At 36.5% G+C, this 72089-nt stretch overlaps 3 protein-coding genes across 7 annotated transcripts; 1 reads left to right on the plus strand and 2 right to left on the minus strand.

The window, feature by feature from the left end:
- The first annotated feature begins 1294 nt into the window (after positions 1 to 1294).
- LOC126751323 (uncharacterized) lies at positions 1295 to 17532 on the plus strand. Of its 2 annotated transcripts, none has more exons than XM_050461503.1 (10): positions 1295 to 2262; positions 13620 to 13807; positions 13861 to 14063; positions 14192 to 14325; positions 14390 to 14864; positions 14928 to 15094; positions 15164 to 15365; positions 15435 to 16537; positions 16869 to 17070; positions 17145 to 17532. In XM_050461503.1, exons 1-10 carry the CDS (start codon positions 2160 to 2162, stop codon positions 17443 to 17445), a joined length of 3078 nt encoding a protein of 1025 aa, XP_050317460.1. In that variant the 5' UTR covers positions 1295 to 2159; the 3' UTR covers positions 17446 to 17532. The 2 variants fall into 2 exon arrangements, with proteins under 2 accessions (XP_050317460.1, XP_050317461.1); XM_050461504.1 differs by having other exon boundaries at positions 14928 to 15085.
- A 5601-nt stretch (positions 17533 to 23133) lies between these two features.
- On the minus strand, positions 23134 to 33174 carry LOC126751338 (cardio acceleratory peptide 2b). Of its 4 annotated transcripts, none has more exons than XM_050461524.1 (5): positions 33126 to 33174; positions 32686 to 32826; positions 28235 to 28258; positions 24461 to 24625; positions 23134 to 24344 (listed from the first exon to the last, which is right to left on the minus strand). In XM_050461524.1, exons 2-5 carry the CDS (start codon positions 32762 to 32764, stop codon positions 24097 to 24099), a joined length of 516 nt encoding a protein of 171 aa, XP_050317481.1. In that variant the 5' UTR covers positions 32765 to 32826; positions 33126 to 33174; the 3' UTR covers positions 23134 to 24096. The 4 variants fall into 4 exon arrangements, with proteins under 4 accessions (XP_050317481.1, XP_050317482.1, XP_050317484.1 ...); XM_050461525.1 differs by having other exon boundaries at positions 33136 to 33153; XM_050461527.1 differs by lacking the exon at positions 33126 to 33174 and having other exon boundaries at positions 23134 to 24341; positions 32686 to 33119.
- A 5804-nt stretch (positions 33175 to 38978) lies between these two features.
- LOC126751320 (transient receptor potential protein) lies at positions 38979 to 55089 on the minus strand. The gene is made up of 16 exons (XM_050461495.1): positions 54956 to 55089; positions 50820 to 51053; positions 50518 to 50758; positions 50236 to 50378; positions 45061 to 45262; positions 44653 to 44829; positions 44311 to 44545; positions 44090 to 44242; positions 43891 to 44036; positions 42610 to 42977; positions 42189 to 42546; positions 40770 to 40989; positions 40524 to 40698; positions 40306 to 40466; positions 40089 to 40249; positions 38979 to 40023 (listed from the first exon to the last, which is right to left on the minus strand). Exons 2-16 carry the CDS (start codon positions 50963 to 50965, stop codon positions 39142 to 39144), a joined length of 3768 nt encoding a protein of 1255 aa, XP_050317452.1. The 5' UTR covers positions 50966 to 51053; positions 54956 to 55089; the 3' UTR covers positions 38979 to 39141.
- Between the last annotated feature and the right edge of the window lie 17000 nt (positions 55090 to 72089).

Below are 72089 nucleotides of genomic sequence, written 5' to 3' on the forward strand. Positions count from 1 at the left end.
GCTTTTGGTTAATCAAGTATCCGGCTGTGCGAAAGGCAAAAACTTGTTTCAGTAACTGGTAGTTGTAATCTTAATCTACTAAATTAATTTGACTCGGCTAACACTGTTTGCATTCATGATCGTCCTCAGTGATATCTAACGTAACCTTGGGTTTACGGGTTTCAAAAAATGGAATTTTTTATTGTCTTATTAAATTCTACAACACCTCTAGAATATTGTCCTATATTGATCCGAGTAATAGTTTCGGAGATACAGCCTGAGAACTTGTGCCCTCGAGGCTAGCTAGGCTAAAGGCGGCGTCTTTAAACGCGTTTTTCCCGAAGTTTTTGAAGTCGGTTGGAAAATTTTTCGAGAACTTCTTAACCGATCTTCATGAAATTTTACACAGGTCTTTGAAATACAATCTTAAAGTCTTGGTCGAAGGATTTTTTTCGATTGTAACTATTTGAAAAAAAAATTTTTTTTTTGTAAAAAAGTCTGCCTAAAATCCAATTTTCACTTGTTTTTCTTTCATCAAAGTATTTTTTCATTTTTGATGATCCTGAAAAAAGTTATCCTGCCAACGCGGGCGCTTCTGTTTTCCGAGGGGTTACCGGAAACGGCGTCGAAATGGCAGAAAATTTCAGAATTTTTTTGTTAATAATGTATGTTTGTAACAATAAAAAATTCTAATAAAATAATTTATTTTTTATATGAGAAAAAAATGTTGAAACAATGGCTATTTTTTACCTAAGGAAACCCATGTAATTGAATGATTATCCAAACGACAAAGAAGCACTGACGTTGGTAAAACAATTGTCTTTGAATGTTGTTGAGAAAAAATGACAAATATTTCGTGATTAAACCACTGTACTATACAATGAGGAAGAAAAATTCCGCCAAATAAACAAAATAACGAAATATACACATATGTGCATGTGTGTAAGTGTGTTGTTGCACCTGTGCACTTTATATTTGTTGTCATAGGTAACTGACCAGGCATCGAAGCGGCCAAAACAGAGAGCACGCAGAGAGCGCAAGCGGACGAGAGCGTTTGTAAACAGTAAACTAAAGCCAAAAAATACACTTGAACAACAATAACAGCAACAAATAAATCAAACATTGCACCAAAGCGGAACTATAGTCGAGAATAAACTGATGAATGGGGTAGTAAGCAAGTAACTAGCGCCACGCTGCAAGCGCTATGTGTGTATGTGTGTGTGGGCATGCAGGTGTATGAGTGTATAAGCCGAATTGGCTGGCGTTGGACGCACGTACGCGAGCTTATATGATTCAGTACTAAACTGATATTCAACGGCGCGAGCGGCAAAAAATTGCATAAAGCGGAAAAGCGCGGAAAATTGTGAAAAATCAGAAAAAGCAAAATCAAAAAAAAATTAAAATACTCAAATAACGCTTGCTTCCTGCTCGTGTGTGTATAATTAGCATATAGGAGTATATGGAGAGTCGTGTGACTGTTTGTGTGTGTGTCACGGTCGCAAGTGGGAAGTGCGCGAAGCGAAATTTTTTGAAGTGTAATTAAATGAAATGCTTGCCTAGGCAAGAGTTAATTTGCTAAGCGAATTAGCAGCGCATGAATTGCAAAGTACGCGCTGGTTGAGCGTATGTTGTTTTGATTAAAAGAATTTTTATGAAAAAGTTGGAAATTATTTTAATATACATACATTAGCATGTCAAGCTTTCAGCTTGCTTGCTAAGGCATAAAAACTCAAGGATTAGTGTAAGAGAAGGTTACAAAAACAATTTCACCACTGCCTCCATAAGAAAAAATACGAAATTTCATCAAATTATCGCGGAATGATTTTCCTAAGGTTTCGGTGTGCTTGTAAACATGTAAGAAAATACTGAAAAATTAAAAAACAAAAAATCAAAAAGAAAAAAATAAAAATAAATAAATAAATAAAAAATAGAAATAAAAAACCGAAAGCGAAAAAATCGAAAATGCAATTAAAATGTTAAAGCCGCATCAAAGTGTCACTGCGCAAAGTGACGTCAATTTGCTGCGCCGAAAACCATTAAAAGCTCATCAATTATTTAACAAACGCCGTTTTACGTAGCGGAGCCGCCACCGCCGCGCACTTGCTCCACGCTACGCCACATCATCCACCAGCCAATCTGTTTTTAACCACAAATCAAAAAAGTCAACACTTGCTGTCAACATGCTGGCCGAAAATGTGCCGCTCGCCGTGTTGGTTCTGCTCGGTTGCTGGGCTGGCTGCTGCCGCGCGGACACTGGCCTGCCGCTCATACAAATAAGTCATGGTAGGTTGCTCCGCCAGTCAAGTACACACTTACAAATAAATATTTCTGGTTACAATTATTATTATTATTATTACGATTGTGGCATGCAAATAAAACAAAATGAAAATGTGGTATTAAAAAAAAAAAAAAACACAAAACAAAATCTCTCAAAAATATATAAACAATTCAATTTGTTTGCATTGCTTTGTTCACACTTGTATTGTTTTTGTTGTTGCGGTCAGAGTTGTTGTAATGGTTGAACGCCTGCTGAACGCAAGGTGGCAGTCCCGCTTTGGTTTTGTGGCCCAATTGACATGCCGACGCGTTGACCTCAGCCGTTCTGCGTGGCTGCTCGAGGCAATGACGGCTGTGCGTATGCGCGGTTGCATTGTTCTAGTTAGGCTTTTGTTGCTCTTGTTTTGTGCGTTGGTCTATGATTTAGTCAATCATAAATGGGTGAAGCGACATATTTGACTTTTAATTTAGCGAAAGTCTCTGATATGTTGAAACAATTCACTTTTTAGCAATAAAACAATACAGTTTGTTTTTTGCCTTTGTGCTCTAATACTGTTTTCCAACAACTTTTTTGTCACTAACGCAAAAAGTACAGTAAATTGACTGACCTTGTACAGGCTTAGGAGTGGCAACTATTCTTTTTTAAAGAGTTTTCTTAGCAATGTAAATTATTTTCTTCTTCATTATTGGCATAGACATAACATACGCCGCTGCGTGGCGCTAACTGAAGATAACAAGTGCAGCCAAGTCCTTCTCCACCTGGTCTTTTCAACGGAGTGGAAGTCTTCCTCTTCATTTGCTTTCCCCTGCGGTTACTGCGTCGAATTCTCACTGAGCTGAGGTGTTTTCATCCATTCGGACGGTCATGTGGTCCAGCGTAGCGCTATCTCTTAATTCACTGAACTATCTCAATGTCGAAAGACCATAAATCTTCTGCAGAACCATTCTCTCAAAAACTCGTAACGTCGACTCATAAGAAGTTGTCATCTCCATGATTCTAGACCATATAGCAGGACGGGGATGATGAGTGATTTGTAAAATTTTGTCTTCGTTCGTCGAGAGAGGACTTTACTTCTCAATTGCCTCTTGTTGGTGTTAATACTGGTTTCAAGATAGCCGAAATTAGCTACTATTTCGGAGTTATGACTGTAAACAATGACGTGAGAGCCAAGTCTCGAGTACGACGACTGTTTGTTTGATGACAGGAGATATCCTTTCAGTTCTTGGACGAATAAACTCCTGGCCAATTTTGGTAACGAAGAACTGGCTGTCGTAGGAATTGGGGTGTTTTCTATAAAAATCATCCCTGCAGTCACCGGCTTGAAGTAGAACCGCCTCTTAGGAGTGTCAAGAGGTCCTTCCTTAATTACGTCGACGACACAAGATAATATACCGATCAGGCTTCGGTCGCAACTGACTTTAGACATGCCCTGACCCCCATTCACAGTTCAGCCAAAAACTCCTTCATCGACTCGCTCTCAGTGAATGACGTACTTGGGGTCAAAGCACCACCTATTGTAGACGACGAGCGCGAGGTGTTGTGAGAACCGAGAGCACCTTTGCGCATCTTCATTCTGAATATTGCAGCAGGTTAAACTCCTACTTATCCATAATTGACCTCGACATACAAAATATATGTCCAGCATGCAACGAGTCCCCGCATGACTCTAACCACCACTTTGCATGCCCAGAAGCTCTTCACATCTGAGACCCCTCCCTATCCCTTTGGTTCGATCCCGTTGAAACAACACGTTTCCTGGACCTACCGTTGGATGACTTCAATGTCAACTTATCTGAACCTTACCACCCTCACTGGTGATATTTTTTATAATCGTAGAGAAATCATCACATTGCAGTTTTGGCTCATCAAAACCCTTGATAGTTATACGGCTAGATATGAATCCAATGGGTCTACGCAGATCACCTTCACCTTTGAAAGTTCAAATTAATCAAGACACCTGACACACAATGTCTTATATTTAAGCATACTTAAAATTATTCTTTAATGAAGCCTGGCCCTTGCCATAAGACCACAATAATTGGAGTTAAATGCTTGAAACATCACTATTCGTTCTAGTTCAAAAATAAAATGTGTTTTTCACTTACAATTGCGCACATATGAATAAACTAATTTATAATTCAAATAAACAATAATAACAAGTAAGGAAGGGCTATGTTCGGCCTTAACCGAACATTTCAAACTCTTACAACTTGCAAGAATTAATGACGGGGTGATACCGTACGTGGTAAAAGGTTGTAAGTTATACGGGGCCTAGGACAAGTTCCTCCTCAATTGTATTTATTGTAAGTACGAAGATGTACCGTTATTAGAAAAACACTTTCTTTCCATTTTATAGAAATAACTGACGTGTTGACCAATAAATGAGGTATAACTTCATCTGGACGTTCGAAAATCTTTCTTTTAGCAATGTATATAAACGCTAAGGGAAATCTTGACCCGATCTAACCCACATATCGTTATATAAATGGGTGCTTAATTTTTATACTGGAATATGTGAGAATCATATGGAATTTTATATTGTCTTATGTGGAAAGTGGTTGCTGTTTGATTTTCCCCATTTTATTACTATTAGATAGCAATGCCAGAAGAATGTTATGTAAAAAATTTGGTTGATATCGGTCAAGTAGGTCCGGTGGTATGGATTTTCCCTTATTGTGGCTACGCCATTTCTCAAAATTTGACACCGGCTCCTATATATAGTAAGTCTAAAATTTAATGTCTCTGACGTATTTATAGATATATCGCACTTTTTGAAATAACCGTTATATGGGGAGTGGGCAGGATTATCATCCTATTTCGCCTTTTTACACACTATCGTTAGAAGAGTTGAAAAGATATTTCCTGTGCAAATTTGGTTGATATACCTTTTTTGGTTTGAAAGATATATAGACTACTAGGGGGTTGTGCCACGCCCATTTTTTTTTAGATTTTCAAACCATATGGGGCATCTACGTATATGGTCATTGGTGTGACTAGCAGTACCAAATTTGTGTTCTATACCTTTAGGCTTAGAGTTTGCATTTTATACGTTTCCGATTAATGGCGTTTTGTAGGCGTGGCAGTGGTCCAATGACGTCCATCTGCAATAAGATATTTTTATTTTTATTCAAGATACAGCTTGCATGGATGGACGGATAGACAGACAGAGAAACTGGCATCCGGATTTCAACTGCTCTCATCATCCTGATCATTTACATATAAGTATATAATCTCATATCTATCTCGATTATTTTTAGGTGATACATACAACCGTTAGGTGAACAAAACTATTATACTCTGCAGCAACATGTTGCAATAGTTTCAAAATGTACCCATGTATAAGCATAGTGCGTTTGATGGTCGCATGTTCTATTCACTTTTTATGCGTTTTGTTTATTTTGACATATGCTCAAACATTAATAAATAATCGAATTAATTTCGAGACCAGTTGGCCAACAAATGTGGTGTTAAAGAACTCATTTTCGTTTTTTTTATATTTGGGGCAATCGATAAAATTAATTATACGCAAAATAAAACCAAAGAGTAGGAAAAAAATTTATGTCACTTGCCCACATGAAAACGAGAATAGGTTTGATTGCAATGCGATTTAATAGTTGTTAGGTATCGATATTTTATATTATATACTTGAATACTGTGCGGTGCTTTGGTTGCAATGAAATAAGCAAAATTATAAAATTTTTATGCCCAACATTTCTCGCAACTTTATACATCGAATATATTGGTTTTGTTCACCTAACGGCTGCTTTTTTAAGGGGTGATCAGGATAATATTATCGGATTCCTGCCTGTCTTACCGTCTGGACTTCTTTTCATGTAAGCTATCACTTGAAAAAATTTAGAGACATTACGCCTTAGCTACATATGTCAATCCTGCTTACACATTTAGTTAAGCTATTTTAAGCTATAAAGATCGCATAAAAATTCGGTTCGTAACATTTTCTGCATTCCCTGTTGACGCAGTGTGAAAATTTGGTCAAGTCTATACCGATTAAATAAATTGTGAATTCCAAAAGTTGGCTTATAACGGGTGATCCAATAAAGGCACTTTCTTCAGTACCCTTTTTTGACAGATCGCGCGAGTCGTGTAAAGCTGACATGTTATTTTTGTTCAGCATTGTTCGGCATTTCATCATGGAAATGCTAACGTCGGAACAACTTTTTCAAATCGTTCAACTTTACTGCGAAAAGGCACGTTCTGTAAAGAATGTGTTTCGTACGCTTCGCTCATCTCATGGTCAACATAATTGACCTACAACTATTCGAAATTCTGTAGGTTTCGGCACCAGAAATTCGATTTCGCACACAAAATTGAATGTAACTTCTTTGTTGAATATTTCCACTCATCGCAAAAGTCGCCGAATGCAATTTATGTACTTCAAAAACAAGCATTTACTAAAGTCCTGAAATTTTTTTGATATTACATTTTGCACAGATATCGCTAACATTTGGTTATACTAACCTACAAAAAATCATTTCGGCAAATGAGTTTTCGCGCGAAATATAAATTAGAAAGTCTTATTATTTTTTGCCCAGAGTAGTATATATAATATAAATGCTCAATGTGATAAGTTGAGCCGAGAAATTGTTTAGATCGAGTCACTATATCATATATGGAAGCTTTCATACAAACTGACCGTTGAAAATCAAGTTATTATATGTAGTATTTTGTACCACAAATTACGTAACCATTCGATTTACACGAGTATTTATATTTATATTTATCAACAGTAATTGCAATAGTTGGATTTTATTGTATTATTACTAAACAAAGCAAAGAGAAACAGTAATTACAATAATTGTCGACAAATTCTTACATCAGAACTACTATCAGCAAATAGTTTTTAGTAAATATGTAGTTTCTATATTATATTTACTCGAGCGAAGTGTTATTATGCCCGAATTAATCGCAGTATAGGTAATTACCGAAAGGCAAAAAATCATTTAATATGGCAGAAAAACATCAAGAGCAGCGGGAGCACCTAAGCTATAATACCAATTTTTATAATTAAATATTAAGTCGTAACCTACCGAAGATTTGCATGCAACGGTACGTTGTTTATTATCAACAATCTTCAAGTCGAATCAAGGTTACCAAATAAAGAAAAAATTGGTGTGGATATTGCAGCGCTGACATAGACAATAATTTATGCCAAATATTTTGAAAATATCTTGTTAAATAAAAGGTTTTCGATACAGGAAATTGTTATTGATCAATTGAACAGCTATATGCTATAGAGGTGCGATATCGGGTTTCGACAAATGTGCAGCTTCTTGATGAGAAAAGGATGTACGCAATATTTCAACAAATAAGGAAGGGCTAAGTTCGGGTGTCACCGAACATTTTATACTCTCGCATGATAAAGTGATAATCGAGATTTCATTATCCGTCATTTACATATTTTTATATTTTGCTGTAAAATTAATTAGATTAGTAGTTCCTGAGATATGGTTTTTGGTCCATAAGTGGGCGACGCCACGCCCATTTTCAATTTACAAAAAAAAGCCTGGGTGCAGCTTCCTTCTGCCATTTCTTCCATAAAATTTAGTGTTTCTGACGTTTTTTGTTAGTCGGTTAACGCACTTTTAGTGATTTTCAACATAACCTTTGTATGGGAGGTGGGCGTGGCTATTATCCGATTTCTTCCATTTTTGAACTGTATATGGAAATGCCTGAAGGAAACGATTCTATAGAGTTTGGTTGACATAGCTATAGTAGTTTCCGAGATATGTACAAAAAACTTAGTAGGGGGCGGGGAAACGCCCACTTTTCCAAAAAAATTACGTCCAAATATGCCCCTCCCTAATGCGATCCTTTGTGACAAAAGGATCTACTCGTCACCCTGATCACTTTGGTATATATAACCCTATATCTGACTCTTTTAGTTATGACACTTACAAACAACCGTTATGTGAACAAAACTATAATTCTCCTTAGTAACTTTGTTGCGGAACATAAAAACTGAGCAGTTCGCCGATTTAAGGGCATGAGCTTGATTATGACTATATAGTATGTTATAAAATCTCCGACGTTTTCTTTTGGAGGTTCCACTGCAAGTGAAGCTCTCAGTTCTCAACACATATTTCATTCAGAATATTTTCCTCATTCGTACTTCTGTTCAATTTTTAATTAGGCTGTATATTCAAAATTCAATTAGCCGAAATTGTATAAATTTTAGTATCAAATTAATTTATATGAAAATTGCCTTTTATATTTAGGGATTCGAGAACAAAAACAAATATTAATAATCAAAAATTTCTTTATTGTTTTTATACTCTCGCAACAAAGTTGCTAAGGAGAGTATTATAGTTTTGTTCACATAACGGTTGTTTGTAAGTCCTAAAACTAAAAGAGTCAGATATAGGGTTATATATACCAAAGTGATCAGGGTGACGAGTAGAGTCGAAATCCGGATGTCTGTCTGTCCGTCCGTCCGTGTGTCCGTCCGTCCGTCCGTGCAAGCTGTAACTTGAGTAAAAATTAAGATATCATGATGAAACTTGGTACACGTATTCCTTGGCTCCATAAGAAGATTAAGTTCGAAGATGGGCAAAATCGGCCTATGCCACGCCCACAAAATGGCGGAAACCGAAAACCTATAAATCATAGTAAATAAAGATAATATGAAATTTGGCACAAGGGATCGCATTAGGAAGGGGCATATTTCGTAATTTTTTTGGAAAAGTGGGCGTGGCCCCGCCCCCTACTAAGTTTTTTGTACGTATCTCGGAAACTACTATAGCTATGTCAACCAAACTCTACAGAGTCGTTTCCTTCAGGCATTTCCATATACAGTTCAAAAATGGAAGAAATCGGATAATAACCAAAAACCATATCTCAGGAACTACTCCACCGATTTCAATGAAATTCGGTATATAATATTTTCTTAACACCCTGATGACATGTACGAAATATAGGTGAAATCGGTTCACAACCACGCCTTCTTCCAATATAACGCTATTTTGAATTCCATCTGATGCCTTCTCTGTATAATATATAGTACATTAGGAACCAATGATGATAGCGGAATAAAACTTTACAAAAATAATTTGAAAAATATGTAAATGACGTATAATGAAATCTCGATTATCACTGTATAAAATAAAATGTTTGACACCCGAACTTTTTTTCAAAATATTTTCCATTAAGATCTATACACTTTTGCAAGCGTTTGAATCAATTATAGAAGCGCTTTTGTCACTTTGATTGAGATATCTTCAAAACATGCGTTCTGAACGTACCAACCGCTTCTCAGGTGTCGAAAAACATTAACTTCTTAGCTTTTTTTACGAACAGCAATAAAAAGTCTTGGATCTATGCTTACAGCTCGAAAACAGACGTTCAATTGGCCAAATATCGGGGCAAACGTGAGTCGAAACCGAAAAAAACAAAGCAGATCGAAAATCAAGAAAATGTTGACAGTTTTTTTTCGATTATCGACGTGTCACACTTCGATTTCCTTGCTATCGGCCAAACTGTCAACAAAGAATACAATTTAAGTGCTAAGTTTTATAGGCGCGAGGCTATTCGCAAAACGAGGTCAGAATTATGGACCGACAACTCTTGGTTTTTGCATCACAATAATGCACCGTCGCATACTGCATTGATTCCTCATGTGTTTCTTTACAAGTTTTCAACCAACATCGTGCCGTAACCATCGTATTCGCCTGATTTAGCTCCGTGCGACTTCTGGCTATTCAGCAAACTCAAGCGAACGTGCCTGGAAAACCGCTTTGAGTCAATTGAAGACATTAAACGTGAAGAGTTACGGGCAATGAAGGCTATTTTTCGGAAATTGTTTTTAACAACTGTTTCGAGGAGTATAAAAAATATTGGTACAAGTGTGTTGGGGCCAAGGGGGATTACTGTAAGGGGGACGACAAAGATTTTGAAGAATAAATTAAGATTTTTAAAATTATGAACAAAGTCTTACTAATTTTTGTTCATAGTCGTATACTTTATAGAGTCTCGGAAGTTTCTTTCAGAGTGTAACAAACTTCAAACTCAAAATACCCTACCCCTAGGGTAAACAAATACAAAAATTTGTTAATGAAAGTTTCTTCATTTTTAATGTCCATTCTGTGTAATTTCCAATTGATTCATTTTTTCTCGACCTTTTCAGAAGCTGACCTATTTCGATATTTGATTCAAATATGTTTCGTGTTCAAGAAGTTAACTACAAATTCTTGTTAGTAATACAATGCGAGACGAATTACAAATTTATCTCATAGTACTTATCACTGAATACAATTCAATGTTTTCAGTAACATGTTACACAGAGCCATTGGATGATCCCTAAACGTTTTAATTTGAAAATTTTTGCAACATTGTGTGGATATGTAACATAATATAATATATAAAGTATGGTTATATTTATGCAGGTAAAAGTCTTAATGAACATGTTTTGATATATTATTTTCTTAATTGGTTTAGGCAGTTTTGTGTATATGGTAGATTTAAAATTACATCATACCTATCAACTTATATATTTTAACTAAATTAAAGTTGAACTAAAATACCAAGAAATTGTACAAAAATACTTTGACAATGATATCAGCCATATTCGTTAGAATAACTGCTCAAATATCTTTTTCTATTCTAGTTATTTCCGGAATTGGACTCTTAAGTCGAAATCATGTCAATTGATCAAACAAACAAACTTTGCACAGGAATACTTTCTATTGTATAAATAATAAAAGATATAACAAGACAACAACAAATGAGCGTTATAACGTTGGCAACAGTTGACGATTTGTCGATAAACAATGTCTGGGGAAGTTGGAAACATTTCTATAGTTACCGAAATTACAAGAAAATGCAAATATTCAACAACTTGCGCTGGCGATAACGTGATAATGGGAAACAAGTGCAGCTAATGGGAGCATGCTAGGAATACAATAGATGCAAGAAGTTTCAAGTCACAATTTCATATAGAAGAATATGCGCTTGTCTTTATCATATCTACTATACATATTAGGGTGAACCAAAAACTAAACTCTCGAATTTATGGGATAAATTGAATTTTTCAAACATTCTAAATGATATGTATGTAGCAATCTTTGAGGGGAAAATCTCCCACTGAAAATTTTTGGGAGTTTTATGCTCTACAAGAATCCGCGATACCTAAAATTGTATCATAAATTGTACAAAAGTTATGTTCATGCAAACTATAATTTGAGTAAAAATTGACATCCTTGAGGAAACTTGGTACATGGTACGGTTTCATGGCACCCAAGTTGGTCTAGCAGATGGGTGGAATCGGACCATTGCCACGGCCCTGAGACGTCATTAATCAAAAACATTTAAAGTGCCGTAACTAAGCACTCAATTAAGATACAAAGCAAGGGCACGCCTGGGCTGAAATATGATGATAACCAAATTCGCTCAGTTTCGCTCGTTCTTATATTACAATTGAAAAATGGGCGAAATCATACAGAAGTCACGTCTTCTTCGCATATAATACAATTTCAAATTCCATCTGACTCTTTCATTTTCTTTTAAGACCAAAAATTATCAAATCGGAACAAAACTACTCAAGACCCCAGATACTGAATATATGGAAGCCAATTTCTATTACAAATTTTTATACTCTCGCAACAAAGTTACTAAGGAGAGTATTATAGTTTTGTTCACATAACGGTTGTTTGTAAGTCCTAAAACTAAAAGAGTCAGATATAGGGTTATATATACCAAAGTGATCAGGGTGACGAGTAGAGTCGAAATCCGGATGTCTGTCTGTCCGTCCGTCTGTCCGTCCGTCTGTCCGTCCGTCCGTGCAAGCTGTAACTTGAGTAAGAATTGAGATATCATGATGAAACTTGGTACACGTATTCCTTGGCTCCATAAGAAGGTTAGGTTCGAAGATGGGCAAAATCGGCCCACTGTCACGCCCACAAAATGGCGGAAACCGAAAAGCTATAAAGTGTCATAACTAAGCCATAAATAAAGATATTAAAGTGAAATTTGGCACAAAAGATCGCATTAGGGAGGGGCATATTTGGAAGCAATTTTTTTGGAAAAGTGGGCGTGGCCCCGCCCCTTAATAAGTTTTTTGTACATATCTCGGAAACTACTATAGCTATGTCAACCAAACTCTATAGAGTCGTTTTCTTTAGGCATTTCCATATACAGTTCAAAAATGAAAGAAATCGGATAATAACCACGCCCACCTCCCATACAAAGGTTATGTTGAAAATCACCAAAAGTGCGTTAACGGACTAACAAAAAACGTCAGAAACACTAAATTTTACGGAAGAAATGCAGAAGGAAGCTGCACTCAGGCTTTTTTTAAAAATTGAAAATGGGCGTGGCCTCGCCCACTTATGGACCAAAAACCATATCTCAGGAACTACTAGACCGATTTCAATGAAATTCGGTATATAATATTTTCTTAACACCCTGATGATATGTACGAAATATGGGTGAAATCGGTTCACAACCACGCCTTCTTCCAATATAACGCTATTTTGAATTCCATCTGATGCCTTCTCTGTATAATACGAGTATAAACATTAGGAACCAATGATGATAGCGGAATAAAATTTTACAAAAATACGGTATTTGAAAAATATGTAAATGACGTATAATGAAATCTCGATTATCACTTTATCATGCGAGAGTATAAAATGTTCGGTGACACCCGAACTTAGCTCTTCCTTACTTGTTTTTAGGGTGATTTTAAGCCATAAATCCACTAGATAATTTTGTGACTCCTCCTAATACTTACATGAAAATATATATTTTTGCAAGGAGATATGGATAAACTTTAAAATCTTTGTATATTATACTATGCATAAACCGATATGACGGAAGCTAGAAGTGGTCGCATCTACTGCTGGGGTTTACAAACGTGCCTTGCATTACTCGAGGGCGTTCTCAAAGATATAACTATAACTATAGAATGTATAAAAGTTGGAGATATGCTTTTCTCGTCACGTCACTCAGCAATACTGCTTTAACCATATTGAGGTCTGCACGGGCCAAATATGAAGAATACTATGTACTCGTATTAGGCAGCACTTTGTAAAATAATCCACTCTGGCTTCAAGCACTGTTATGTAGTTTTATAGTTGAGCTTGTTGTTCAGAGTCTTCTTAACTTGCGCAGTCTCACTCGGCGGTAATCGTAATCGAGATAGATAGAGATAAACTCTGTGAACATCTTCCATTTTCTACTACCTTATATACCCCTAACATTATGAATACCGATATACATATAACAGCAACGATTTCAAATTTGCGGTGATCATCTCGTGTTGTATACACTGGGCTATCTCTTGCAATCAGATATCTATTTAAATTTTCAGCCTCTTTATTTAATATAAGTTTCCTTTTTAATTCAACAGATGAAGATTTGGGCGAGGATTATCCAGAAATGCGCGAGGAAGTACACCTTGAGGACTTCTTTTGGACTGGTTCGGGTGATGGTCCACCAGACTATCTGAAGAAAGTGCACACTGGCATTAGTAAGGGCAAAGATGTGATTGTCAAAACGGAGACCGTTGTTGCGACAGTTTATGTGGACGGGAATAATGTAAGCATGTGGTTTATTTATTTTCTAAAGAACTTATCAAGTTATTATTACAGGAAATTGATATACCGATATGCTTGGATTGTCCGCCAGACGATGGCGGCGGTACTTGGGGTGTTGGCGCGATGCCACCACTTAATTACTCAGCGACAGATCGAAGATATTGGCTGCTCACAGTGATGTCGGGATTCTATTCACAAAAAGATAATCCCCTCTTGGAGGAGAAGTTGGCGCGTTTATATCGATTGGCTTTTACGAGGTACTTATGACATAAAATGCTTATAATTAGTCTTAGGTTGTAACATAATGCACTATCAGATATTAGCATTTCAAGAACTGCTTAAAAATTATAATTTGGCATCGTTTTTCTATAATTTATTCTAACAGACAACAGTCGAAACATTTAGGTATCAATGGTGCACAGCAGATTGCAGGAATTGCGGTGTCAGCTGGGAGAAATAGGCGTGGTCAGCATGAAACCGACGTACATACAAGTATACTGGAACTCACGACTCCTAAAGGTCTGAAAACTGATATTGGAACTGTACGCTTGAAAAATACGAATTTTCAATTCTTCTCTTATAGATTTCGACGACGACGCCGAAATGCTTGACATGATCGGTGGTGCTACACCAGCCAGCACCCACCCCATTCAGCCGAAACGCAAAGCAAACAGAAATACTGAGTGGGAAACGTCTTCGGAAGAAACCGAAAACAATTTCTCTTTTACAAGCACGACCGTTTCCGATGAAATCACCACAACCACAACCTCGTATACGGAAGCTACTCGCGAAAAAGTCGCGAGCACCACACAATTGCCACACATGACTCTAGTGCCATGGGAGTTGATACAGGAGGATGCAAAATCAGAGAAACTCCAAGCTGCAGCGGCATTATTGAACACACAAGCTTCACTGGTACCGTTACAACCGCATATTCCGCTGCTGCGTAATGCACAAGTGCGTGTGGTTATACATAATATCACACGGATTACTGAGGACGACGTTCAGAAGGGCATACACAGCATAGGCTCGTACGATGAAGATATCAATGAGAAGATGTGAGTACTTAGGCGGTGTAAGTTGTTTAAGTTAGCTCACATTTGAGTTTATAATTTCTCCAGTGATGAACGTCCCATTGCAAATCAAACTGAACTCATCTACTCCGTATTCGTCAACGGGCGTCCTGTGCTGGCGGTAACGGCAGCCAACGATATGAAACTGGTGTCTGAAACCGAAGCGTCGAATGTCATTGGCCAGGAGGTCTACATGAAGTCCGAACGTATGCAAAGTTTAGCTGCTTTTAAACTTAGAATATAATTAATTAAATTCTAACCTATAAATTATTCAATATCCTTAGCTTATTTGCGCGAGCCACAGGCCACACCATTGGCGCCTGCCATACGTAGCGGGCAGTCGGGTTTCATAGACTCCATACAAAACAACACCGCTTTGGTGGTGGTCACTTCGCTTGCGATCTTACTCTTGTTGCTTTTGCTCATAGCATTGCTGTTAATGGGACGATCGCGTGTGCGTGAGAAACAACGGTTAGAGGAACAAAGGTATACTCACATATGGCTTTAATCCAAACCTTGAAATCCTCACCTAATTGTCTGTAACTTTCTGCACAGAACGACCAGCCGCAATGAGCTCTTAGCTGAACTGCAATCTGGGCGCGGCGCTTCCACAGAAACCGGCTTAGATACCGGTCGTACTACAACGCACTCTCGTGATATTGGCGTACAGAACTTTTCATTCGAGCACGATGGCACACATCATGCACGCGAACCACGAATTAACTTCCCAAGTCCACCGGCAGAACGTGAATACCGTCGCGATTCACTTAGTTCATCGGACAACACATCTGACTCTTCAGTCTATTGTCCTATTAATCCGCCAGCGCCGGATGTTCAACGTATACTTGATGATAAGGCTGCGGCTTTATTCGATAAACATCGTCGCAGGCATGCGCAACATGATTACGATCAGGCAGAGGGGCATGACAATGCTGTATATACTACTGTCATTACGGACAAAAAGCATGACAAGACACGCCGCAAAAACAAGCGACGTTATCTCTCTGAGAATCGCGTCGGTTCTCTAGAGACCAGTCCACGAACACACCATGCGGCGCAGTCTTCGGGGGATGAGGTTGTTAGTGGCTCTTTAGATGAGGAACAATTGAGTCCCACATATGCGAATTTCGAAAGGAATGAGGCATTTAATCCGCACAATAATTATCATCGCAACAAACTTTTACATCAGAAGAGCGTGTTCGGCGATAAGATTGATGTGGAGCAACTACCGACCGTAGAAGCTGTGAATAAGGAGGTCATGCGCACATTACAGCCCACGGAAAGGTCTTCCGATACTGGTAGTATTGGTTCATTCTTATCGATGGCCTCTGTGAAAGCTTTCCCGAAAAGTTCACTGCCCCAGCCATTGAATCGGGTGTTAGATCCGGTTTTTGTCACATACTACGACAATGTTGAGGGCCCTGCTGCAAAGAACCAAACCGCGCAAACACGTCCGTTGCGTAGGCAACAGAGCCGACACGATGCATTGGATGCAACGGCCATAGCGACTATAGAAAGTTTCCCCACACCGAAGGCGCCATCACAAACCAATTTGGGCGCTTCGCAGAGTGACAACCCAGATCCGGGTGTTGTTGGTCCTGTAGTTTGGGAACGGCATAAGAAACGTTTGAAAGAAGCGGCGGATAACGATGATGCGGGTAATGATGTTGGGGATAACCAAACAGAAGGGGAACAAGGGGAACGGGAACGTTATTGAGCATTGATTGCTCTTAGCAAATGTATATTAGACAACTGTAGACTAGAGCCCATCACCAACGTAGTTAATGAGATACATACAAATGTAGATAAAATGTATTGATTGATTGCTAGTCGAATAGAAACAATCGATATTTAAAATGTATTCGTAAAAACAGACAGGCAAACTGCTCAACACTTAACACTTCCAAGCTCAACGCAAACTCCTCTCTATTCTACATTCTTCCTCTTGTCTTCTTCTATTTTACTTCCACATATACACATTTCCGATAGACGACATGCTAATGGGGTATGACGATAGGCTTGGCAATAATCCGGGAGCAATAAGAGTTCATTATGAAGATCTACTAGAAAGCGCCATACATATGTATTCCAGTCAAGAAGACTTGCCGATGCCTCTGCCAACACGAGACTTCGTAAATAAACGTAAACCCACAAAATGGGAAAATCGCGGCTCATCGGCGGGCGTATCCAGGTTGGTAGACTGCACTTACTGTCAGATTTTTTCAATTTCTTTATGAGCAAATGAACTTTCGTTTCCATCTTTAGCTTTGCCGCTCGCCTTAATACTACCGACGTCCGTCCAGCTACTGCCCAACCATTGAAAACAACAAAATCCAACAACTCAACTCAACCGCCTTCACCTGCCAGCGGCGCTTGGGGTGGTAGTCTTTACGGTTCACATTCTCCATTAAGTCGACCATTGAGTGCTGGACCCACTCAGCGCTCGGAAACATTTCAGGTGGTTGGTCCACCCAGATCGGCAACAAATCGGTCTAATGTCTCAACGGAGCCACTTATAGAGGCAATCAAAAGCGAATTACGACGATTTAAGGATGATAAGCATTAGATTCCCTGGATAAATGTGAAGCACAAAATGATTGCACAAATTTAATTTGAAAATAAAAGCATGCAAATACGCATATTTATAATAGGCCTTCATATTGTTCATATTTTAAAATAGGTTTTTGTGGAGTTATCGAAAAGTGATAACATCTACCGCTATGTTAATAATTTATTCACATATGTGTTCTCCATTGAACATTTCCAAAAGTAACGTAAGGTTTGAAATCTCAAGATCTATTTAGAAATTTATTCCTTCCATTAGTCTGCAAAGGAGACAACACAGAAGCTCAGAAAACAGGCCGGAATCGTCTTGATAAGGACAAGAAATAAGAAATATGTCCTTTAGTCGAATTAGGTTCGGTTAGATGGCTGATCTACAGAGATCGCACGTGGACTGCTATATGTCATCTTTTGTGACGCCATAGAAAAAAATAACTCCTGTATTTGCCTTAGTCGCCAATATAAATTTTCACATTCGTTTAATTTCCATTTCCGCCAGTTCGGTGCGTTCCCAAGTGTTTAAGCCTTGACCTCCCAAACGCGGGCTGTGAAGAAGGAATTGGTAAGATGTTTCCACCTCGTCTTCTTACATTTGGCTTCTGCATATGGCGTTTGGTAGGATTCCCAGCCTTACAGTATCGATGCCAATAGAGCAATGGCTTAACAACTAGGGAGAGGCTAGACTTATTAAGGGCATAACTTGATCTCTTGCGATCGACGTCGGGCCAAAAGGATTTTACGACAGCATATGTACCGATGGCCCAGCACTGGCCAACTTCCTGTGATAGGTCCAGCTCTCTAGTAGTAGAAGGCAAGAGGATATGAGAGGACCGACCGCTACTGATGGCGGTTCTACGGTGCCTTTCCTTTGCTAGCTCATCGGCTTTACAATTGCCTGTGATTCCGCTGTGGCCTGGCATCCATACCAGTCTTATCACAAAGTGACTCGATGCTATTGATAACAAGGTTAGGCCCTCCCTGACCAATGAGTTAATGAGTTCAAGGCTAGTACACTAGTCCAGTTAAATCAGAGCTAATATTTTGACTGTGAACAGCATAGGTATTTGAAAAGATTTAATAATGCTAAGAACAGCCATCTACATATGTATGATCCAACAGGATTAAATGCACCTTCATTTTTGAGTTCTACTAATCTTGGAACAACGAAGTGTTTTATTATTTTGATTTAGGTTTTTGGTCACATATTATGACCCAGTTTCATTGTAAGGAAACTACTAATGAGAAAAGATCTAAATGTCAGAAGCATACATTATATGTACTTTTCAATGTTAATGGAGACGAAATAATGATTTCTCCAATGTGCATCAAATTCAGTAAATGGGTCCTAGAACTAGTCATACGCGAGAGTGGAATATATTTTTAGATAATTTAAAAATCCGAAAGTTGGGCGGAAATCACTACTTAGCAGTCCGAAAAAGCTAAAATAATGTGTTTGAAAAGGGATTAGAGATGTCTCTACCGCTACATGGGGAGCGGCGGGGTTATACTCCGATTTCATCCATTTTCACACTGTGGGTAGGAGTACTTATATTATTTGTGTTGGGTGAGTTTGGTTCTTGTGGCTTTAGTAGCTTAGGAAATATGTACACTAAACTTATTAGAGGGCGGGACCACGCCCACTTTTTCGAAATTTTTTTCCATAGATGCCTCTTGCTACGGCAATCCCCTGTGCCAAAGTATAGTTTTATATCTTGGTTGAGTGCTTAGTTATGGCACTTTATAAGTTTTCGGTTAATGGCGATTTTTATGCGTGGCAGTAGTCCGTTACGCCCATCTACGAACTCGTCATTTTTTTTTACCAAGAAACCCGGATACCAAGATTCATCAAATTTTCTCATCGCCCTGATCATTTATATATATAGTATATAACTCTATATCTATATCGCTTAGTTTTAGGTGATACATACAACCGTTAGATGAACAAAATTATTATACTCTGCAGCAACTGGTTGCAAGAGTAAAAAACAAACTTTGAAAAAAAGCAGCTTTGGGCACAAGAAAACATCAACCGTGATTGGAGGAATGTATGTAATATTTATAGATTAGTCAGATTTATTATTTTTCAACCTCTTGAGACATATTTGGACAAGAAAAGGACAAACATTTATTCAAAGGAATGCTATGCACTCCTAAAAGATGCATGTTTATGGATGTTCTACTCCTGGATTGAGAGGTGGTTCACAGAAAACGCCGTTAGAATGATAAAATTGCTTGAATGATTGGATACTGCAAGAAGAAACTTATTTGAAACTTGGGAGCGTCCTCTATGTTGAATGGAAACAAAAAAACCATACTCTTACTTTAAATTGGCCATCACAGTCACCAGACGCCCACCGATATAGAATGTTTGGGGCTTATTAAAAGCCAAAATATCCAGAAAACCTTTAATGTCAACAAAAGATATCATTTGATTACTTCAACTTACCTCGAGGTCGCTTCCTGTAGATTATGAGGAAAATTTGATTGCAAGTGTCTATCAAAGATTTCAGGCTATAATAGACAGCGCGGGAGATTGAAGCAGGTATTGAATAAACACTTAGACAAAAGCTATGTGGCTTCAGCCCTGGTAAATTAGCACTAGGGGTAATTGAAAATGTCATGAAGAGAGTGGAAGAAGCGCAAAGAACATTCAACAAACCAGACGAGTGTTTTTACTCGCTACCCTGGACGTACGGACTGCCTTGAACAGCGTTCAGTGGAAAAATATGTTAGAAGTATTAAAATAACACTTTAAAACAGCTACATATCTCAGCTTAATACCTGAAAGACAGAAGCAGGTGAAGTTAAAACCTCTAATTGACCACAACACACTCACGCCAGGAGCTGCGCAGTGATCAATCTTTGGATAAGAACTCTGGATTACAAGCTACGATGGTACATTAAGTTTCGTAATGCCCGACGATACATACCCAGAATGTTAAGCCTGTCTTTCGCTGCGGTAACTGAAAATGAGCCCAGGAAGTTAAACCAACTGATGTTGCCGACCCGCGAGGCCTTAATCATGCCACCGAAAAAATTGAGCTACGAGTAGTATTGCTAACAAAGAAACACATTCCGTTTATAATGATAAATGAGGACAAGGACTCTAAGAAGATAAAACGTTGTCAACTACTTACATCCAGGTAAGATTAGACTCCAAGCTTACCCACATAAGTACAAGTCCAACAATATGCGGAAAAAGTAGGCGTTCAAAATAACTTTCCAACTCAACAGGAGAAACGGAAGCTTTTAATATCGCCCACACTGAATGTCTTATATTACGTAATAGAGTTATGGGCACACTCATTGAAGAAAATTAACTGGCGTAAATCCTTAGAAAAATCGCACAGCAGCTGCAAGGGTAGTTTCGGCATAATTGCGGACGAAGCTGTATCGATAATAAACGGAAGCATGTCTCACGACTTACTTGCATTTGAAAGAAACAAAATGTCCTAATTGAAGAAAGAAGGAACAAATGTATCCAACACAAAAGAGGAAATAAAGAACCGTTCCCACAAGAGTCGGGTCTACGTAACCGGAACGGACGCGGATTTTTATCCAGCAAGGACTGTCAACTCGGCAGCATTCCTCCAAATTACTTAATGGACGTTTTTTGCTGCTACAATAAAAACAACAGGAAATGCAAGGTACGTTCCGAAGTAAGCAGGAATTAAAAAAATGTTTTTTTTAGCAAAATCAATTTATTTTATTCAAAATAGTCTCCTTCTGGTTCAATACAGCTTTTTGCACGGTCCAAAAGCATGTCGAATGAGTGTTTTAGCTCGTTGGCCGGTATAGCCGCCAGTATGCCGGTGCAAACCTTGGGCAAATGCATTTTTCCGAAAAGGAAGAAGTCGCACGGTGTCATATCATATCAGGTGAATACGGAGAGTGGTTAATGGTTAAAATGTGATTTTTGGTCAAATAACCACTTTAACGATGTCCTTTGAATGTTGGATTCTGATCAATTTTTGGTCGTCAGTCAATTTGTGCGGAACAAACCGTGCACACACCTTTCGTAAGCCCAAATGTTCAGTCAAAATGCGATAAATCGATGTTTTGGAGATGTTCAATTCCATTTTCATGAATTTCAATGATGATTTTGGCTGATTTTTGATGAATTCACGCACAGTTTCGATGGAATTTCCGGTGATCACGGATTTTGATTGGCCCACATGTTGATCGTCATTTATGTCCTCATGATCACTTTGGATACCTTGAAACTACTCGTGCACTCTGCTACGGGATAGGAAATCATCGCCATAAACTTGTTTCATCAATTGAAACGCTTCGGTAAAAGTGTGAACAATTTTATAACAAAATTTAATGTTGGCTCTTTGTTCGAAGCTCATTTTCGCACCGATAACACAAACATACTGACACTTAAAACGCAATAACTTCACTTTCAATCTATGAAATGTCATGAAATTCTCATCTATCTAACCTCCAAGATCGCCAAAACCCATTGCCTAAAGCTTTAATACATTCCTGCTATCAAACACGACTAAAAAGAAGAGATATGCCTGCGTAGCAACGTATCACCAAAACATCTCAATCAATTGCTTCAGCTTGTTTAGTTTTTAAATAGATTTCAGATTTTATAACTTCCTGTTAGGCTTTTAAATCAAAAAGCAGATCCATTAAATAAAAAAATATTGAAAAAAGATAATGCTGACTTTTTTCAAAAAGAGTACCGTAAATGGGTCTCTTCGGCTATGCTTGATCGTGCGAATTCCGATCTCACATTCATGGAGAGCATTATAACCGCCAATGAGACGAGACAAGAGTGTATGAGTTTGATATGCAAACAAGTCAACAATCATCGGAATGGAGGGAAAAAACGAGCCGAAATCAAAAAAAAAAAAAAAAAAAAAAACACGCCAAAGCCGTATAAAAATCAAGGCGATATTCATTGCTTTTTTCGACATTCGTTTTCTTGTGCATCATAAATTTGTTCTGAAGGAATATACGGTTAAGAAGTTCTATTTGGCCGTATTGAGGTGTTTGCGTGAGAACATCCGTCGAAAACGTAAGAACAATTCATGATTTTTACACGATAATAATGCAGCATCGGATCGAGCCACGATTGTGACCGAATTTACAGTCAAAGACGCTATGAATTCCATTTATCAACCACCGTATTCACCAGATTTGGCTCTGTGTGAGTTTTTGTGGTTCCCCAAACACAAATTGCCGCTCCGCGGAACCCGTTTTCAGTCGATCGAAGAGATAAAACAAAATTCGCTAAAGGAACTGAGGGCGATCCCAAAAAGTGCTTATGAAAAGTGTTTCGAGAACTGGAAACATCGTTGGCATAAGTATATTACATCTGATGGGGATTACAACAAAAAGGCGTCAAAATAAATATTGATGAATAATTAATTATTTTGCGTTTTTTTGGAATTTCCTGGTACTTTTTTGTCACAAATAAACAGCCTATAAATCAAATTAGAATTACTTAATATGCCCTGTTTAGGGTATGAAAGTCGACAACTTCTTAAGGTTGATAGTGCTTTCACGCTCTTGACCTTTTGTCCTGTTGCGTCTGTCTCTTTATTAGCATGTCAAAAAATAACAACAACAATAAAATTGATTTAATTTACATATATTATTTAAATATACATAATTCGCTGACCTAGGATAGGTTCGCCCACGCTCCGTGCTCTTAAGTGTACAAAGTAAAGATATTTGATTTTTATTAATTTTCTTTATTGCAAGAACATTAATTTAAGGAGTTTTGTATAATTCTCATTAGGCATTTATATATATATCGTATGTATGTATATATGTATATAGTGTATATTGGTTAAACCATAAGAACGAAAACGTGCATTTGGATGCGACCGCTAAGTGTTGTTGTTGCTACTTTTGTGTGGGAGGCCATTGCAGAAGTGTGGCGTTTTGTTTTAGTTGATGTTGTTGTCATTAGTTTGTTTGTTTTAAAGGACTTTCATTGCAATGCAGAGTTGCTTAAGTGTGTTGTTGTGCGCGAGAGGGACAAGTAGTCAAATGTGTTGGTGAAGGGGTGTGTGTGGCACATTTATATACACATATTTGTTACTTTTTAGTAATGCAGGTGTGTAGTTTTTATTTTTTTGTTGTTGTCTTTTAATTTTTTCGTACATTTTTTGCTTTGGTGCTTGCACTGCAATGAAAGCCCTCACCAGCCCATTTGAAGAGAATATTAACAAAGCAAAAGCAACACCTGTGCAAGTGGCATGATTTATGCTTTTGTTATTGTTTATTTTTAATGTGCAATAAATGCGTAGGTAAAAACTAAAATTTACAAAAACAACAAATTCGAAAGTCGATCTCTTTATAAATTTTTTTTTATTAAATATAGTCTTTTAGTTTGCTTCGCGCATCTAGCATACTGATTTTACTAACTTTCTAAACTCCACCAAAGACACTATCTACACATGTGTATATAAGTAAGTGTATATTTGTATGTTTTGTGCTATTTCTTAATTTTTTCGTTTATATTTTTTCCTTTTTGCATAAAATTTTAGTTTTATCTGCTATGACAATTGCGCTAACTTAACATTTGGGTAACTTGGTATGGTTTCAGTGATTCAAAAATCGTCGGCCTAATCGTTTGCATTTGTGGTTCGTCAATGTCAATTGGTATATCTGTGTTGTTGATGTCGCACGGTGCTTAGTACAGCTCCTTTTGGCCACTGGCAGGCGACTTGTGTGTTTGCTGTTGTTGTTGCGCGTCCACGCTGCGCTTACCCAAGCGTGGGCCGAACCATAGGCCTGAAGTAGCGCTGGGGCCGGTGGCCTTGTTCAGTGCCTGCTGCAGCGCCATAATGTGCGCCCACTTTCTCAGCTCCGCATCGGTGCGGCCCACCCGTGGAAAGGGTATCAGGCTGGCGCGCTTCATTTCGCTTTTTGGATATTCTACTGTTAATATAATGAAAAGACAAAAAATAAAAAAAATAAAAGTAACAAATCAATTAAATTTTTGCATAAAAGCACAAAGCGATAGGCTCATTACCATGCGCTTTGTGTCAACTTACCTTCGTAGTCCTCCAAGGAGGCGGGATACATGATGCCTTCGCCGAGCGCTGAGATGTCAGCTTCATGCAAATTATTCACCAGATTCGGATCGCTGCGGCCGACGCGCGGAAAAGCTATCAGCCCCGAGGGTCCGCCGGCCGTGCGCCGGTTTTTTTGCTCCAGCTCTGTAATGCATAACATTTCGTATATGTTTACCACTGTTCACATTGTTGTCGTATTTAAATGTTAGATAAATAATTTGCAAAATTAGTAAGTGTACAAGGATTCTCGCAGTCGTGCTTGCGTATTGGAAGATAAATAAATAAACAAATAACTTTCAAATGATAGCTCTGTGCATGTGTGTGTGTATTCCAATACGGTTCTTGTTTTTACATGGCAAACGTCTTGTCGTCAACGGTGTGCGTTGCTGTAGTAATCAGCGTAGAGGGAATATTTAAAACATTGCCATAAACATCAGCGTACCTAAAGTCATTTGTGAACCGCAGCTGCTGAGCTGACAATACTTTATTTGAGCCTTTTTGAGAAAGGAGGGTTCTAATGTACAACAGTTGTAGACTATAAGTAAGTAACTAAAATACGGAATAATCCACGTTTTAGCGTATCTGAGAAGCGTTTTTGTTGATAGCTTTGTATTAAATTAGAAGAGCTTGACTTTGACGACAATATTCCACCTTCGCCAATTTTAGGGAGAACTGGTTCCTTAGTAAATTTTGTAAACATCAACATTTTTTCATCAAAATTCTGCTCGTTTGTCGGAACCGTCGGTATCGGATCACTATAGGCTATAGCTGCCATATAAACGAGATAAGTATAATTCTAAACCATTTCAGCAGTTTAACAGTAATGCAGTCGGTTTTTGCTGATTTTAAAGAAAATCAGCGACTTTGTATTTAAGAGGATAATCAGTGAGAGTTTCGAGTACGCGACACTTTACGACTCGCATCTTTGAGTTATTTAATTAAAATATTTAAGAATAACTTTTACTGTTTAAGCCGAATATAGTAAACGCGATGAGATCTTGAAAGAAAACAGTCTATAAGGCTTGCGTTGGCGAAAGAACTTTTGATAATAATGTCAAATAAGGTAAATGTCTATAAAAAATCATTCAGCTAATGTTTTCGTAAATACATCAGTGCTATGAGTATTTTTTCTATTGATTACCGATTTAACGAACTTCATGTCGCCTAGAAGTCAATGATTGAAGAGATACCGTTTTGCAAGACTTAAGTAAAGTTTTTTAATTAACCTATCTTATATTTTTATTTAACCTTTTCACATTTTGATTCAAAGCTTTGGCGATATTTTAATGGCGATTCTGTTATTCGATATTAAGACAAATACATCAAATCAAAAATCATCAAAAACGGCCAAGTTATCTTACGAGTGGTTAACAAACTCGACTTTACTAAGGTTTTTATACAAAAAAACTACTTTCGGTCTATCCTTATTGCACTGATACCTACTAAGGTCTTTCCTAATTCAGGTCCAGATGAAAAATAATGAGATTGAGTAAATATTTCTACAGTGTGTTGTGAAAATAAGAAGGCAATTTTGCACCAAATTTCATGAAAAGTTTGGGTATAAGATGAAATACGACTTTTGTAACCAAGAATCAAACAGTGGGATTGGTGTCCGTCAAAAAACTAGAGATAGAGTCCAAAAAAATTTCGAGTTAGAGAATTTTATATGAAATTTGATTTCTATTGCAAATTCAAGAGTTCGAGTTATGGAGGTTCAACTATATACATATATATGTATATACAAGGTCTGTCGCAAAAGAAACAGAACTTTTTAAATATAACTGTTTCTGGTGGCGCCAACTATTGGTGGGTATATGAAATGAAAAAGTTTGATCTCTTCTTAAACACTCATTTGAAATGCTAATTGACCGGGATAAACGCTGTATCGAAGCACAAGGAAACTTCTTTGAATAAAAAAATATAACTTTTGAAAAATATTAATTTTTTGTTGTATTTTTAACAGCCCTGTTTCTTATGCGACAGACCTTGTATATATATAACTTATACACTGACCGACGTATTCTATAAAGGTTTTTTAGAAAAATTAAAATCGTTATACATATGTAGTATATTCGAGTTGGGGGTGTTATTGAACCAATTTTATCTATTTTTGTCAATATTGCATACTACATGCTACTAATATGACACATATTAATACAATGTTCCCTGAGGTTCATTAAAGTATCACCACCAGTCATATATAGTAAAGTCACACGGATGTTATATGTTTGTTTTAAGGGGGCTAGGTCAAATTTTCGCCCCATTTTTTCCATTTTAGGCACAATTTTATCAGTTAAACACGGTCTCTCATTATACCCTGAACGGGGTATATGTATTAAGTTTGTCACGAAGTTTGTAACACCCAAAAGTTGGCACAGGGTATTTTCTAAGATAATAATGTAATCTCCGACGAAATTGTTCAGATCGGTTAACTATAGCATATAGCTGCCATACAAACTGAATGATCTGAATCAAATGCTTGGATGGGAAACTTCCCCATTTAACGATACATCTTCTCGAAATTTGGTATACATAAGTTATTGTTTATAAAAGTAATGTAATATCGAAAGAAATTATTCAGATCGGTTAACTATAGCATATAGCTTCCATACAAACTGGACACATAGTTATTAAAAGAAATGCACCTGTGAAGGGTATGTTAGCTTCGGTACAGCCGAAGTTAACGTTTTTTCTTGTTTTAATTGACATAACTCACATGTGAGCCGATATATGCTGTATATAGAGACCTGGGACTTCGAAAATCGTAGTGTTAGGTATATGGGGGCTAAGGGAAGTATGAACATGATTCAACCCATTGTTTACACACCGACATACCATCGTCAGTAAAAGATTAACCCCGAATATCAATTATATATCTCACACATTGGCTGATATTTGCGTTGAATAGTCAACTATAGGTACTGGCCTCCCAATATTCGATACTTAGGGGCTTGAACAGTCTCTGCTTGATCTGAATAACTTTTGATCATACGGTGGAATACTCTAAAGGGATTTTTCGTGCACAGTTTTTTCCCGTTATATTAATTTATTTTTGATTTTTATACCGGAAAGTGAAATAATCAATTGAAATTAAAAATTGTATTATATGGGAAGTAGGGCGTGGTTGCAGTCCGATTTCGCCCAGTTTTGCATAAGTGATCTTAAGATATGTGATTTAGCCTAAAAGTGGTCTGTGCCACGCTCATTGTTCGACATTTTCAAAATTGCTTACCCACAGGTGGCTTTTGCTACTGCGATCTCTTGTGCCAAATATCAGTTCTATATCTTATTTTAGTGCTTAGCTATGGCTCTTTATAGGTTTTTCTTTAATGGGCGCGGCCGTGGTCTGATTGCGCCCATCGACGAACTCCACCTTACTTTTTGCCATGAGATATCTTAATTTTTACGCAAGTTTTTTCAACCAAAAAGCGGAAGATTTCAACATTTGTGCCACCAATCGGCTTGAATTGTTGGTTCACTTTGTTCGTTTGCCTAGTCTCTAACGCTTGGAAGAAGGAATACAGCTATTATTTTTAACTAATTATAACCTGTATGCATATATATCAAGGGATCTCTCTCGATCTAAATCTGCTCAACGGCTGAAGCAGGAACTTGTGATAACTTTGAATGCTTTCACTAACTCATTTGTTTCGCTATTTCATTTATTTACATTTAATTAATTTTATATTTTCAAATGTGCTTTTGTGCTCGAAAGAAATGCTAAATTATTTGTAAACATTTATATTAACTTACCAAATAAACTCCGTTGCTCGGATTCTAAAATCAATAGACAACAACAAAAAACGCTTATAAGTGTGCTAATACAGATAATTAATTTGTCTAAGCAAAGTGAAAATAGCAACAAACAGCTGATTAATATATGCTTCTACGATTAAGTTTTATGTGTGTTGTTGTATATGGGCAGAGCGGGTGGGCGTGTGAAATGATGCCAAGAACCCCGCAGCTGACGCATTTGCTGCAATTTACCAAGCTTAACCTGATTGCTACGGGGATTCTATGCAAATTTAATGACCAACAATTCAGCACTAAATTTAAACAAATCACCAACACGTACACAATATGAAGAGCAACAACTACAGAAATGTAGGTGAAATGGACACAACTAATGTGGCTATTTGTAGTTGAGCCAGCAAAGTTGAAGATGCAGAGTGCAAACAGCAATGGCCTCACAGCTCGTCGCCATATTGACACGCCACAAGAAGGAAGTGCGCCGTTGTTGCTCATACGCACTGGTTCACGGACGGCGCGCGCGCTCTGCTGCGTGTATGGTTGTTTGTGGCTTAAGTAGCCTGCAGTGCGATTGATGTTTGCTAATACCATTTTGATACGCATTGCTTCATGATTCACGTAAAATTGTGGTAAATCTCTGTTTGGCTATTTTTGAATTGTTGCTGCACAAGTGACAATTGTCTTTAAAGATTTGTTTATCGTATCGTGTTTTAGGCAGAAGAACGAGTTTGTGGTGAGAAAGTGTAGAACACTTTACTTTATTTACTAATGTAAATTTTAAGCACGTTTATGGCGCTTTCCTTTGTGCAGGCTTTGTATTAAATTTGCGATTAATCAGCCACGTTGGCGGAAAATATAACTTTGAAGTTTTTAAGTGATTCAATTTAGTGAATTGCTTTAAGTAAACTGCAATCTTTATTGCTTACTCTTATTCCATTTGATTTTTAAAATGTGTAGGTTAATGGCTTCTATAATACAATGGAAGACGGGCTACCAAAATAATATGGAAATATTATTCTAACAGTGGCTAAATTATTTAGGTGTATAGCAATATAAAAGAATAATATTTCAAAAGGCGAGTTACAAATTTTCCTACTAAAATAAAATAAAATTCTCAATTTTGAAGTCCGAATTGCAATTAAGAAATAAATTTTCAATTTCAAATTTAGTTTTTAATCCTAAAATCGTCTAATTATTCGTCTGTCAGTATATATGCGAACTAGTCCCTCTTTTCTGGATATCTCGATCTGAAATTTTGCATACCTACTTTTCTCACCAATAAACTACTTATTTGTTGGAACGACCGATATTGAACCACTATAGCTATATAGTTTTCATACAAACTCAACGACCGGTAGAAAGTGATTATATGGAAAGGTTTCTAATTTGATTACTGTATTTATATATTATTTGGCACAAACTATTGGCTAAGGCAATGACGCAATTTTCGAAGAAATTTCGAGTTACTATAGCATATAGCTGCCTCAAAAACTGGCCGATCAAAACTCTTGTATGAAATCATTTAAATGAAGGGTATTACGGCTTCGAAAGTTCAGAAGTTAACTTTTTTTCTTGTTAGTTATAAACTTTCGATTAATATTCCTTTTTTATTTTTCTATCCGGTATTTAGAATTGAAATTCAATTAGGTTTTTCGGTATTATAAACTTTAAAATATTAGTTTAGGCACTATTTAATAATCAATTGTATTTTTAATACATTATCTGCAAACCTGCTAGAGAGTTCATATAGACAAAGGCCATTAACTTTTTTTTATAAAAGCAGTGATAGCTATAGCGGACTAGTCAAATTGCATTGACTGACACCTTATGCAAGAAACATATGTATGTATATCATGCGCCGATAAATATTATTAACACCAAAGTTAATAATATTTCTCTCTTTATGAGATTTTAGTTACGTGATATTTATATTGAAGCCGTTACATATACTTATTTAAAATATTTATTGTAAAACATTCATCTCTTAGTGGGTATGAACGTATCACGAAACCAGCCACAACTAGCCACATTTTACTTTCAGTAGAGCGGAAATGTTCAATTGTCTCATTTCGTAAAGAAATTATTCTGTGAAATATATGTACGTTTTTATCAAAACCATCCATTTGAAGAGAATATTTCACAATAAATTATTTGTTTTTTTTCATAAAAGATTTAAAATGAGAAGCCTAAATAACAATACATTTTATGGACAGCTATGGGGATTTAAAAGAACACCTGCAGTAATTGTGAAATATTAATAAGCAAATTTGTTTAGTTAATTAGTCAAATACTGATCGACGTAAATTCATTATAATCTAGATTATTTTGATGTTACGTTCTCAATGTAAAAGGTATGTAGAAACGGTTATTAATAAATGCTTATATTTTGTGAAAATGTTACAGTCCTAGTAGTCTTCACAAAACTGATATTTTAATACAAAGTTCTCTTAAGCAAACGGTTAATGGAAACCCTTTTATAGAACTCAAAGTTTTGGCCTACAATATATATTTTTTACGGCAGTAGGCTTACTTGGTTAATGTACAATAACAAATAGAATCACATTTAAAATACTTAAATTGGAAAACAACTATGATTTAGACACGGTTTACTTTGAAAATGAAGAGCTTGTTTATAAGTTTGCAAAAAAACAAAGAAGCTTGGGAAATAACGTGCACTCGAATATGTTATACTTTTTGAAAGTATTGTAAAACTAATTATTATTTAGAAGCGATTTAAAGGAAGCAAACTCATGGATATTATGATTTAAGGAATATAATGAGAGTCAACTAATTAGATATGAGAGAACTTCTGCTAGAGACACAGCGCGGCGATGAGTTTTGGATCTATGCCGAAAACAGGCAATCAATTGGTCGAATATCGTGGAAAAGGTAAGGTAAAAAATTTATCCTAAGTTAAAAGTGTTCTTCGATTATCAAAGTGTACTACGATTTTCTTTCGACCGGTCAAACTGTCAACAAGGAAAGAGGCCTTAATTATGGGCCGACAAATCTAGGTTTTTACCCCACGATAATGCACCGTCGCAAACTGCATTGATTCCTTGTAAGTTTTTTGCCAAATTTTCAACCAAAATCGTGCCGCAACCACCGTATACGCCTGATTTAGATTTTTGTGACTTCTGGCTATTCAGCAAACTCAAATGACCGCTCCGGGGAAACCGTTTGAGTATGTTAAAGACGTTAAACGTGAACCGCACATTGAAAGCTATTCCGGAAATTGAATTTAACTACTGTTTCGAATATTGGAAAAACGTTGATGCCAGTGTATATGGATTCAGGGAGATTACTTTGCGGGGGATGACATATGGAAAAATGTCTACTATTTTGTTGCTCATAATAGTATATCAGTTGCACCTTAATTTAATTTGTTCTTTCTTATTCTTTTCAATTGAAATTGTAAAATTAGCTGACCTATTCCCAAACTTATCTATGTATTAGCTATAAACTTTGTTTCTGACTCTTGCAGTTTATCCTTAAACTAAAAATATCCAGCTCTATTTTAAGTTTGAAATTTCCAGTAAATAAAAGAGTTACTGCTGTTAAGATATCGCATTAATACAAAAGAAGACATTGCATACATTTAGGGCGAGCAAGGGTTTGGCAAAAATTATAATTTCAATAATATTCAGTAAAAGTAAATATTATGCGCAAAAAATATGTTTCTAGTTTTTAAAAAGGTAAGCTTAAAAATATAGCTTGAGTTGATTAGAGATTTTCATATCAAAAGATAAGACCTTGCCTATATTAAGGTAGTGTGTAAAAAAGCCAAACTGGAAAAATATTGTTTCTACATTACTTATGAGCTGTTTTAAACTTAAAAATAAAAGTAAAACGTAACTGTAAAGATTATTAAAGCAAAAAAATAGTTTATTAAAAAGCTAAAAATTATACTTTGCATAAAAATAGTTATTTAAAAAGTGAATAATCATTCTTTTAATATGTTAATACTTTCAAAAATAAATCTTGAATACTATTCCTTAGATAACTAATATAACTGTAGGTTTAAAACTAAATGAATACTATTTTCAGATAGAATTAATTTAATGTTGTTTAATCCTTCTGTTTATGTAATTTTTCTTTCAGGAATCCAAATGAAGTCACTTTCGTCAAACTTGCATGCAGTCAAATGATATTATGCTTTCTTCACAATTTTGAACGAATATGCATTTTAATATAAAATTTCTTTAAAAATATGTCAACCGATGCACCAAGCGAAAATTGTTATTTTTTTTAATTATACCGTTATGTATATTATTGCACACACAGCTCACGATAGTTTGTGTTTTATTTTCTTTTCGGAATACATTGAAACTATGTATTTTTCGCACATTTAAGTCCTTTCGAATTTTCAAAATCGCAAAACTTTTGCGTCATTATCCGCGTAAAGTTCTTATCATTGGCACACTTGAAAGTCGAATTGCTTCTTCTACACTTACCAGCGTCGGAAAATCCAGCTAAGGCCACAACAACAACTGTCGAACAAATGATAACATCCAAACAGTAGAAAGACTTCATTTTGATAAATCCTTTGTGGCGTGACAAAACCCAACAGCGATGAAAATAATCAAGGAAATAACCTTGAAATCCGATTGTTGCAGTTTTTTAGTGAAAAAAAAAGAAAAACAAAAGCAAAAAGATCGAAATATTTAAAAATAACCGTTGCTGATTCGGCGACAAACAAATAATTTGTGCAACAAACAAGCGAGCGCTGCGACTTTGTGACGTTAACGTGTTTGGAAGTCTCAGCAAGGCACTGTTCTGCGTTGCTCGCCGCTGGAGAAGATGTGCAGGCGAGGGGTGGCCGAGCGACTGAAACTAGTCACAAATTGTCACAAATTCACACTTTCCGCTTGTTGCTTGCCTGTCTTTGGCGTACTTTGCCTTACCACGCTCACCGAAATTATGCTTGATAACTGTTAAAACGCATGTCCTTTTATACGGAAAAGACAAAAGCCATCGCCGTCAGGCTAATATCCAAGCGAAGCAGCAACGCGCCATGCTGTAGCAACATAGTCGCAAATACTTTTACCAAGTTGCATGTGTGTGTGTGTGTGTGTGTGGCAACAATGATACCAGCTACATGAGCGCTAGGGATGACAGCAACAAAACAACACAGGCACCAATACCAACACATAGCAACGACGACAGGATATGTCAACTTTTAGGCGCATTTGCGTGCAATACTCTTTATTTACATACACATATACATATATGCATGTATATATGTAAGTGAGTAACAGCACTAATACATTTTCAAACGAATTGTAACGAATTCTCGGTACTATCTACCGTTACTGTTGAAAATTCCGATTGTTACTGCACAGTTATTGTTGTGGGCGTCGCTAAATGCTTTGTGCCACATATTAGTGGTTGCACGTGTGCGTGTGTGTGTTGTGCTAACTCCGATTTTTAAGCCGCAGGAATGAAGCTGCATATTTGGACGTATAATTTTAGCAACATCAGTATTAAGCTATATACCCATATCTATATTAGTGTAAGCTGTCTCATGCCTCAAGCTTTGTCTTTGCCGCAATCAGCTGTTGGCTACCACAAAATGTGTAGCAACATCTGTAACAGGTGGTTGTATTCAGAAATGTCTAGCAACATGTTGCTAAAGTGGCTAATGCGGCTTTGTTTGATATTAGAAATGTTGCGCTGTAACTTAGCTTGTAGCGTTAGAACACATATGTAGACTACTTAAACGTTGACAGAAAGTATGTCTTATGTTTATATTTATATTTATAGTAGAAAAAATATTGAAACTGCTTGTAATTTCTTGTAAAATACATCCTTTTCATATGCTGCGCAAGGAATTTAAGATTTTTTCAACTAACTGTCGCTTGTAGGCTAGATTATGGTAGAGAGAGGTATACAATCCAGCCTGCAGGGGTGATTTATGATATCACAAAATAAGAAAATAAAAGAAGAAGACGAAGACAGGTAGGAACTGATGAAACAACGTAGAAAAACCTTCCTAAATAAGGTACGCATGTAAGAATTGAGACTACATAACCAATATTAGTAGTTTTCTTTGCTTCTGATTTACCCTTTGCTAGGAATTTCTCTAATACTAAAAGTATCACAGCGACAGTGTGAGTCAAATCATCAAAAATGAGATGGTAAATAATTAGATTTGTTTCAATGCAGCTCGAATTACATATAACACGGAAATCAAACCTGTTCATGTCTTACCTCATAAGCATGGTTAGCAGTTTCCTGAATTTGGTTGGTATGGAATATAGGCCATCTGATCAAAGTTTATCAAGATTAAAAAAAAAAAAAAAATTTCATGCCTTTTGATATAAAAAAATGAAATATAAAATATGCGCCTTTTGAGCCAATACACAATTCACAAGCGCTGTCGCTGGGATGATTTTCAGTGAATGACTTCTGATGACATCGATGGGTTCTCCGAAGCGAATTATTCAGTTTCGAAAAAAGTTATCAGAAGGGAATTCTGGCAAATACAGCAACTGAGCTGTGACTGTAGATTTATACTGTGACAAATGGCTACTCGGAAATTGTAAATAAAACGAAAAATATTTCATTATTCCTCAATATTTATTTTGTCGCCTTCAAAGTAATCCCCATCAGATGTAATATACTTATGCCAACGATTTTTCCAGTCATCGTAACACTATGCATAAGTACTTTTTGGGTTGACCTTTAGCTCCTTCAGCGAATTTTTTGTATCACTTCGATCGACTGAGAACGGGTTCTACGGAACGACAGTTTCAATTTGAGGAACACGAAAAAATTCACACGGAGCCAAATCTGGTGAATACGGTGGATGATCGATGGTATTCATTGCATTTATGGCTCTAAATTTGGTCACAACCGTGGCTCGATGCGATGGTGCATTATCATCGTGTAAAATTCATGAATTGTCCTTCCACAATTTCGGCCATTTTCTACGGATGTCCTCACGCAAACGCTTCAATACAGCCAAACTGAACTCCTTTGATCGTCTGTCTCTCCGGAACAAATTCATGATGCACCAAATCACGAATATCGAAATACAATGAGCTTAGTAAAATATATTTTTTTGAAATATCATTTACTATACCTGGCGAATTTAATTACAATTATCGTGATATAAAATCCACGCGTTTTCTGTCCACAAATCCTTGTTGATCATTTGATCCTGTGAAATGAAATAATGGTGAACTATATCACAGGAAAAGAAAACGATAAGCATCACCTTAAGCTTTGACAGGTTTTTACTTTTGTTTTTTTAGTTTTCGGCTCATGTTTGGAGCTTCGTTAGGTTGTTGGACAGTTTCGACGACAGATTCATAAAATCTCGTTTATCACTTGTAATAATGCATCTGATGAAATTAGGATGTTCAGCGATGTTGTCAAACAACTCTACTAAAAAAAAGATACAGGTCTTTTGGCAATAGGCTAACATTGACACGCTTCATACCAAAAACATTAACCAAAATGTGTTGAGTAGGTTCATAAGAAGATGTGATCTTCTGATTTCTCCCTTATGCCAAACCGATAATCTTCAATTACTTTTTCTTTAATTTGTTCAATATTATCGTAATTATCGTAATCAACGAGCTTGAGGCAAGTTGTCGATGACTTCAAGACCTCCATTGGATGCTGGTATTTTGCACAAATACTTATGTTTGTGATAAAGTTACTCTCCGGAATGCATTGGCTAATTTGCGTGTGAATGAATTGAATTAGATGGAGGTTGATAAAGAGGTGTGGAGATTGTAGTATCTTCTTCTAGCGAACATCAAGATACGAAACGGTTATGTCCTGCAGGAAATATCATTTGTTTTGCGCAAGATCGCAGTTTTCAGCTGATGTCTTTCTGATTATATTCTGATTATTATATGGTGAATATTTAGAGCATATCCAGCGATGTCTCTTCGTCTCGGTACTCAAATTTCATGGAAATCAGATCTAGCTGTTAGGCTAATAAATCTTTCCGCATGATTCACTGACTATAAGTATACATTAGTTTTCTATTTCTATTAACTACATACATTAAATCAATGAATTCCGTTTCCATTTCGGAAGATTTCTTAGATGTTATGTTGGAAAATAATTAACGGCACTTATAATTAGAGAGGCGAAGTTCGGAGGGAAGGTCAGCGGTGTAGTGGGCAGTTCTCCACCATATCTACTTCCAGTCTTACATACAGCTGCCATCAAAGAAGCAGTAAATCCACGTATTAGTGCTTATACCCTCCTGTCAGCGCTGTAGTACTGGAATTCAGCTCACTACTCTGCGATGTCGAGATACTTAGTAGTAAGTTTTGTAAGGGTGTTTTGTCATAGTGAAATCGTAGGAATGATGATAAGCTTGAAAGGAAGTCTCTCGACCCAGTATCTTACATCTTGGATAATGATGGAATCATCGTCCTGAAGGATGGAATCATGTGAAATAATTCACGCAAGTGAGAAAAGTTCTCTTATTCACTTATTCACTTGGGAGTGGCCAGACACAATTCTTTTACATATGACTCAAGCAGCTCACGACTTTCGGTCTTAGACCAAGCACCTTCTGGATAGCCATCCCTCCCCAGGGTTGTGCGCAGTGGTTGGGACCTACCACGTAAAAAACGCTCCCAATGAAAAGTATACAACAGCGTCGGACGAGAGACTATCTTTTGCCGACGACCTTGGCAAATGCATTAATGATTACTATTTAAGCCATGCACCAGGTCAATGCACCCTTAATTGGGAAAATTCCGCTGCCCCGCTGGTTGATGTCTTCGTAAAAATAAAGGTCGACTTCACCGCCGTCCAAGAAATGCGATAGACAGGACAATGACTGAGACGAGTAGGTCCTTGTGGCATTTACTAGAGTGACGATATAAAGGGGAGTGGCGATGGAATTCGTGGTGGGAGAGAGACTTCGTCTAGCCACAATCCGCATTATATCGAAGTTCTTCAAGATATCGAGGGAAGAGAAGGGCGATATGACCAAAGATGCCTTCTATGAGCGCTTGGAGCGCACCTATGACAATTTCCACCACGATGTCAAAATCGTGTTTGGAGTCTTTAACGCGAGGGTGGGCAAAGAAAGCACCTTTAGCGCAACGGTCGGTGAATTCCGCCTCTACAATGAAACGACACCAAATAGGTGGGACAGCATTTTAAGCTCCTTACCTACAGCTGCTAACGAAACCATTGGTTTTCGGAAAAGAACAGCTGGTACGATGAGAAGTGCCGTGTCGCAGTGGAGAGAAAATATATTGCCTACCTCGCAACTTTATGATCGACCTTAACATGTGCGGGATAGACAGAAAACGAGAGAGGCCGAAATGCGTGAGTACGAAGAGCTTGACAAGCTGGCGGACAGGGGTAATATTCGGAAATTTTACGAAAAACGCAGCGACTAACAGAAGGTTTCAAGACCAGAGAATACTCTTGTAGAACCCCCAGAGGTGATCTAGTGATTGATGCCCAGAGCATACTGAAATTATCAAGGGAACACTTCTCCAGCTTGCTGAATGGCGGTGAAAGCATAACACCATTAGATGGTGAATCCGATTCCTCAATATAACCGTCAACAAACTGTCTTTATCAGTGTGGCTTTAGGCCTGGAAAATCAACAACTGATCAGATATCCTCCATGCGCCAAATCATGGAAAAGATCCGGGAAAAGATAGTCTACATACACCAACTCTTCGTCGATTTCAAGCCTATTGATAACACGAAAAGGAGCTGCGTTTATGCCGCTATGTCTGAATTTGGTATCCCCAAAAAACTAATACGGCTGTGTAAATTGACGTTGGGCAATACCAAAACAGTCGTCGCAATCATAACTTCGAAGTCGGGGATAATTTCATCTATCTGGGAACTAGTATTAACAGCAACGAAATTCAATGCAGAATATATCAGGTGCTACTTCGGACTGAGTAGGCAATTGAGAAGTAAAGTCCTCTATCGAAGAACAAAACCAAACTCTATAAGTCACTCGTTATTCCCGTGCTGCTATATGGTGCAGAGGCATGGACGATGACAACCTCTGATGAGTCGACGTTGCGAGTTTTCAAGAGAAAGGTTCTCCAACGCTCCAGCTCTGAAAGTATTCGACTAACCGCCGGAGGAAGCAGAGGAAGAGAAAGACCTCCATTACGTTGGAAAGACCAGGGGCGAAGGACCTGGTTTCTCTTGGAATCTGCAATTGACGCCAAGCAGCGAAAAGGAAGAACTCGTCTATAACCGCGTAAACGATGTCTACGCCAATAAAGAGCAAAAAGAAGCTATAACCTTTACCTATTCTTTTTATCTATTGATACTTGACGATGCATTTATTCTGCGAAGGAAGAAGATTAAATCATCATGACTAATATAATATCACTCACGTGAACACCGAAATGGCCTAAGCAGGTTTGTAAACACTTAAGGCGCTTTATCGATATGGGAGGATTTTAGTAGGAGTATTTACATTTTTGCTAACTAAAGAATCATTCTACAACTGTCCAACTATCATTCCGGTGATCTCCTTTCCTTGATAAGACTTAATAAATAGCTAAGCAAACATAACCTTTAATTCAGTCGTGGTGTTGGTTGTGAGAGTATTAAAATACTTTAGTAATTAAAATGATTTAAACTATCTTCTCCTCCCGATGAAACATTGTTGGAAACCGAAACTTAATATCACAATCATTTCAGACGAGATCTTTCAACTGAAATATGTGAGTTCATGTGGTCTGCTGAACATATAACGCCTTTGAGTAAAGATACTGAAGATCAGTGCCAGTTATTTTGAATTTTCATTTAAATATATTTTATTTCACTTAAAACAACTTCAATTTAATATAAATTTATTTGTCTCTTGCAAAGCACAAAATGTCTTAGTAAATCTTCCAAGTTTGAAAACTTAAGCTGACAATCTGGAGGTACGTATAACACAGATTCTCAACTTATAACCAACCGGATATCATACGACCAGTAACTGTTGATTTGCCGCGCTCTCCACCGGCAGCCGCACTGCTTTGTCCCACTTTAATTACCGGTTTAGCTGGAGCCGGCGCCGCTGCTTTTTTATCGTCCGCTTTTTTCTCGTCAGCTTTCTTTTCATCTGGTTTCTTCTCATCGCCCTTCTTGTCATCCGCTTTCTTGTCATCCGTTTTCGCCGTCGCACCCGTACTAGCGCCCGCAGCGCCACCACTACCACTTGCACCACTAGCATCACCAGCCGCTTTGGTTGCTGTCGGACCCGTTGCAGGCGGTTTCGCGTCGCCTCCCGCTGCCGGTGCATCGGGCTTTGCACCCGCGGGCGCAGCAGGGGCAGCACCTTTAGCGGCGGCAGCGGTCGCGCCAGCACTTGCAGCAGCGCCTGGTTTCGCGGCTTCTGTCTTAGCAGAGTCTTCCTTCTTGGCAGCAGCTTCTGGTTTTGTGGTTTCACCGGGTTTAGCAACGGCAGGCTTGGCGGCAGCGGTGCCGCCGGATGAGCTGTCACCTGGCTTAGCTGCGGTTGCGGGCTTGGCATCGGCGCCACTTGGCTTAGCGGCATCCTCCTTCTTAGCAGCTGTATCTGGTTTGGCAGCAGCTGGGGGTGGTGATTTTGCCGCAGCACCTGCAGCTGGTTTCGCTGCATCATCTTTCTTTGCTGCATCGGTTGGTTTAGCGCCAGGTGCAGCTGGTTTTCCTGGTGGAGCCGGTGCGGCTGGTTTAGCGTCACCTGGTTTACCATCACCTGGCTTACTTTCTTTGGTTTTGTTATCGGTGCTGGAGGTTTTGGATACAGTATCAGCCTTTTCATCGCTGGCAGCGTTTGGATCATCCGGTTTCACTTTCTTTGACTTTAAGTGAAGGTGAAATTTGTGTACACATTTATATAAAGTATTACCTTAAGGTTAGTACTTACGCCGCCGGTAGCTTTTTCGTCTTTGATAGTAGCGCTTGTTGTTGCTGCTTCGGCAGACGCGGCTGCGGCGCCATCTTCGTCAGCTGCCATCTTCTTCTTCATGAATTTGACGTAAGCAACACGTGTGGCGCGTGTCACATCACCCAAATTCGGATTGAATTCTACATGATGAAGCAACAAATGAGATAATATTTTAATTGAATGAAACTCTACGCACCAATTAACTGATTCTGGTTCATCTTCAGGCCCTCATTCGCCTGATCGATGATCTTGCGCCGCAAGCTGCGCTGACTGTGCCGCTGTATTGACGAACGCTTAGAACCAATCGGGTCGGCGGTCATTGTGTTCTGACGTGCAATGGCATTCCAGTCTTTTTCACTGCAAGAAATGGGAAATAGTGTTTGTACTTACTACGTAGTAATCGATTGTACCTACCCCGATTTCAATGACTTCTTCTTGCCAATCACCCTTGCCAAAGAGGAGAATATATCTTTGCTACCCTCATCGCCAACCGTCATCTCATGCTGCAAATTCTCAACAAAGCCGATTTGGAAGTCTTTCAGTATACGTCGCTCCATCACCTTACCCTTCTTGGTGCCGGCCGCCGCAGCTGTGAACATTCATTAAATATTCTCAATGCACTAGGGTATCATTTCATTGTCGCAATAGTTTATTACGCACCTGCTGTTTTCTTCTCAATATCGGGCACATTGAAGCGATTCGTTTGGAAAATGTCCAATAGTTCGAAACGCAGCGAGCTAATGTCTTGACGCACTTCAATGATATCATCTTCGGTTATGCCATAGTCGTCACGACGACGCTGCTCTGCGGTGACAAAGCGTCGTATGAGCAGCTTCATGACTTTGTCGTGCAACGCCTGTGAGCGCTCCTTCGTCTTGCGCTGCAAGTAAGAGTGAGACAGCATATGAGTCAATGCGTGAAAGATTTCAACTGTAGCTATTGCAGGCAAGAAATTTAGTTTGGAAAATATCTGGTTTTCCTTACTTTAACACTTTGGCGCCGATTGAATGGCGCCTTGTTGTTGCCGTAATACCGGTGACCGGTCTCTAAAGCTGAGAAATTGTTAATAATGACCAGCTATTTATTTCTATCATCGCAAGGGTTTGTCTCTTCTTCCCAAAACCTCTATTTACGTATACAGTGTTGGCAGATGAGGTAGGTTAGGGAAAACAATGTGTATTAAATTTGTATGCAAAATCTATTAATATCGTCTCGTAATTCTTCAAATAAAAGTCTGCACAGTAAATAAAGCTTTGAAGAAATTTGAAGCGAACTCACACTCTTTAAGTAATGAAAGAGTTAAACTCCTGATAGGATAGGCGATCCTATATACATAAGTAGAGAATATTGTGATAATTGGGGTGCCCTTTAATTACTGTGATTTTAAGAGACTATTTATCACATTTATTTACGTATTTGAAAAGACCTTGCACCCCTGCTAGAGAAATTAGGTTAGGTTAAATACGATGCCCTAACAGGAATCTCACTAGGCTTAGTATCCTTGGCCGTTGTGTTACCTTAAACTCCTACAACAGATGAAAGACCCTTAGAAATCGGCAAAGCGCTTTGAGTCCAAAACAAATTTCTTTTGTTTGGGCGAAGATATGATTGCCGAGATGTTTCATCCTCAGCCTTGCAAACACTGTAAAAAGGAGAAGAAAGTACCTGGAGGTTACGGGTTTCCTATTTGGACAGTAGAAGCATCGGTGCTGTGGAATACTAAGGCTCCTGGGTATGTATGAATAGACCCTAATGTATTGACGAAGATCTTTGACTCTAACGTAAATTTTTGGAGGCGCCTAATGAAGGTAAAGCCATGAGCTCTATTATATTTCAACCACAGTCTAAGGAAAGCTGGACAGTCGATAAAAAGACAATTCCTCCTCGCCATCCTCTTTCTTCTAAATATTATTCCTATGGGACATTTCAGCATTATTCAGTTATTTATACTCTAGATATATATTTGATGTAATTAAGATCAATAAAAAAACCGAAACATTGAAGAAAATCACTACTTTATATGACTCTAGCAGATGTAAATAAACTCATCAATCTAGAATTAAAGAACTTCTCACTCACCATGAAGCTTTTAGTGCGCTTCGGTGCCTCTTTGCCCAATGTCTTGCGTAGCAGTTTCACCGATGGCATAATATTGAATGGCGGCGGCACGGTGCCACCATCTTCGAAATAACTCATCCACAGCTGGGAGCGTGCGAATTTCCATTCAACGTCTGCGCGTTCCGAAATAATTTGATATGAGTTGGACATCATAGCAATAAGCATGTTGAGTAGCACAATAATATTTATAACCGAGTATGAGCCGAACATGAGTAGAGCCCAAAACCGAGTGAAGCTCTTTATGCCAGCCAAATCGAACGATACCAAATCGACCAAACCGAAGGAAGCCCAAAAGAGTGACTGTGAGGTTTCAAAAAGGCTACGAAGAGTGAGAAGAATGTTTTCAAAATATTAGAATAATTGAATAACTTAAAAGTCTTACTTGGAAAATCGTCGCCAAATAGTACAGGCTTTTTCCTGGTCATCGAAATCCGCAACATCTGGATGCAAGTGATAGCACTTGTTCTTCTCCAATTCAGCATAGTACCACAACAGCTGATTTAAGCCGCAGCCGAAGGCGAATAACACCAAAGTGTAGATGAAGAAAAATTTGATGATATCGATGATCATGCGTCCCAAAGAGACTTGTAGTGGCCCCAAATGTGGATTGATTGAGAAAATATGAACCAATTTTAGATAAGAGAACACCATACCGGCAGCAAAAGCGCCTTCGGAAAGTAACATCGGATCGAAAGGGTGCCAATGTTCGCGTGGAAAGTAAGGATCGATGCCGCGGTACCACAAGTCACGCTAGAAGCGAGGAAAGATATTTTATTAGAAAATAAAATGTGTTCACGAAGAATTTCAACTTAAAATTATATGTTTCTTTGGTTATGAAATGGAATGAAATATAGAAAATAACAATGACTTTTTACAAAATCTATTTTGGAGACAAAAGTTGGAAAAAGCCATTATATTACTGACTCCATAAATATAGCACAATAAATTCGCACTTTTTGAACGAGTTGAAGCGAATGACGGACGGACTTATTTCTTTCTCATGGGGTCTATTGCTTTCTATACAAAAATTTAAGCACTCGACTTTAGAATGACGCAGTTTACGATACTTACTCTGCACATTCCGTTTCCAAGAGAACACTTGCAAGCAAACAATAAAGAAGAATAAAACTTCCCAATAAAGGGTCAACATTTACACTCTGTTGCCTTCGAAAATATATTACTGGAATCGAGATTTATCCAATAAAGTTAGCGGAAGGTGATCTGGATTCTCTAGCCAAATCTTGATAGGGTACAAGAGCGGAGAAAGTTTGTATTAATGGAAACCGCAAACAAAACTGGAACAAATGAGAATGTGACCAACATAGATAAGATAGGTGCTGCTAATACTCTTCCCGACGTAATACTAGACGCTCATAACTCAGATAATATTCCACATAAACACGGGAAGCAAGAATATTTTCTTCTTGTATAAAAATTAACTTATTGATAAACGAAGAAGAACACAACTTCTTGGGCGAAATCAAAGGTTTTCTCTTTAACTGCCAAATCATTCACTTCTGCATTGGATTTTGAAGTCAAAACTACGAGCGTTTTATATTCATATTGTTAACTATTATGGATAGGGGTGTGGTAGAAGCAAGAACGGCGAAAAGCAAGAAAAGGAAAAAAATAATAACAAAATTTTATTAAAGATACTACTAACATGTACTATAATCCATGCTGTCGCTCTACAAAGTATCCAAGTGACATAAAACATATTGGAAACGAAGTCGACGATATTCCAAAGATCCATAATATACTCGAACAAGCCATCTGAATAAAGCGTTTTCAGTTCACCAAACACAAGACCTTAAATAAGAACATTCTTTATGAGTTCTGCGTTAATGAAATAATTTCCTTACTGGCAATATAGGTGATAATGCCCAGTTCGATCGGCCCTGGCAAAGAGCCACGCTCGTGCTTACGCCAATCCTCCAGCATTGCCAGCATCCAAGGGAACCCGAGCAGCTCGAATGATAGTTGAACGACGCGCAGCGATGCAGCGCCCAGAAGCACTAGAGATAAAAAAATATATTAGTATTTCGGTGTTCACTCCATAACATGCCCACCGCCCACAACTTACTCAAAAAGAACATGTACGAACAGGAATGTGAGATGAACTTCACAAATGGCTTTCTCATGAATTTGCCAGCATCCGAGTCCGGCGCCAGCAAATAGTTCATGCTGTTAATGGGGAACATAGTGCCCAGCTTTACCACTTCGATGATCTGCTGTGAGGCTTGTTTGCGCCTAAAACCGGGTAGACCCTCATACCAAATGGCCGCCAGCAATTGTTGCACATTCGGATGTGCCACAAACTAAATGGTGATGACGAAGAAGACATTTGCAAATTTGGTTTAAACAAATACAACGAGAACAACAAGTGTGTTTTTGATAGCGTATGCTGAGTGCATTAATTCCTTACCGCTTTCTGCTTGTATCTTATGGCCAATTTGAGGCGCTCCAACGTTTGCCGCTGCCCCGGCATCCAAATGTCGGTGGTTGGCTCGTGATTGAAGTTGAGCATTACCTCCAGTTCGGTGGAAGTGCGTGCGTGATCTAATAATGATGAGACAAATTCTTGCACACCCACACGCATTTCCTGCAGACACCAGAAAGTGTGCACACACACAAATAAAATTACAGTTATGCACATTAGTATACAAATGCGCAACATATGGTCAGCTAAAAAATGCCTAAAGAAGCCGCAAAAGCGCAACATATTCTTTCTACAAGAACATAAATGCATTTAAGCGGTAATCTCATTGTCCCTTCTTTTTTTTTTTTTTGCTTCTTTGTTTTTGCGCATTATTATATTCACCCCCTTTCTTACCGTGTATTCCGCTCTAAATTCGGATTCCATCGCCTGAAGTCGTTTCAATTCCCATGACAGTTCAAAAGCCGTTAGAACTGGATCGCGTGAGCTAAGTGCTATCAGTGAACTGGCGGAGAGAGCGCGATAGGCATTGATACGCGATTGTGAGTGTCGCAGCGAATCGGTTTCTTGGGAGGTGACACACTCGTCGCAACCACATCTATGATGAGAGAGATTCATTTCAAAGATTTTTAGTTAGGAAATACGGTAAATAACCTAAAAGTTTAAGTTATTGCATATCATTTGAAAATTTTCCACTTAACTTATGCATTCTTCTTAATTAAAAAGTACATTCTTTTAAAAGTGTCTAGTCGTAGTTATTGAGGGGGCAATGTAAACATTCTCATGACAACCGAGTCTACATAACCGGAGCGAATCTGAATTGTTATCCGGCCTAGGGCTGCTAACTCGGCAATATTCCTCATAATAGTTTGTGCAATGTCGTTTCCTGTTACACCAACAACCCTTCATCACATACATACATATATGGTAGTATTACAGAGTAATATTTATACCCTGGTCAGGGCATATTAAGTTTGCCAGGAAGTTTGTAACACCTAGAAGGAAGCGTCGGATACCCTATAAAGTATATGTATATTTAAATGATGTTGAGCTGAGTCGATTTAGCCATGTCCGTCTGTCTGTACATGCACTGTGTCTGACATTTACAGGTCTTGGTTTGAATGGCAGCATTAAAAGTCAGAAAGTGCTATAATATCAGCTTGAAGTCACAACATATTTTATTTATTTGCGACAAGCGACAAATGCAAAGTCATTGAATGGGGACTCAGATTTAATAGTTTATGGAACCACGGGGAGCAGTTATGATTGGGTTTGGCCTTTTGTGGAGATTTTTTTCTAAATGCAGGCAGGGCATTTGTCCGGTGTGAAGGTACTGAAGCAACCAATTGGAATCAAGGTATATTGCAGAATGCATTCATACCTTTTAAAGTGTGAGTGCTGAATGCAATTTCAAAGAAGGCGCATACTCACGTTAAAAAACGAATAAGAGTTTTTAAGATTGGTTTTGTTTCAAACGTCATTTTTTCTTTAATCAGCTGCTCTTCAGAAATGCCGATATCGGACCATATAACATAGGAAGCTGCCATATTAACTGAATGATCGGAGTCAAGTTCTTATATGGAAAACTTTCACATTTGACAAGATATGTCTTCACGAAATTTGGTATGAGTTATTGTTCAGATCGTCTCACTATAGCATATAGCTACCATACAAACCGAACGATCAAGGACTTGTAGGGAAAACTTTTGCATCTTTACGAAATTTGACATGCATTACTGCTTAAGGTAACAATATAATCTCCGAAAAAATTGTTCAGATCAAACTGAACACATAGTTACTAAAAGAAATGCACCTGTGAAGGGTATATTAGCTTCGGTGCAACCCAACTTAACGTTTTTTCTTGTTTTTTTATAAGCCAATACACATCTTAGACCATATTAAGAGAAAGCCTATCTGCCATGACATATTTTATGTTAGAAGAAATAAGATTTAATTTTTATATCAGAAGCTTAAATTTTTTCATAGCAATTGCAAGGAGTGAGTTTCCACATGCCTTATATAGGTTGTAGCGCCTTTTCATTTCAAAGAATGCGCTGGTTCTGCTTAACACAGACTTTTTTGCTTCAGCCTTTACTAATAGCCTTAGAAATAGTTCTTATGATATTACTTACTTAGAGGAAACCAAATAAGAATATGAAAACGTATCTCCGATTTTGAACGTAGACGAGGATGCGTTAAGTAAAAGACCAAAGAGAAGAAAAGTCACGAAGCTCTTCACTAAAATATGAACAAATAAGATTTTTTGATCCCCTTCAGTCTTCGCTTTCCGTGTCGATAAAATCAATTTTTCTATGCATTGAACCAAATTACTTTTATCGCAAGATTGAGTGAAAAAGGATGTTTTCAGTGTTTTGAGGTTAGTCTTCGAAAGATAATATAAGTTTGGCATAAGGTATCAATGTTAATTGGGAACGCTACAGAGCATTGATTTATATTGACTTTGTCATATCTGAATTGTCATAATCTATAATCTAATGGAAAAACTTTATATTAACACTATGAGGGGCTAGTCCGATTCTTCGTTTATTTGATACATACACATATGATCATAGTATTATCAGGAAAGGATTTTCTGAATTTTAATTTCACAGATTGAGCGATATTTTCAATCGAATCTGATTTTGACAATTTGTGCCAAGAAAATTTGAATATGTGTGAAAGTGACCCTACGTTTTTGAATAACGTAATCACAGGTGCCAGGATGACTTTATTTTGTTTCCTTCCCTGAAAAGACCGATAAAAGGCAAGAATTTTGAGACGACAAAGGGGATCTAAGTAGCATGCACCTCGGCTCTCGAGGCTATTCCGTGCATTCCGTGACGCCTTCAATGCTTGGAAATCGCGCTGAAGAATTGTCACGATTGGTTCAATAAATTTTTTTAACTCGACTCAGTCCTATTACTTTCCGGACAAACACTGCAAAATGGACTCCGCGAAAGATCGGCGCAAGTATTCAATAAACGTCAGCTATAAAAATAAACAATGTATTTTCTATAATAACAACACTTTCACCAATAAACGTTACCTACACTTTGTCAAATTAAAACTTTAATTTTGGAATGCATAGCGTTCTTAAAAGGACTGATAAAGGTATCTCTAATGTCTTTTCGCAAGTCAAAGATATCACATAAAACAAGTTTGAATGCTGAATTAAATTTAATTTTTTTGGCTTAATGCTGTTCCAAGATCCAATACTCTTCAGCGAAGAGAGTAATGCTTAACTGCTTTACTATGCCTCCTGAAATATCCTGCTAAAAATTTTAATCCCTCACAGAAGTAAAGAAGTGCAACTACTCGCTATTAGGTAACTGTGGAACGGCATTTCAATCTCTTTACGTACAGCTGCAAACCCAACCATTGGTTTTCGGAAAGGGCAAAATAATAGCTGGCACGATGAGGAGTGTCATGTCGTAGTGAAGAGAAAACCGACTACCTATCTCGCCACCACATCACAAGCGGAATGGGTTAAATGCCGAAAGTTAAAGAGGAAGCAAAGAGCAAAGAGAGAGTGGTCTAAATGCGGGAGTACGAAGAGCTTGATAAGCTGGCCGACAGGGGTAATGCTCGAAATTTTTTTTTTTTTCAAGACCGAAGCTTACTCTTGGAGAAACCCCAGAAGTGATCTAGTGACTGATGCCCAGAGCATACTTAAATTATGGAGGGAACACTTCTCCAGCCTGCTGAATGGCAGTGAAAGTATAACACCAGGAGATTGTGAAACCGATCCCTAAACGGTGACGATGGAGCAGATGTTTCACTGCCCAACCATGAAGAAGTTCGAACAGCATTTACCCATCTGAAGAACAAATATAATATGGTCGGATGAAAGCAATCTCGACGATTGGAATTTAACTGTAGACTGACCAATTCTAAAGCTCACCGTAAACAAACTGATTGGTCCTTATCAGTGTGGCTCCAGGCCTGGAAAATCAACAACTGACCAGATGCAACACCAAAAGCTCCGACAGAATCGGGAATGACCTCTTCGATACCTAACGAGGTTTCAGGTAAGGCGACTTCTTATCGTGCGACTTCTTTAAGCCACTGCTGCAGAGCTGAATAGGAAAGGTACAAACTTCTATAAGAGTGTACGGTTGGTGGCGTACGCCGATAATATTGACATCATTGATCTCAATATCCGTCGTTAGTTTTGCTATCTCCAGACTGGATAAGCAAGCAAAGCAAATAGGTCTGGTGGTGAACTAGGTCAAGACGAAATATCTCCTGTCATCAAACAAACAGTACTTGTATTCTTGACTCGACACCCACGTCACTGTTGACAGTCATAACTTTGAAGTCGTAGATAATTTCGCCTGTCTCGGAACCAGCATTAACACCAACAATAATGTCAGCTTCGAAATCCAACGCAGAATAATTCTCTCGATGAACAAAAACCAAACTCTATAGGTCACTCATAATTCCCGTCCTGCTATATGGTGCAGAGCCATGGTCGATGACAACATATGACGAGTCGACGTTACGAGTTTTCGAGAGAAAGATTCGGGTCGATATATTAATTTTTCTAGACAAAATTATATGTTTTTCAAAGTGGTTTCTGCGAATCGTTTGCAAAAAGTTTTTATGGCTGTATTGGTTTGAACGACTTTTCTTTCCGTCATCAACTGTAGATTCGGGAAAAGCGAATAGTAGTGCGACAAATAGGCATTCTCGAAAAAAAATAATTTTGAGAAGCTCGTAAATTTCATTTGCCTCTATAAAGCCATTACCGCAGTACGACTGTCCTTAGCTCCCACGCCAATGTTAACTGATTATTATACAAGTATATATGTATGTATAAAAAGATACTGTATACAAATTACAGTAAGAAAGTGGCACCTTAATTAAAGTGAATTATTGGCGAATGTTAAGTCATCAACGGATATACAAAAAAACCAAATGCGCACACAAGCGGACGCCGCAATCACCTTTGAACTGGTTTACACCTCCGCAGCTGCTTGCCATAACCCACATTGCTAGGACTCAGACTACAATTTGTGGCAATTCGCATAAATTCGAATTATTTCAACGTCATATTATGCGACATGCAACACGAAACAGATGACGACAACCTGAGTGGAGGCGGTAACATTTCAAAAATAATGCAAATTCGTCGAAAATCACGTAAACGCATCAGGAGAGCGAAGCGGCGCAGCAACGGAGCGCAGGGACAGCACAAATAAGGAAACGTGCCAAACGCGACTAATTTTGGCTATAAGAACTACGGACAACAATAACAACAAAAGCCAATAGATGCTATCATTCGTCAATTGATGGAGTTCTCGTCAGCTAAATATGGAGGTTTGGGAGCACCAAAACGCTGTTGGTAAGCGACAAATAGAAGAGAGACGCCATGGCCTATGCGTTGGCACCGTTTGTAGAGGGGTCAGTAGTGTTACAGAAGATGGAAAAATAATACAAAACTATAACAGAAATGCTAACCAACACATTGACAATAGCAAACAAGCTGTCGCATCGCAGCGGATTACAGGTATCTCAGTGACAATTTACATTTATATATATATGTGTGTGTGTGTACACAATTTTACTTACTTCACGTCATGCGGCATCGGTAGTGTTGCACCACGATCCAATAGAATTTTCAGTATCTCGTAATTGTTGCGATGCGCTGCCAATATTAATGGCGTGATGTCCGGCGTGAATGTCGACTTATTACGGTCAACAGATTCCCAGCTCTGTAATTAGTAATCAGTACAATGAAAAATAGATTATTTGACGAACAACAAACAGACAAACGGAAGACACACATACATGCTAATTGATTGTGGCCACCAGCGCCACCACAATTGCGGTTGCACTACTATCGATACTCACATAGGGTTGGCCCTCTTTGTGATGCGTTTCCTCCCACTGCAGTAATTCCTCCACGGCTTCGACGTACTCTTCCGATATGGCATGCAAGAGCGCGTCGCCCACTTCGATGCCACATTCCAGCAGCACAATGATCAAGTCGAAATTCTCATTCTCAATGGCAGAAATGAGCGCTGAGCGATTGAGCGGATCCACGCAGTTTATATTGAACTTATCCGGTTGACCCTTATTATCTTCAATTATTCTGGAATGTAAAATTCAAATTATAAATATATGTTGAATTGGTTTAAAGTCATGTTACACACTTCTTAACACCCTGTATGTCACCACGTTCGGCCGCTAATATGAAATTCTTTTCAATCTCATTTAGCATATACTCCTCTCCCATAGAGATGTTGTAGTTAGGTTCACCCTTTTCGGGGTCATCATCGCCGCTCTTTTTTTGTGACATTTTGATGTACTCATATAATCAGTGAGCAGTAAAGTCTTCTTGTCTTAAAAGTACCGTAATTTTTAGTTACTTGGAAATTTATATAAGCCTACAAGTAAACAAGATAAATAATTCAATGAATCACTGGATATCGGACTAAACCTATTTATTTCGAGAGTTTGAGTCCTATTCCAAAACTATTTTCTCCATTTTCGGACTTCGAAATTATAAGTAAGTTCCTTTTATTCTATTTCAATAATATTTTATACCCTGAAGACGAAATTTGTAACACCCAGAAGAAAATATCGGAAATATGATCGTCTGTCTGTCTGTGTATACGCGATATCGCTCTTAAATTTTGCATACGGCCTTTTCATTACAAAAAGCTGAACATTTGTCGGAATGGCCGATATCAGAACATTATATCATATAGCTGCGCTGCACTTATCAAAATCATGTCCTTATAAGGTAAACGATTGTATTTGTCAAAGGAGCTTCAGCTTCACTGCAACCGAAGTTAACGATTTTTTCTTAAATAAATACAAAATTGTTATGAAATGTCTGATTTTGATTTCTAACTCTAACTCATATTCGGTATCTACGGGCTTGAACAGTTCTGTTCCGATTTGGACAATATTTGGTCATAAGGTAGTATATTGCATAGGTATTAATCGTGGAAAGTTTTATTTTTAATAACTGCTGCTTCATTGTGTACTGGAATTTGAAAGCATCTAATGGAAATTAAAATCAGGTTATATGAGAAGTAGCCGTGGTTGAAGTCCGATTTCCTCAATTCTCGCACTCTAACATAAGAATATCGGAAGAAAATTATGTACTATATTAGGTTGAAATCGGTAGAGCAGATCCCGATATAAGTGATTACAAATAAATGCGGGCTGTACCAGTTTTCCAAACCACAGATGCCCTTCCTTAATTTGGTTTGTTGCGTGAACTTTGTTTCTTAATTATGGCTTAGTTATGGCACTTCATGGTAGTGGTTCAATTATGCCCGTCTCGAACTTCGTTACAGCCTGCACGAGCAGACGGTTGGACAGACAGTCACCCGGATTTTAACTTGTCTCGTTAATCTGATTATTTTTATATTTAGAAACCTATAAATATCTCGATTAGTTTTCATTCAAACAACCGTTAGGTGAACTCTGTAGCAAGAGTATAAATATTTCAAGTATTTTATAATACATAGTTTGAATGACAAAATTGAAATTGTAAACCGACCAAGAAGTCGTTAGTTGCTTTCAATTTCAACTAATTTCTGTTAGCAAAACGAATAGATCTTTCAAGATCCATATCGGAAAGATAGTCAGTTTGTAAGAAGAGTCCCAAAAAAGTTGTTATCGACGAAAACAAAATAATTTTGAATGACCGTAAAGTTTAGTTGTTCGAGGCAATGTAACAGGAAACCTGAAAATATCAACTGAACGTGTATATCAATCATTCACGAATGTTTGGGTATGAGAAAGCCTATGCAAAGTGATAATTCAGAGCAGTGATTGGAGCTGTTGAAGCATAATAAATCCGAGTTTTTGAGTCGATATTTGTCTACTCCAAAGCGTGAAAAAACGCAACAGTCGGCTGGCAAGGTTATGGCGTTTGTCTATATTGGGATGCGCATTGAATAACTTTTATTGACTACCTTGAAAAGGAAAAACCATCAACAGCGACTTTTACATAGAGCTATTAGACTGATTGAAGGACGAAATTGTGGAAAGGCGGTGCCATTTGAAGAAAAAGAAAGTGTTGTTTCCCCAAGGCAATGCGCCGTGTCAAAACCCAGTGAAAAATAAGACGAAACTTCATTAATTGCGCTTTGAATTGCTTCCGCCTCCACCGTATTCTCCAGATTTGGACAGCAGTGAATATTTTCTGTTTTCAAATCTCAACAAAAAATGATCATTGGGAAAAAATTTTCGTCGAATCAAGAAGGGATCTCTGAAACTGGGGCATATTTTGAAGCAAAAATCGTACCACAAAAAAGGCCTAAGCTTTCGAACACAGTTACACCGATTTCACAATTTTTGTTGGTGGCTTAAACAAACAGTTGAATAAGAAAAAAATAGAGCAAACTGGGAAAACTATGTTTTAGAACTCATTCGCTTTCGTACACAAACCCTAGATAAAGAGCTGAGAAAGTTTCGAAAAAAAAATAACGCGAGGCCTTCAAAATGACTGCGCAATAAAATACATACATGTATATAATCAGACCACATATCTCTAGTCCTTTTCGTAAATTATAATTTTCAAAACAGCGTTATGAAGCTCGATAAAATCTTTCTTTACCAAAGTCAGCTTCGACATTCGTTAAATAAATACTTGAATACTTGAACTATGAAGATATACAAACAAGATGCAAGTTCACAGAGACTACGGGTTTGTCATTAATCTGAATATATTGGATCCTGTTACAGAACTCCGTCATGATTGAAAATGCGAATGTAAAAACAAACTATTCTTTGCTCAACAATGAACCAATTTATGAAATTAAATATGAAGTGGTTTGAAACTTAGATAGTAAGCATATGAAGAACCGTGTAAGTCACAGCCTTTATGAATATGTAATTGGGCCTGATAAAGCTATATGTTCAATGGATGTCCACTACAGATAACAAGCGCAAGTGTGAGACCACTTCAGTTCCAGGGTTTCGCACTAGTTAGTCTGGGTCCTTTTGCGACCGCCGATCAAACATTGTACCACCAGTAAACACCAGACACCAAAAAACAGTCGAAACTGTGAACTTCACTTTGTAACTTGGCAAAAAAAAGTAAGGAAGAGCTAAGTTCGAGCATATTCGAACAGTCCATACTCCTGCAATTGGCAAGGATTAAAGCCAGAGAAGAACCACCTGGTTATATGGGGTATAGAGCGAGTTTTCATCTGTTTTTATTCATTCTAAGCACAAATATGCATCGTTATAAGAAATCTTTATATTCGGTACATATGTATATGGAGCCTAAGGGAAATATTTACCCGATTCAACCCAGCTTTGACACAGAGATATACTGCTAACAGAAAAGGATTCGCTCTGAATTTCAATTGCATGTCTCAGACATTTTTCGGTAAAAAGTCAACTATGTATAAGCACTGGGTTCACATAGTGGCTTTGGTTCGATTTAAGCAATTTTTAGTCTCAAATGCACTATTCGTGCAAAGTTTTATCCTGATAATACAACCGTTTGGTAAACAAAACTATTATATTTTGTAGCAGCATGTTGCAAGGGTATAAAAATAATTTTTTATAATTTCTCCAACTTTGCTTATAGTAAATGGCGCTGAAATCGATCAGCATTACATCACTAAAGGGTGTTACACGCGAAAACTAAGAAGTATTCTATCACATTATTTCTTTAAAAAATACGGTAAACCGTACATTTATTATTATTTTTTTCCACAACCATTTCTTGTTAGTACTTCGCACCAATAGTTCACAGGACATCAAAAGTTCCTTAAAATATTTTTTATTTAATTTTTTTAATAAAATTTCTTAATAATTGTTTCAATATAGTCTCTGAAAACTATAATAGTGTAGTCCTTTTTGGTTAAAAGCAGTTTCAGGATATTATCACTTTAAACAAGATAATTGTCTTTTAGTGTTATTAAAGTTTAATAAATTGTTTTCCTTTCAGGTCAGCTCTTAATCCATGTTTAGTAGATGTGTATGCAAAATTTCAGGACTTCGAAAAGGTGGAAGGACACATTTACTATTATTCATATTTAATAGTCCTAGAGCCTTGGTAAAGGATGCGCCGTATTCTTAGAAGGATAATTGAATTTTATTTTCATTTTATTACACTTAGTTTCTTAAATTTTTATTTTTTCACAATCATTAATTAAATTAACACCTTCTACAAGACAATCGATACTTTCACACTCGAATGTATATTTCCAACAAAATTAAATTATTTTTTTATTAATCTTTGCATTCTACACTTTCAGTTCCCATTATCCTTTTCCGTATTATCCACATAGGTGGCAACGTTTGAAGGATCATTTACCCTTTTGATCCTTGATGAAATATCCTCTTCAACACCTTTATTGTTTCCCAGTTTCGCCACTATCCATTTTCTTTAAATCCCGTGGTATAGTTGTTGAGAGTTCAAGAATTCGCGAAGAACTGAAAATAATTTGCTGTAACGCCTTGGTATATGCCACTAATTACATTAGCGTTTCGACAAAAGTCGGTCATGGAAAGTATAGCAAAAATTTAATCGATCATTGCAATAGACTTCAAGTTAACGGTTAGTAAAAACATAAGAAGAAACAATAAAAAATGGTGGGAATAAGTGAAAGCTAACAGCAAAACCAACAAAAAATCCAAATCAGCTGTTTAGAATTTTTTACATAATACTTATTGTCACGGAATGCGTTAAAAAGAGGCATGTGACTATTGACTCATTGATTTGGTGGCATGTATTGATTATCGGCTTGCTTGGCTATTCAACTGTCGTGAGCACGTGAGGTGTTCAAAAGAAAAAGCGTTAAAGAAGAGACGGCCAAATGTGAGCGCCGGGCTGAGTACGTCCACGAAATAAGTATAGTGTACAAACTAAAAAAGGGAATTCATCGAAGTACACATGCGTTTTTTGAAAATTAATGCTTGTAAGCAATTGCGACCTATTTGTTCATTGTTGACCAGTACTTATTTGTGGCACCGGTACTTCTGTAGTACCGTTACTTTCTGTTTAATTTGCGCACTTGTACATTCAGAGCGAAATAATTATAACGAACAATAAGGAAACGTATTCCGTATTGGCAAGACGTTAAATTTATTCTGTATTTTTAAGGATTTTTAAAGTGAGTTTGTTTTAAATAAACCTATAAAAAACATTTAACCATCCTAACGAGCTTAATTTAGTAACTAATTTAGAAATGCCTCCCGGAACCCATTTATCGCTTGTTGAGCGCACTAAAATTCAAACGATGCGGAAATGTGGAGCTACAATAAGGGATAAAGCTGAAAAATAAATCGTAATAAGAAAACAATATGTTCCTTTTTAAAACATCCCGAAATTTATAGTACAACGAAAAGAAGTGGACGTCCTCCAAAGGTTGATGAACGGTCGAAACGGCAAATAAAGCGTTTGGCAGTCAGTAAAAACCTTTCCCCAACAAAAATGAGGCTTCAACTAAATCTTAAAGTGTCCACCCGTCGAGTTCAGCAGATTTTAAAAAGATTATATTAACATCCTGTATGTCAAACGAGCGCCTCAACCTAAGTTGCTACCTCGGCACAAAACTGCAAGGATGCAATATGCCCAAAGGCATTCATTGTAGAACGACGAGTGGAAAAAGTAGTTTTTAGTGATGAGAAAAAATTTAATTTAGTTGGCCGTGACGGCAATCACAAATATTGAAAAGATATTCGACGACCAATAGAAACAAGGCATTCGAGAAATTTCCAGGGAGGATCTCTAATGGTATGGGAGGCTTTCGGATACAATGGTGCAACCCCAATTTGTTTTGCATTATGACACATAAAAATGAATCTAACGAGCTAATTTAGAATATATTGAAACCTAATGAAAGAAAATATCGATTAAAATTCAATTTGTATGAAACCGTTATTTTGGTAACGGTAACCATAAAATATTGAAAAATAATATGCAATATGTGTAACACCCCCCATCTATGAACGAGTCGGTATTTTCGGCCGTTTTAATATCATAACTAAAAATTTGAAATTTCATTTCGGCAATAATTTGCAAGAAACTATGTCAACCTTCAAACCCATTCAAGAGATGTTCAGGATTCCAGCTAACAGAAGTAATATTACAATAGAATCTATACAATTTGTTGTGCAATTGGAACCTAAGTTCTTCAGTGAAGATCTAGATTGTATTTTTGCTGAAATACAAATTCTTTTTGATTCATGTAAAGAGTGTAAATCTTTCGATGACATTTCTATAGTAGCGTACAAATTGAGAAAAGTCATTCCTTCTGCGTACAAAATTTTTCATTACATAACGACTGCTTCTGTCACGTCAGCTTCATGTGAACGTTCTTTTAGTAAATTGAAATTTGTTTTCAACGATTTGCGTACAACAATGGGGGATGAACGTTCAAATTCTTTGATGCTGCTTTCTTCTTCAAAGGATAAAGTAGACGAAATCGATCTGCGCGATGTTGTTGAAAAATGGTCAATGTTGAAACATCGCAGAGTGAAAATATAACTCAGAAATTAATATTTTTTGCAATTCAATATCTTAAGAAAATCTTGTTTTTTCCCGCGTAACACGTCGCTGAACAATATATGTATTTTATATTAAGAGAAACATATTAAATGATGATTATACTAATATGTACAATACTTATTTGAGAATAAAATAATGAATTATGCTATTATGTTGTCAAACTTCTCCGTAATACCTTATCAGAAATGAAGATATCCTTATTTTATATACATTTGTAAACATATACATTAAATCGGCAAATTCTTGAAATGAGTCGACATGTCAAAGGGACTCACCCCCCCATGATCTGGATCCTCGCGACGCCCCTGGATATGAAATATTTGTTTGTACGCTATACTTTTTTCGTTCCAAGTGAATTGAATTTTGAATTATTTTATTAATAAGTAGTAATTTTTGTTTTTAAATATTGTGAAAATAATACTTGATGTTTATTCCATTAATAAATAACATAAAAACTAATCATATGAAATTTAAAGGTGATAGAAGAGATTTTTAGCTTGTACACTATACTTATTTCGTGGACGATAGGTGCGAACGAAAGGTAATTAATTCAGTTGAGGAAAAAATGAAAAAGGAAAAAAAGCAGTTTTGTTTCATATTATAGTTTATTTTATCTTTGCATGACCATTTTCACAATTTTATAGATATAAAAATCGGCTGAAAATAAAATTACATTAAATACAAAGAATTCAATAAATATTTATTTTCTCGTATTCATAGCAAAATCTTTATTATTGGTGCAAATATAAAAATTTCATAGATTATACATCGATTCAGGTTTCAATGAGCAGCACATATTCCATCAATTGATCAATATTAATATCCTGAATTGTGTATTTATTATCGTATTTTTTGATGTCCCGTCCTCTAATATATTTGATGTGTGTGAGTCACAAATTACTGCTGCTAATACTAACTATATTAGCCAAACTCGATAGAAATATCGCCATTGATTTGACGAGAAATGGGTATTATACTAAAGTTCCGATAATCCCATTTATGTATATAAAAGGAGACTCGTTGTATGGGTGCCACATGAGTTAACGCAAACAACTTCATGTATCGAGTTTCCATATATGAATCGCTAAGAAGTAGCAATCAAACCGATCCATTTCTGAAGTGTATGATTACTGGCCATGAAAAGTAGTGCCGTCAAGTGAAACAGTTGCGGTCGCCAGGATTAAGTATCAGGCAAAAAATATCTGCTTTGGGCTTCTCCTCTATGGCCAAACTACTAGCCTGGTTCTGCACAGTCAGCAATTGCGCTGTCTGGAGTAAGCAATCGCCCAGAAGCGGCCAGCTTTGACCAAATGGAGTGGGACTGTGTTTCTCGTGTTCTCATTCACACATTAATGATATGTTTATATCATATTTTCAGTATATGTCGATATCAAATCTTAGATACTTTCCGTAATTTCATCAAGTTTATTTCAACAGGTATTTCAGCATTCATTCTATTGCATTTGAGGGTTTGAGTGGCAAGTTTCTCTCTTTCAATAAACTGTCAAATTTTTCAATAAAGTAATGTCACCCTGTGTCAGTCATTCCATCATCTCATTCATTCCCTTGCATTTGAGCGTTTTGGTTTGAGTGGTGTCTAGTGCCACCCTGTCAGTCATTCATTCAATCATTCATTCTATTGCATGTTAGAGTTTTGGTTTGAGTGATTTCTACTAAACACCCTGTATCGATCATTCATTCTGTTGCATTTAAGCGTTTTGATTTGAGTAGCAAGTTTCTCTTTTTGAATAGTTCTCTCTCCTTGGATAATTGATTCTGTTAGAGCAATGTGAGTATAGTCAGGATCTGTGCACTTTAAAATAATGTCAAAGGCTTTGAGCATATATCGTTTTCCTTATACCACTCATCACTGTTCTTAGTTGTTGACCAATATCTTTCATTAAAATTGTTAGACCACCCGTTGTTGTGTTGGGGAGGGTTAGAAAACGCACGGCCGATAATTGACATAAGAGCCTGATGTTCCCTCTCCATAAAGCTGTCACGGCTGTCAAACTCAGATCTGCTCAGCGGAAAGTCGTCGTCGGAAAAATTATGGCCTGTAGTTGGCATCGCTTCGTTGTCATTTTTCTCGAACAACGGTTTCAAGTTTTGCCAGTAAAATTCTGAGGGTGTTGAAGTACGTTTTTTTTCCTGATGCTTCTTCTCATTATAACTGTCATCGTAGTTTTGAAAATCAGATTCTTTCAATGGAGTGTCAGTAGTAGAAAAAATCCAACTTGGTATCTTGGCAGCGGCCAGGTTATCTTTATCGTCAATTATCTCTTGTAAGTTCTGCAAGTTAAATTCTAAGGATGATGAAGTGGAGTGCTCCTTCTCAGAATAACTTTCCTCGGTGAATTGAAAATCAGATTCTCTCAGTGGAATGTCAGAAGCGGTAAAGTTTTGATATATTGTCGACATCGATCCGAATTTTTCTACGCCGATCATGTTTTGTAAGTTCGATGATTCTATGGGAGTGGAAGTGCGAAATCCACTGTAACCAGCACTGTTATTATCTGTTTTGTTTAGATCTTCAATTGAGCTCATACAACTGTAATATTTAGTAACTTCTTCCTTATCGTAGTTGCTCTCATTAAAACGGTGCGATTCAAGTTCTCCCGTTGAATTGTTGCTGACATACTTATTATCGTTTGGTCCCTCAGGACCATCGTAGAATTCATCCAACTCTTTTACTATACTGTCATCATACTGCTCCGGTAATGAAATAATTATTGCATGGTTATACTCACTTAGGAAATCCATTTTCGTATATATATATTCTTTTACAACTTGTGCTATGGAAATCTTTTTTTGAAATGACGCAAACTTGCAGGCGACCGCTCTTTTATACTGTTTCTGTTTCCAACGACTAGTCTTCAGGTAGAAGAAATGTTCGCGGTAAGAAGTTCAGAGTGCTATACCTGCTGTACATTACAAAAAAAGTAATTATTAACTCTCCCAAAAAAATCTTCGTTGGCTCAGAGATCAAAATTAAGCGAAACAATAACTGTTGCGTTTTAACAGTGGGATTTCCCAAAACATTTGTATTGTCTTTTGAAATTGTGTTACAATTATTGCTTCATAAAACCCCGTTTTGGAAACCGTGGGAGGCATACATACACAGATAATAATGTGCAATGACTGAGAAGTTTGGGATTTTTTTAAATACTTTAGTTTCATTGTTTAAGTGAGTGTTCTCTTGAGAGGAAAAATTATAGTTGTTGTCTTCGATTCGCCATTTCTCTGCTCGTTATCGCAAAGTTATCGAGTTAAATTCATACAAGAAAGTATGCGGATACCACGTTAGTGATAATTCTATGGTACATATCTTATATCGCTACCTTCAATACTACCAAGCAATAAAACAAATATTTTAAATCAATGTTACTATAAATCTTATTTTAGTGGGGTTATTAAAACGTTTTTTTTTACTAAGAAAACATGCTAGCACAAGGTTGCACCATAAATGCGAAAAGTTTGTTCGATTAACACTTGGCGCATCGAAGACAACTAATTTGATTCTTATATTGTTTAGGTAAGTTTATTTATTAAACAAATACATCTGAGGGATTGGACAAGATTATTGTGCAACTTACTGTAGAGAATATAATAATAACTTGGGATACAAGTAAAAACCAGTTACGAATTAAGACTGACTTTTCTCGCAGAAAAAGCTAAGCAACAGTACGAAAATTTCAATGAATGTTTTAACTGTTATTGATATGATCCTTAAAGGGATCATCTCCTTGATCTAAATCAAAAATTGTACAAAGATTCTTAATCTGTAGGAATGTCGCTATCACGCTATGGAAGCTTTTTTTATGATATTAGACAAAATGACGACGGCTTGAATAAAAATTATCGAATTTTTCCCTTTTTTCCACAGTTTTTCGAAGAAGAGAATAGAAAGATTTCAAAAAAAGCTTCCATAGCGCGATTGAGAATGAGAGTGGAAACGGTTTTGAAAAACACCATACTGAGGGAAACGCGTTTAAAGTTGTTGTTGTTGAAATTTAAGTTTCTAGTACAAGTCAGCTATATACGATAGGATTTAGGGACTCTCATATAATAGTCAAGAAAGATTGCTTGGTTTTAAGTAGATTAGGTTTAGTTAGGTGACTAATTCTCTGAGTCTGATAGAAATTATTATTTACGGCCACTATACGCAAAGTTGCATTAAGCATTATGGCATAGAGTAGACCCTTGTACGTTATATATGCACACGAGCGCAGCTCTTTCAAAATTCTCGAGCTTCCTTTAAATGTGGTCTTTTAGGGCCCTCTACCACACAAAGACCCTATAGAACATAATGGGATTGGCTATGGTGTCATAGGGCCAAAGGACTACTTTCGGTGGGAAACTCCACGTTTTGCTAATGTCTCCTCATAGGCGATATAAAGCACTTAACGCCTTCTTTGCTCTCCTCTCAATACTAGGTGAAAGTTTCCTCTCTAAGACGATGTTTTAAGTAAAAAGGAATCCAATTTCATTTAACATGAGTGAATCGAAACTTGAGGATATATTCTTTAAATAAAATAAGTTCCCATTTTAGGAATTAAAAATATTTTTTTTTTTCAATTTCTGTTATCGAAATTTAAATTTTTTCATTTTTTATACAAATATATAAAATTTAGTTCGTCTGCACTCATACGAAAGTAAAAGTTCTGACTGAAAGTACCATAATATGCCCATGAAATTAAAAAATGGCAACATATCATTCAAGTATTTTGAACCTAGCCAAATGAGAAAGTCTGCGATTAGTTAGTTGGAAGCCATAGGAAAGGTTATACCGCTTGACTTTTACTCACGTGCCCCGTGTAGTTGTAGTCGTTTGTTTGCTGGCATTTATAAGCCACAAATATAAGTCACATACTTGTATGTTTGTTTAGTTTTTATATTCTGTCGCCTCTGACCATTTCAGACCATTGTTTTCTGATGCAAAAATAAAATCATAATCGACAAATGCTGTGACACATGATCAAACAAAGGGGTAGATTATGTATATGTAGTTTATGTATGTACCGCTTTATGTTGGATAAATTAAAATTTATTCAAAGCCAAAAGGGCGGCATAGCTAAAAGTCCGCTAACAAAGATTTGCTAGGCTCACAAATTTCGCACAGATTATAGTCGTGTTTTTCCTAAGAGAAGCGGCAGTAAATGCATATATTATATTTTAGGGAATAATATGTTCAATTCAACATACATACATATTTATCCTTTCACTCTTCTTTTAGACTATTTTCTAAATGAAAATTTCAAATTACTGTTACGCCCCTTCTCGACCTTACCTAACATAATATAAAGATATGAATTATTTAAACAATGTGGGAGGGTAGGTAGGTAGCGCAGCACTTTGCGTTTCGGTCTTATGCTAAGGTGCAAACAATGGAAAAACCCGACGGTAGTAGGCAAGGTTCACATAATACAAGGATATGCTAGCCGCCATTTTGTAACTTAGATGATATTATGATGAACTATGGACAGATTTAGGAAAGAGAAAATATTTTAAAGAATATATGTATGTTAATATGTTGTTTTAAAAAATGTCAATGCTTCCATAATTATTGAATAATATATGTACACTAAAGTACAAAGGGATAATCGTAATATACTTACAGTTAGTTAAAAACGGTTTAAATTTATTTATTTTGTTGAATCTACTTGCAACTATTTATAATTTGTGCTAAAATATGGACATAGAATTTCTTTTTTAGTTTTGTTCTATTAATCAACGAATCAAATTTCAGTTCGAAGCTATGACACTAGTGTACAGTATTGAATGGCGGGACCTTTTCTTGTAGAGGCTTATAATTGCATTGTATACTGTAACCTCGAAACTTCGAAGATATCCCAACAACTGTCAACCATCCACCAAGACCTCAGTTGCCCCCTAGGGAGGCGAATGACAATGTACGTGGTTAATATTAATTCGAGAACTTTTGCACAGTTAATGCAATAGAAATAAAAAATCTGAATTTCCAACGCCTTTCAAAAATGCTCTTTTTTGGCCAGAGCCCCAACCAGTGAACCGGAACAAAAAATTTGTCAAGAAAAAATTAACCCCAACTGTCGCCACTGCTTCTGAATACATTGAGTATCAGCGACGCTTGGATGAAGAAAAAAGGTTAAGAAAGAAAAGATAATTTTAAAAACGAAAGAAAAGCAAGGTTCAAAGGTGAAAGCAAAACGGAACATTAATAATAGTTTTAATCCAGGAGACTATGTTGTAGTAAGGTATGAAGGCGAGAAATTTCCTGAGCAGGTGTTAAAAGTTACTAATGGGAATCCAGAAAAATTTCAAATCAAAACCATGACAATGAGTGGATCTAACTGGCATTGGCCAGGAAAAGAAGATATTTTAGAATACGACGCCGATGAAGTAGTTAAAAAAATTAATTTACCTCAGCCTATAAATAAGAGAGGAATATTGTCAAGACCTGATATGTAATAAACTAAAATTTAAGATTGAACTGGCTTTATGTACATTAATGTAATTGAAATTATTTTATTTCACTAATTAATACAGTTTTACTAATAAATACTTAATTTTATGTTTATATTTATCTAACAAATAATGTCATTAAAATAGTAATTTTCTAACTAAGTAATTTTCTATGTGATTTATGTGAATAAAAATGTTTTGTTGTGTTCCACGTATAAACTGTGTAAGTTTTACTAACAAATTGCTAGGAATAGTTGAAATAAGAACCTTTTCTAATGTAGCACGGAATTAGGATTTTGACAAAATTTTAGAACGGAATTGGGGCCAATTGAGTGTTTCAGAAAAGCATTAATAACAAAAAAACGGTACAAAAATTCTATCATTTGAAAAGTTAATATGAAAAATAAAAGCTTTATTTACGATTTGTTTATAATTCTTCATTCCGTCTAACTTTTGATTCACTGTAATATACGTATATTCATCAAACTACCTTAATATGCCGTAATTAGGAGCATTTACCTTATATACATTATCTCTAAACTAAATCCTCTGAAATTAAAAAAAAAAAAAAAACAAGAAAAAACAGGTGCATTTCTGTTAGTAACTATGCGTTCAGTTTGTATGGAAACTATATGCTATAGTAATCCGATCTAAACTTATTTTTTCGGATATTATATTGTTACCTTATTTCGCGAAGATACCACGTCAAATGCGAAAGTTTTCCATACAAGCTCTTGATTCCGATAGTTCGGTTTGTACGGCAGCTATATGCTATAGTGAGCCGATCTGAATAATTTCTTCGAAGATTACATTGTTGCATTAGAAAATAGTCTGTACCAAATTTCGTGAATATATCTTGTCAAATGTGAAAGTTTTTCATACAAGAACTTGATTCCGATCGTTCAGTTTGTATGACAGCTATATGTTATAGTGGTCCGATATCGGCCGTTCCGACAAATGAGCTTCTTGAAAATAAAATGACGTTTGCAAAATTTCAAACCGATATCTTAAAAGCTGAGGGACTAGTTATGTATATACAGAGAGACGGACAGACAGACGGACATGGCAAAATCGACTCAGCTCAACATACTGATCATTTAAATATATACTTTATAGGGTCTCCGACGCTTCCTTCTGGGTGTTACAAACTTAGTGACAAACTTAATATAGCCTGTTCAGGGTATAATAAATAGATTTCGTTAAAGTAAGTTAAATATAGTAACTACTCGCAGGGATAAGCAAAATAAAATTTTTTGACAAAATGGCGGTTTCTAAAAAATCTATTTTTTAACAAACTTTCAGCCTTAAATTGTTTATAAAAAAAAATATGTTGGTCACCGACTTTGAAAACACCATTTTGAGAAAAACGCGTTTAAAATTTGGCCTTGTACTTCCAAGCGCACTGAAGCGAATTTTCAAATTTATGTCTAACTTCGAAAATATTTACCGGAACGATATGAAATTTTGTGTATGCATTAAAAAAATAAAATAAAATAATCGATTTTATGAAAATTTTAACTGTATATAACATCATAAGTTCGATTGTAACCGAACATTCTATATTCTTGCCACTTGCATAAATATGTGAGTTAAGGGTAGTATTGACCCAATTTTATCCATTTTTGCAAGTAACATATATTTTTAAAGGACCACTTGCTAAAGTGCCCTGGGTTTCATTAAGGTATCTCACATACAATCACCAATCATATAGAGCAAAGCCAACCGGATGTTTGAAAATTCTAAGGTTAGTCATATAGGGGCTAGGGCAAGTTTTCACTGAATTTTATCTATTGTAGGCACTAGACTGTAATGGGTAAAACGCGTTCTGTAATATTCATGGAGATAGCTCATATATTGTCCGATATATAAAGCATAAAGTCATAAAGAAGTTCGAAATCGTTATAATAGGTTATAGTTGTTCAGGGAAGTATTGAGTATTACATTTCCGATCTCTGGGATTTATTTCAGGCTAAATATAGCGCGTACACCACATGCCAGTCGTGAAAAATTTGTAGCCCGTTTTCTGAAAACCATGTTCATGAAATTTTACGTTGAAAATCAATTTTAAAGCTCAAACATAGGAAAAATTACACAACTATACAAAGCAAAAAAAACTCTTGCCCCGATATGTTAATAAATTTTGATGTTTACAAATGCCCAGACTATGAATTTCTTCATGAAAGTATTGAATATGCTCAAGGTTTTATGATTAATGCAATCTTATATTATAATGCAATAGAATTTATTTGTTCAGTAATGATAAGGTTCTACGCTTCTTTTTCGGGCATAAAATAATCACGTGCTATTAAATTTTAAGCTCCTTACTAAAAATATATGAAAAGTTAGACGAAAGGTCTTAAGGTTTCACCGAAAATTAAATGAGAAGATCTCTCAGTCTAGATGCCCTATTATACTCAATCAAAATTCCGCTTTATTTTCAAAAGTGATTCGAATGGGTTACTCAGAAACAATGATGTCGCCAAATACCCAGCTATCGGTATAGTCTACAAATGGATTCGAATCTATTCGGCTTAATCATATATACCAAAATTTTTTCTCAAAGTGAACTCAGCGGTTTAATAAGTGATCGAGTATGATAAAATAATGTGTCAAAGTGTTGGACGTGGGAGGATGTTGTATTAGTTGCATTTTCAGAAAACTACTGAAATTAGAATGGAAAAGTTAAAAGTTGGGATATTTTATCAAAGTTGTGGGCGGTTTGGAAGGTGAATCGTGGAAAGGTTTTGTGTTGATGGTCGAAAATGGTTCAAATTATGAAGAAATTCTGCAAAATACGCTAGCAAAAGTTTAAACTATAAGAGCATATCATCATATTGTCAGGTTTTCCGTAATCATCTGGATATATTTTCATTTAATTTTGGAAAATATAGTGAGGAAAACGGATAGTATTTTGACTAAGAACTTAAATTGATGACAGAAAAATATCTAGGTTGATGGGATTGTCTTATGATGGAAGATTACTGCTGGTCCTTAAGAAAAGGTCGACTCGAAAGTTTTAAAAGAAAAGCACCTAAAGGTGTTTTATTGAAATAAAACATACTTTTTAATATTTGTTTGTTTGTTTAGTTCGATTTATTCTTATTTTTCAAATTTGAACTGATATTACAAATCTAAATTTTTTTTGTTTCATGTTTTTTTGATTTTTGTAATGTAAAATAAAGATTTAAAAGTAAAGTAGTGCAAATCTTACAAAATAATTAATGTTTAGATGAAGCTGATGTAGAGATAAATCCAAAAAGGATGTTATGTGTAGGGCAAAAAGGCTACTATAGACCGTTGTTAATAATTTTCAGTTTTCATTATGTACATATGTTAACTAAAAAAGTATACAAATTATACATACGTAGGTTGAGTTTTATATTTTGAGGTTATAGAACCAAATCAAATATTAATCGTTGCCTGTAACATTGTCATAGCTCTGCTTCAAAGTAAAGTTTTCATATTTTATTTAACATTTCTCCCGACCAAACTAAACGCACCTTGTTTGAGCGATTGACAATTTGTGTGGAAGCCAACGTGAAGCAAATTTTTCTACAATCAAATGTTCTAGTAATATTGAATATATGCTGTTGCCACTAATAACCTTAATCTCACGATATGTCACGTGAAGATCTTGCAATATCAGTTCGCGATTTAATTCCATTTTTTGGCCGAGATGAGTTATTAATATTACTGTAAGCAACAGAAGTAACGCTCTTATGTCAAAAAGTGTGTATAACTTCTAAAATGTCAAACTTTACGATAAAGTCTTAAGTTGTCGTGTTACAACACTAAGATGGCTAAATACCGAAATATAAAAGGCAACCTACGTAACAAGACATTTAAGAAAAAACAAACTAATGGATGGTATCAGCTGCGATACGTTTCCTTCGCAACATTTTGAGATGTTCAATCATTAAACCAATCAATTCGGATCCTTATTATTAGCAAGAGTATAGCCGATAAAAAAAATAAAATAGGTACCAAAATATCCTTTTTGAATAAAATATCTACAGTGTTTCTTATTCTAGAACTAATACTTCAAAATAGCAATCACCTTAAAAAACCTTTCTATGGTTGCAATTGGGTTCGTTATTGTGCATATAAAGCACAAATATATATATACGGTTGGTCGTTACGTTTATACATTAAAATAAAATCGAAACTAAATAATACAGACCAGCGCCAAAAACCCTTTAAAAAGGAAGATGAAGAAATAGGTGTTAGAATCTAATCAAAAATTAGCAAAATTTATTCATTATTTTTTACAAATTTTTATAATAATATACATACATACATATGTATTTCAGGTTGTAACTAAATGATTAACTATTGTGCAGGTTCAACCACGAACAGTTAAAAGCGCAATGGTGAAAAGTATGTGTACTTATTTAGCTTATTCGCACAGTGGAAATAAATCATTCAAGTACAATCTTTCATTGGAGCATTCAATTGTAGACTAACACTGATGACATGATAGCTAAGCCTTTTTAGAAAAAAATTGGCCATATATTCGAACTGGTAGGGAACGAAAAGATGGATAATCAAAACAACTCCTCTATACCTTTTGCTGAACTTGACATTTTGGCTTTTATCTGCAGTGCTTAAAAAGCTACATGTGCTAAGTTTCGCTCCATGTCGATGAGGAGAAGTCTGTCTTTTATAGTATGTCAAAGGATAAAGGTACACAATAATGAAATTATAAAAAAAATAGTTAAAACCTTAACTTAATACTTGAGCGAAGAAACAAAAAAACTGAAAATTTAATTTTTGGCAAACGTATTTACGAAAGAATGAAAATTTCAGTGACAATTTCGCAACATTTGTTTTTTAAATAGTTGTAATCGAAAAAAATCCTTAGTCCTAGCTTTTCAGAATTGTAACTCAAAGACCTATATATGTAAAATTTTGTGAAGATCGTTTGAGTAGTTCTCGAGAAACCTTGCCAACCGACTTCGAAAATACAGTTTCGAGAAAAGTGCTTTTAAAGACGACGCACTTTGCCTAGCTAGCCTAAAGGCGTTGTAGAATTTAATAAAACAATAAAAAAATTTTAATTTTTTTGAAACCCGAAAGCCCATGTAACGGGAGCTTAATTATAATTTCCGGGTGCTTTTTTGTCACAATGTATATCACTCATAATAAAAATATTTAGTTAACATTGAATATTTATTGCCTATTAGATATATCTTGTATGACTATGGAATTAATTGAAGCTCTTATACCGTGTCGTTGTTTTTATTGAACACTTAAAAAATGTTACATAACTTAAAACTGTCGCTTCTACAATTTACAGTAAACTACATACTGATTCAAGCGGAAGTTGCTCTCAAATTGTAGTTAAGGGTGTATGTTTAGGATTAAAATATCAGATACCAGTCCTTTATCAATAAAATTTATCCTCAAGCAGCTTGTTTTTAATTTTTATTTCGGTTTAGGCACTTTAGTAGTATAATTGCAGTATTAGTTCGGAGCTTTGAGCTTTAAGTTAGAACGCGCATCACACAGCTTATCTGTCGAAACTTATTTTGCAAGCCTTAGAGCTTGATTGTGCTTTTAACTGATTATTTTACAACCATTGGAGCTTTCTAGAAAAAGCGGATTGTGCTTTTAACTGATTATTTTACAACCATTGAAGCTTTCTAGAAAAGGCGGATTATGCTTTACGTCAAAAGCTCGCTTTCGGGTAGACTTTTCCTTACAATATTATGTACTTCGTTTTGAATATCATAGCATCGGTAATATTATTATGTAGGTATTTACTTATGTATATACTTATATACATACATACTGACTATTTGACTTCTCTTAAATCGCACTGCTTTAGCTGAAATTCACCACGGCTACAGCGGAGAGAGTCTCGAAATGCAGAAGAGAGCATGTTGCAATAAAAGTATACGCACATACATATGTATATACAGCTAGGAGTTTGTGTAAAAATAGTGTTTGCTAATTGCATGTCCATCTGTGCCTACGTACGTATGTATGTAAGTGCAATCAGCGAAATGGCAAAATGAAAATTGAGCAAAGCGAAGGATATTCTGTGGAAGGCAGAAAGTGCTGCTCAGCTTTTTTCCGAGTCACTGCTTCCTAATATTTGCCAGCGTACTTTGTGTGGGTGTAAGTATGTGTATGTCGCCATATACATAAATATAAACTAAGTATATAGTGCAGAAAAAATGTGTAGGCAACATATAAAATGCTCGTTTAAAGTATTTCAATGCATTCTTTGGAGAAAGCAGAAAAACAAAAGCAACTGTTGCATGCTAAATAAGTTTGTAGTGCGACAAAAGAAGTAAACAAATAAATCGAAGAAGGGGAAGTTTGTACTTACATACATATGTACGATTGTAGCTTGCGTACACACGCAACTTTGCAATTTAAAAACTTCTTGGCGAAAGCGGAAACACTCAAGTACCTGCTGGCGTTTAAGTACTAAATATACTCAAGTATTACTTCTGTTAAACTAACACTCTTTCAAATCGATTTTTGTGCGCTTCAGCTCAGCAGCTTTTGTTGCTATAAATACATGAACTTGAAAATGAAATAAAATAAATATTTAGCCTTCAATTTAAAGGAGTACACTTTAAGCTAAAGCGGCTCCTGCGGCTTTAACGAGCACTTCAAAATGTTGCGTGAGTGCGTGACATTCTCCGTGGCGGCGTAGCAGCGCCTGTTCATAGACTAGCGGAGTATAAAAGCTGATTTTAGCGTTTGTTTACATCAGCGTCGCTATAATTAGAAGACGGGTACTGGTGGGCCAACATTTGTGGGGATTCAATAATGCTAGTAACGTCACAGGTGGTATGAAAATAATGCAGATATTGACCTGATTGTTATGTGTATAATATATTTCATAAATAGAAAGAAATATTTATGACATACATACATGAGTACCCCACAACTTGTCATAAGGCATTGTAAAATCATAAATTCATAAATTTTTACACTTGCCTAAAAAAATTGTTATTGGATTACATTTTTTTCAAAATTTGTTGACCACAGGTGCTCTTTGCTACTGCGATCTCCTGTGCTAAATTAGAAATTAATATTTTAATTTAAAATTATTATATTGGTCTACAACTTTGCTTCCGCCGTTTTCCAATAGATGTCTCTAGGGTCAAGCACTGGTCGATTAAATCGTTTTATATCGATCTTGGACTTTGCAGCAATATACCCTTCAGAGGTAAAATTCTTTTAACATGAAAAGGTTATATATATATATACTATAGTGGTCTGTTATGAACAATTTACTCTGAGATTTTGGTCTTGCCTGGAGCAATAATCTCTCTCGAATTTCGTGAAGATATCTTGCCAAAAAAATGCTTGATGCTTATTGGTTAGTTTATAAGGAAGCTAGATGTTATAGTAGTTCGAAATCCGATACAAATATAAAGTTTCTTACGGAGAAAAGAGCCTGTGCAAAATCTTAGATTGGTGGTATCTATAATTTAAGGAAAAGTTCGCAGGAGGACCGACAGAAAAACATGGCGTAAAATCATTTCTTTAACCCATTTGTTGTTACTGTAGTTTTAAAATAACATATCATTAAATGAGACATCAGCAAATATTCTGATGGTACCGTTATATTTTCGGTATGCGGTGCGACAGTATAGTAGTCTGCACATCTTCAGTCAAGTCGCAAGATAAAATTAAAAAAAATGTTGTTTTATTTCATTTACATTAATGCTTGGTAAATGTTTCAAAAAAGTTATTGAAATATGACAAAAAAAAAAATTTCCATAATATCTGGATTAATATTGCTTATAATTTTTAATTTCAAGTGAGATATCATATTTTGGACTAAGTTGAGAAAATTTTATAGAGAGTTTGGGAATCAAAATCATTTCGCGATAAAAATAGTACTAATACGATACGATAACTAAACTCAAAGCTTTCAATATGTGATATATCATCACTTCAAGACTCATATATTTTTGAGTGCACTTAAAATAGATTAACGCTATATTTAATTTAAACACTTAATTTCCTTGATCAGGTTAAGTTACTCATCATGCAGGGGTGATTTCTCAGCCTCTCAAGGATTAGCGTTGCACTGAAATTGGGGTACAAATGGATGGCTGGTTAGAAAAACTACTCAACATTTATGGCGAATTAAAATTTAATTTGTGAGGGAACTTATTCCATGTTACATATTTTTCATTAAGTGGATTATTTCATTATTACTTTTTACGCAACATAATAATTAAATTCCGTGAGTGGTATATTATTTGAAATAAAAAAAAATTCCTATAGAGTCACTAAAATTGCACATTTCCACATATTATCTCATTTTATAACCATTACCTTTTAAACATTTTTTTTTAGCTCTTTTCTCTTTGAACGCTTTTTGGTAAAACTAAGTATACTAATAGTCGTCCGGTCATTCATTCTTTTTGAGCCCTTTTAACCGTTGAACCGGTCCTGCCTCATTTATAGCTCTTTAAATGCATTTTATATACACAAACATGCATTAAATACCTGTATTGCATGT

This window comes from Bactrocera neohumeralis, chromosome 2 (genome assembly GCF_024586455.1).
Source record: "Bactrocera neohumeralis isolate Rockhampton chromosome 2, APGP_CSIRO_Bneo_wtdbg2-racon-allhic-juicebox.fasta_v2, whole genome shotgun sequence".
Lineage (NCBI taxonomy): Eukaryota > Metazoa > Arthropoda > Insecta > Diptera > Tephritidae > Bactrocera > Bactrocera neohumeralis.

Coding starts and splice junctions, on each gene's coding strand:
- LOC126751323 (XM_050461503.1), top strand. CDS start 2,160: ATGCTGGCCGAAAATGTGCCGCTCGCCGTGTTGGTTCTGCTCGGTTGC. Junction 2,263..13,619: donor GCTCATACAAATAAGTCATG/GTAGGTTGCTCC, acceptor TTAATTCAACAG/ATGAAGATTTGGGCGAGGAT. Junction 13,808..13,860: donor TTTATGTGGACGGGAATAAT/GTAAGCATGTGG, acceptor TTATTATTACAG/GAAATTGATATACCGATATG.
- LOC126751338 (XM_050461524.1), bottom strand. CDS start 32,764: ATGAAGTCTTTCTACTGTTTGGATGTTATCATTTGTTCGACAGTTGTT. Junction 28,259..32,685: donor AGCTGGATTTTCCGACGCTG/GTAAGTGTAGAA, acceptor TATTGATTTTAG/AATCCGAGCAACGGAGTTTA. Junction 24,345..24,460: donor CTCCTTGGAGGACTACGAAG/GTAAGTTGACAC, acceptor TTATATTAACAG/TAGAATATCCAAAAAGCGAA.
- LOC126751320 (XM_050461495.1), bottom strand. CDS start 50,965: ATGTCACAAAAAAAGAGCGGCGATGATGACCCCGAAAAGGGTGAACCT. Junction 40,699..40,769: donor TATTGAGAAGAAAACAGCAG/GTGCGTAATAAA, acceptor GAATGTTCACAG/CTGCGGCGGCCGGCACCAAG. Junction 40,024..40,088: donor ACGAAAAAGCTACCGGCGGC/GTAAGTACTAAC, acceptor CTTCACTTAAAG/TCAAAGAAAGTGAAACCGGA.